Raw genomic sequence first — 72,089 nt, 5'->3', positions numbered from 1 at the left:
CCGTGTGGAGGAAGATATCAGATGATAAAGAATATTAAGATACATGGATCGTATCTGGAGCCTAAGAGGAAGGTGGAAAAGAAGGAAGGCTATAGAATGCTGGGTTTGCAGGAAAAGGCCTGTCCTTGGGCAGATCACTATTGGCGAATGAATGAACGAATTAATCAGAAATGTGCTGATTTCTTAAATAAAATAATTAGAACTTTATACCTGTTTAGCATCTAGTTGGAAAAAAAAATTACTAATAATAACCAACACTGAGTTTCTGAATATTTCATCAATTTTTCTGAAAACATGGAGGCCTAGATATTTTTCTTTTGTTTTCATTTCAAATTTCAAAAATTAAAAAGGAAGATTCTAATAACTTCGCGGGATGGTTGGACAGGTCATTTGCAGCCGTTTGAGATAGGAATGCATATCAGCTAAAAGTTATTATCAGAGTTAGGTCACTGTAAAAGTATTAGCCCCGGCACGTAAGCAATCAGCTTAAAAATATAATGAACGCAATTCTGGTACCTACAAGAATATTCGTGTTAAAAAAAAACAATCATAAGAACATTCGTAGGATCATGGAAGCTAAGATAAGGAAAGAACACACAAAACAAGAACATTTTAAATGATTTCTTTTGATAACACGACTCGGTGCCTTCAATAAGCTATTCAGCGCCTCGAATATGCAATTCAGCACCTCGAATATGCAATTCAGCGCCTCGAATATGCAATTCAGCGCCTCGAATATGCAATTCAGCACCTCGAATATGCTATTCAGCACCTCGAATATGCAATTCAGCACCTCGAATATGCAATTCAGCACCTCGAATATGCAATTCAGCACCTCGAATACGCTATTCAGCACCTCGAATATGCAATTCAGCACCTCGAATATGCAATTCAGCTCCTCGAATATGCTATTCAGCGCCTCGAATATGCAATTCAGCACCTCGAATATGCAATTCAGCGCCTCGAATATGCAATTCAGCGCCTCGAATATGCAATTCAGCACCTCCAATATGCTATTCAGCACCTCGAATATGCAATTCAGCACCTCGAATATGCAATTCAGCACCTCGAATATGTAATTCAGCACCTCCAATATGCTATTCAGCACCTCGAATATGCAATTCAGCACCTCGAATATGCAATTCAGCACCTCGAATATGCAATTCAGCACCTCGAATATGCAATTCAGCACCTCCAATATGCTATTCAGCACCTCGAATATGCTATTCAGCACCTCGAATATGCTATTCAGCACCTCGAATATGCAATTCAGCGCCTCGAATATGCAATTCAGCGCCTCGAATATGCAATTCAGCACCTCGAATATGCAATTCAGCACCTCGAATATGCTATTCAGCACCTCGAATATGCAATTCAGCACCTCGAATATGCAATTCAGCACCTCGAATATGCTATTCAGCACCTCGAATATGCAATTCAGCACCTCGAATATGCAATTCAGCACCTCGAATATGCAATTCAGCACCTCGAATATGCTATTCAGCACCTCGAATATGCAATTCAGCACCTCGAATATGCTATTCAGCACCTCGAATATGCAATTCAGCACCTCGAATATGCAATTCAGCACCTCGAATATGCAATTCAGCACCTCGAATATGCTATTCAGCACCTCGAATATGCAATTCTGCACCTCGAATATGCAATTCAGCACCTCGAATATGCAATTCAGCACCTCGAATATGCAATTCAGCACCTCGAATATGCAAGTCAGCACCTCGAATATGCTATTCAGCACCTCGAATATGCAATTCAGCACCTCGAATATGCAATTCAGCACCTCGAATATGCAATTCAGCACCTCGAATATGCAATTCAGCACCTCCAATATGCTATTCAGCACCTCGAATATGCAATTCAGCACCTCGAATATGCTATTCAGCACCTCGAATATGCTATTCAGCACCTCGAATATGCTATTCAGCACCTCGAATATGCAATTCAGCACCTCGAATATGCAATTCAGCACCTCGAATATGCTATTCAGCACCTCGAATATGCTATTCAGCACCTCGAATATGCAATTCAGCACCTCGAATATGCAATTCAGCGCCTCGAATAATCTAATCAGTAGAAAGTGGCATTCAGCCTCTTAGTTTCGATCTTTTGTATGCTATACTAGCAGGCCGATGGTGACCGGAAGTAACCTTGTTCTGAATTTGTTCCTCGGAATTTATAGGCCTAGAATTCCACAAAATAATTATTCACGAATTCAGGAGTTTAATTAGAGTACGTACCCAGCTAATAGGCTGATATGAAACACTTACTCTCTGATTTAAAGCGTGATGGAACCCAGACTAACACCCCGCAGCTTATAAAGATTAGAAAAGCCGTAAATTATAATGGACATACAGATATACAGTAAGAAAGGGATATCGTAATAGTTATTCTGAAAAGTATATAAACGCGTACACCTTCTGAAACTGCGACTAATCATATTATAATACGAGTATGTACCGTCCAACCGTTTTATTAGGATACACGCAATTCAGAAACGTATAGTTTACTACAGCATTGCACGTTTATTCGCTTACAGATTAATCAGCAGATATCCTGAGAAGAATAAAGATGGATGTCACAAGATTTATGGTAACGCATGCTTGCTACGATAATTATAATTTTTTTCGCCTAAGTTTAGATGACAATTTTCGTGAAGTTCCCTAACAACTGTCTAAGCAAAGACGTATATTTTAAGACAAACACGAAGTATTATTTGAACTGTACAGTATTATTACTCCTATTCGGCCTCCTCCTCCCCTCTAGCCGACCTTACCTCACCTAAATTTCTTTTTCCCATTTTTTTTTAATTTCAAACTGCATATTTACAAATGAAATGCATAATAAAATGAAAGGAGTAATAATACTGTACATTTTACAAACTATAATATCTATTACATCCATGTATGGTGGGTCCCTAACACCACGGCATGGCGCGTCCTCAGGTTGCGGTTAGAGCAAACGGCCTGCAGATATGGAGGGTAGCTGCGAATATATTGAATAAGCAGTCGTGGACAGCTGATAAGGGGTGGTCCTCCAACTTGGGGGATGGGCGAAGGGCTAACAACCCATCACCGTAAAAACAGCTTGTTACAAAACCTAACAGTAAGCCTCGGAATGGGACTGATTCTCCGGCACGACCACAGAAGTAAATCCCGAAGAGACTAAGTATATGATTATGTCTCGTGACGAGAATATTGTACGAAATGGAACTATAAAAGTTGGAGATTTATCTTTCGAAGAGGTGGAAAAATTCAAATATCTTGGAGCAACAGTAACAAATATAAATGACGTTCGGGAGGAAATTAAACGCAGAATAAATATGGGAAATGCCTGTTATTATTCGGTTGAAAAGCTTCTATCATCTAGTCTGCTGTCAAAAAATCTGAAAGTTAGAATTTATAAAACAGTTATATTACCGGTTGTTCTGTATGGTTGTGAAACTTGGACTGACTTTGAGAGAGGAACAGAAATTAAGGGTATTCGAGAATAAGGTTCTTAGGAAAATATTTGAGGTTAAGAGGGATGAAGTTACAGGAGAATGGAGAAAGTTACACAACGCAGAACTGCACGCATTGTATTCTTCACCTGACATAATTAGGAACATAAAATCCAGACGTTTGAGATGGGCTGGACATGTAGCACGTATGGGCGAATCCCGAAATGGATATAGAGTGTTGTTAGTTGGGAGGCCGGAGGGAAAAAGACCTTTGGGGAGGCCGATACGTAGATGGGAAGATAATATTAAAATGGATTTGAGGGAGGTGGGATATGATGGTAGAGACTGGATTAATCTTGCTCAGGATAGGGACCAATGGCAGGCTTATGTGAGGGCGGCAATGAACCTCCGGGTTCCTTAAAAGCCAGTAAGTAAGTAATATCTATTACATAGCATTAAGAAAGTCCAGGAAAACAGAGAGGGTTTGGAATTGAACGGGTTGCAACAGCTCCTTGTTTATGTAGATGACGCGAAATGTTACAAGACCTCGTTATCAAAAAGTTTGAGAAACATTGGGATAGAATGAGAAGCTAATTAATACTGATTTAAAACATGAGATTTGTTCTACTGATTTATTACGCAGGCAGACTTTCCTGCGGTCATCATTTTTTAAATACTTCAGGCTCCATTCACAATGTAAACATTAACATACACGAAATACGCGAGAACATGAACTTGAGATGCGTTTTATCATTCACAATACCAACAGAAAAAGTCAAAACAATTGAAGACAAAATAAAAATGGGTTCTTCGACGATGAATGATGTAGTAATGTGATTTGTGTTCCTATAAACTGGGTTGTTTGTATACTACATTTGAGGACAAGGGAATGACCACGAAGCGTAGACGATCGTGGATTCATCCTTTGATGTACTGTGTGAGTGAATGTTGTGTGGTGTCTTAAATGTTTGTGTTGTATCGGAGGTGGCCCTGGCATTGAGCTGATCCCTCATCCAGGAAGGACTTCCATGTCCTTGTGTGGTCAAAAAGGTATGTATGTGATCCATAGATTAATTCCTCTCCCCTGTGTGACATGGGTCGTGTAAATGAACCTAGAAGGAAGAGGTTAAACTAAGGCAAAGAAAGAAAAGAATTATAATTATTCGAACAGTGTCTACAAAGCTGTACTATTAAATATAAAACATTAAATACCGAACAATAAATCTCAAAAATGGGCTATGTAAATACATATTTGACATTTAACTACTGTAATATAATTAAACGAAGTACATTTAATGATAGACCTTAAAGAATATGAAGGTGATTTATATTCCTATGCTGATGATAATGTTTTACTTTTTAGTGGAAAAACTTGGACTGACGCTTATTATAATCAAAATTGCGGCTTAAAATTAATTACAAAAATTGTTCGATTTAAATTCACTTGTAATTAATAGCGGTAAAACAGTAGCTATCCCATTTTCTTTAAATAATAAAGGTAAGAAACCAATTTCATCTGTACTACAAATTAAAATGCATAATTCTGATTGTTCCGATATAAATTGCAATTGTTCAGTTATTAATGAAATTAAGGAGGTTAAATACTGAGGTATAATTATTGATAATAATTTAAAATGGAATAATCATATTCATTATATTTGTAATAAATTACGTAAAACATTATGTTACTTTGTTATTCTAAGAAATATTTTGTCAATTAACTGTTTACGTGTAATTTATTTAGCATTATTTCAATCTATATTTATGTATGATATTATAGGTCGGGGTGGAACTTATTAATCTAACATTTATCCGTTAATTTTGCTACAGAAAAAAGTATTAACCTTTTATTTAAAAAAGCAGAAAGATTACCCAACTGAATTGTTGTTTAAACATTTCAAAGTTTTCAACATTAAACAAATGTATTATTTTATTTTATTAAAATATTTTCATAGAAATTTTAATAACTTTGAAAGGTATATGCATAAATATAGAACTAAAAATATGAATTCTCTGCGTTTGTCTGAACCAAAATGTAAAACCAATGCAGCTTTTATCATAGCATGAATCAAGGTCCCAGATTATTAAACAAATTTTATTCCAATAATATTTCAACCACGAATCCTTTCCAAATTAATAAAAAAATAAAAAAAATTGTATTGGATTTATAGTTTGGGTTTAAACATATTAAACATTATTTACTCTGTATTCACTCTCAATCTTAATTTTATTTTCGTCTGTATTGGAATCCTCTCCTGAGCACGAGTCTTACTCATTCAGGAGTGGCTAGCTTATCTTTCCTTGTATTTATTAATTTGTATTCATTTCAAACTTACTAGCAATAAAAATAAATCAATCAATCAATAAATCTACTGTATTACACTTAGCTGTATAAGGGACGCCTGTAAGAGAAAATGTAACATTTTTGGACATAAAAATTATCCATTTTTCTGTAAATCGTGTCTAATACATGTTTCCAAACGTACAAGAGCGTAAGACTATTGTAAATCTTCCTAATGACGTCATAATTAAAGGTCCGTAAGGGTCCGCGCTTTTGAAATGTCAACTTCAAAGCTCCTTTTCTCCGTTGTATTATTATGAGCATTTCTCTTCATCAAAACCATTAAGGCTTCTACAATTTTGTAGCTAAGAATCTGAATTTTTTTTTCTGTATATTCTCTAACCACACTTAACAATTTTATGACGGCATTTTCTTCTACCTCAGAAACTTATAAAAGAAAATATATGTGGCATTAACAATACGTATTTATGACAGAAATTCGCAAGGTTTTGTATTTGCCAAGACTGTAAAGCTTGTGAAAAGAGATGAAGCAGAGATTCACAAACAAAAGAGAGTCAAAAAGAAAAACTTTACGAATGTGTGTCATACAACGTTTTTCTCCGATGGCACAGATTTACATTAATTAAATATATCAAGTTGAAGAGGTTATAATGTTACGATTTCATGGCCGCCTAAACTCAGAAGCATAAGAAATAAGTATCCTGGAATTACAGCCAGTCCTTTTCATGATCACGATTTCACGGCCGCCTAATCAACAAAGTAGTTGACACACATGTAACTTCAGAGTAATACGGGTTAAAATGTAAAGATGAATGTTAAATTTGTTACTCATTTGTATTACGTGTAATGTTTATAACATGAAAGTCGAAGTAATGTGTTAATTTCTTATTGAATGAAGTTTCTACATTGAATATTACATTCTCCTGGCAGTGTCTAGAGTGATTACTTATTTTTTTAAGTACTAGTGTTTTAAAGGCTCAATTTACTTACTTACAATACAACACTGGGTAAAATGCGACTTTACAAACTATCCTGGAAAAAATAATTTAAATCACACAGATCAATTTCAGAACACACACACACTATTTGACTCCACTTTTCAACACGCAAACGCACCCCTACAACAGGCAGCGATGTCGAGATGACGCCGAGATCTAGTAGGCTCTGATGATGGTGTACAGTATACACGTGCTTATATAATTAACAGTAGTAAGTTTGCCATTGAATCAGTCATTTATATTTAAGTTTTAAAAGTAGTGTACGCAAGATTCAAGATGGATTTACAAAATGTTATGGTTATTTAACAAATTATTTTTCTGTGAAATATGGGATTATTTAGAAAACAAATGCACAGTTATCTTCCTACGACAACGGTGGTTCTGTGTAAAATTTATCAGATTAATTGAATGAAACTTGTATGAGTATAATTTTGAAAGCACACACACCCCTGTTTTTAAATTGAATAACTGAGATATTAAGTATATTTGAAAATCAAATTTTGGTCACTGTAATACGCTGCTAAGATATGAAAGCTGTATATCTAAAAACTTAAGAAATATCATTTTCTCTACATCTTCCCTTAAGACAGACTGCTTCTACAGGGACATCATTTTATTTTTACTAACATTTCTAATGTTAACCTGGCTATACCTTTGGATTAATGGTTAAGAACCGGAAACACCGTTTGCTACCCCCTTCCACGACTGGAGTTCGATGATACTGGCGTAAAATACAAACAAATCACTTTACTAGGTATTAGGAGAGAAGAAGAGTAGTTCATCCATTTACGTAAATTAGGAAATATCGCGATTTTGAGTTTGATAATTTTCATTAGGTTTTTGTTTAATCAAAATACAGTACTGTATTAACAATACGTGCTTTTACTCACGAACTGAGCTGTCCATGTGGACGTATTCATTATGCAGTGTATATTATACTGTCTACAGCACATTAGCGTACAATATAGAGAATGAAGTTAAATTGAAAAATAATATAATATGGATATTTAAACACAATTTTGAAAAAGGTGGCCGTTCATTTCGATACAGGCTTCAGTTCTAATGTGCATATTATCGGGCTATAGACTATTGTACCTAATTCCAATTACCAGTTTCGTCCTTCGTACTAGTAACTCATGTTGAAATAATTCTGCACATACTCTATAAAAGAGTACCTTACGTACTGTAAATTCAATCTTCACTTCTGCCCTATCCGAAAAGATAAAATTACTCAGACGTGCTATCTACTGTCCGTCCAAGTGGTTTTGTCGTAGAAAGAGGGGAAATCATGTGACAATGAATTACTTAACGAGGCCCTTTTAATTAAGTTATTTTAAACAATTGTATAATATTACATAGACGTCCAATTTCTCATAGAAATTAATGTTTTCAGAAAAGAGCTAAGACAGCCCAGCCACTAGCCTTTACAGAGGAGCGAGCAGAAGCGTGTGGGGGAAACCGGGATGCGACGTAGGCAAATGGACGACAGTACCTGTGCGAAAATAGGATTCAATATTGAAAGCTCTTTCGTAACTGGAAAACGCGAACATATTTCTGGAACGTATTATATTCACTAACTCAGTACTGTTCAGGCGTCTTTGATTGCATATGTGGCCTTGGTTCTGTGTGGTGGACGGTTGTAAGTTTACTAGTAGAGGGGTGGGTGGGAGGTACAATAAAAATTGAAGTAAAAAAAATGATGACTCTGTATTATGACTTCCACAAATACTCGATGATTTTCAACATTCTCTCATCCTTTACATTTTCCGGTCCAGAAGATAACTGCGTTTGAACAAACTCTGCAAAGCGACGTCCTTGGATGTCCTTTTCCTCCCCAAAGTTTGTGTTAATATTGACGGCTTCTGCGATCAGCTGTAAATTTTTTGTACATGCTTATAAGCTCACCGCTCTTCCATTCCTTTTCGTTCTGATGCCATTGACCTTGACTGCTCCTCGATGTGGGGACAGGAGTGTGTCTATGGGTCTATACGCAATTCACGGTCAAGGGCAGTCTATTAGGTTTGCAACCCTTCAGCTTTCCGCGTGATTGTACCGGATTACGGGAAAACGCAATTTTGTCTAGTCTATGCCGATTTTGAGAGTAACAGATAATATTATTATAAATTACACAAAAATAAATATATGTATACGGGCATTTAAAGTCAAATTCATATTTGTTATGATAACTCAAGAGGCTCCAATCATTCATAGTTTTTTTAATCCAAAGGTAGGTCACTTACTGCAGACCCAGCATTCTCCAATCATCTTTTCTTCTGTCTTCCTCTTCGTCTCCGCATACCATCCATACATCTTAATGTTGTCCATCATTTGATAATCTTCTCCTGCCACGAAATCTTCTCCCGTTCACCATTCCTTCCAGTGCATCCTTCAGTAGAACTTTCTTCCTGATCAGTTTCAGCATCATTCTTTCTTCACCCACTATTTCCAACACAGCTTCATTTCTTATTCTGTCTGTCCATTTCACACGCTCCATTCTTCTCCATATCCACATTTCAAATGCTTCTAGTCGCTTCTCTACACTTCGTCGTAATGTCCATGTTTCCGCCCTATACAATGCCACACTCCATACAAAGCACTTCACTACTCTCTTCCTTAGTTCTTTCTCCAGAGGTCCGCAGAAGATGCTCCTTTTTCTATTAAAAGCTTCCTTGGCCATTGCTATCCTCCTTTTGACTTCCTGGCAGCAGCTCATGTTACTGCTTATAGTACACACCAAGTATTTGAAGCTGTCCACTTGCTCTACTGTCCTTGTAGATCTACCTATAGATAATTAAAACATCCATACATGCACACGAACATGTTAGCACTGATGATAATCTTTCACCACACTCATTTTTCCCTAAACTCACTCACTGCACTAACACTATGACACATTTTACTGGCGTTCAGTCTCTTCAAGGACACCGCTCCATCTCTTGAAAGCCGACGCTCCATCTTCTTCAAAGCCGACGCTCCATCTCTTGAAAGTCGACGCTCCATCTTCTTCAAAGCCGGCGCTCCATCTCTTGTAAGCCGACGCTCCATCTCTTCAAAGCCGACGCTCCATCTCTTGAAAGCCGACGCTCCATCTCTTGAAAGTCGACGCTCCATGTTCTTCAAAGCCGACGCTCTATCTCTTGAAAGTCGACGCTCCATCTTCTTCAAAGCCGACGTTCCATCTCTTGAAAGCCGACGCTCCATCTCTTGAAAGTCGACGCTGCATCTTCTTCAAAGCCGACGCTCCATCTTCTTCAAAGCCGACGCTCCATCTCTTGAAAACCGACGCCCCGTCACTTAGGCTATAAATAGCACTTCGACACATTAATATACCAGTACATCATAGAAAAATGTCTCTGAAAGTCACAGAAACTTGGCACCAACCCCGTTGCATATAATTCACACTACGTCACTCACATATGTCCTTGTCGTTAAGTCCGATATATATCTACCGAACACTTATAGAAAATTCACTTATGCACTGAAACATATCAGTCAGGCACCGAAATTGGTCACTTCGCCCCGTTCAAATCGTTAATATTGCACATCTAATTTTAATAGATCACTTCAGCAGTGGCGTACCATAAAGGTTCCTATCTTATAAATCAGGAGCCACGAGACAATAATCATTCCCAAAACACACGTTACTCCTCCTCACCTACTGCTGTCAGCATGACACATTTCCCTATCGCTATAAGACTCTTCACAGCCACATAGGTCGTTTTACAGTCACTGTTACACTTTCCACATTCACTCGGGAATATTATTCAACGTCGCTTTAAAAAGTTTTCATTCACACTTCAATCATTGTAGTCTGTGCCACCGGGGCAGGTCTTTCACTGCAAACCCAGTATTCTCCAGTCTTCAGTTTTTCACCCTCCATCTTAGTCACGCTCCCTGCATCTTACTGCTGTCTCTCATTTGACACTTCCGTATGCCCCGAAATTTGCCCCCATTCACAATTCTTTCCAGCGGATCCTATGATAAGCAGTTTCTTCTTAGCCAGAGAGTAAGCCTATATACTTTTCTCTTTTAGATATCAGTTTCAGCATTATTCTCTCTCTCTCCCTCTCTCTCTCTTTGCATGAGGACGGAGGGGAACATCCCTGTGCAGAGCGAGCAGAGGTCTATTGTGCGTCCCTGGGGTGAGTTGCAAGCCCACCGACCGCATCCACGCCGAACCGACCTAACCCCTAACACCCTAACAACTAGTCCCAACATCCCTCTAAGTCCGTTTACCATTCCACCCAACAGCACACCCCACATTCCCCCTCAATCGAGAGAGGAGTGGGTTCCTCTGCCGGGTCACCAACTACCATGCGTTGACATATCCAAGGAGGCCGGCCGAGAGTGTCAGGAGCTCCGGAAGGCCGACGCAGGCGCGATAGGAAAGCATGGAAAAACAACCGGAATGTTAACAAAAGAATGATGAGGGGGAAAAGAAACTGTGCGAGAATGAGTGGTGATTCGTACGTCTGATAAAGTTACCTGATATTCATCAATGGGAGTGAGGGAAAAACACCGGGAAAACCTCATCCATACAACTGGGAACAAGCTGGGAATTTAATACCGGCTCGCTGAGTTCGGGAGTGAACACGCTACCACGAGACCACAGGTGTGGACAGCATTATATTTTATTCATCCACTATTTATAGGATGCCTTTATTTATTCTTCCGACTCTGTGTTCATTTCATATGTTCCATTCTTCTCCATATCCACATATAAAATACTTCCAGTCATTCCTCATCACTTCGTCATGGTGTCCATATTCCTACCCACACTCTACACAAAGCACTTCGCCAGTCTCTTCGTTATTTTTTTTTCCATAGGTCCGCACAATATTTTTACATTTCTAATAAAAACTTCCTTGGCCATTGCTATCCTCCTTTTCACTTCCACGCTGCAGCTCATGTTATGCTTATAGTACACCGCAAGTATTTGAAGCTCTACCGCCTCAATTAGAATTCGCACCTGTACCTTTGCTTTCTACGCCCGATAACTATGATCTTCTTCTTCTTCTTTGAGTCTATATTCATATCATAAAACTATAAATTCACTGTCAGAACACACTTCCGTGTCGCAATGTTTCAAATATCGGAGGATGCAACCTCGAACCTCATAATTTGAAGACATTCTGTCTGCAAGGCTATTGAGTGAATCACATTTACGAAATTATTCGCGCGGCATTATAGTCACATAACTGTTGATGTTTATGCACTTTATTTCTTTAATGTTTTTCAATAAAACACATTTAACGACATAAATACAATAAGTAACTTGGTTTCATAAGTTATAAAAATGGTTTGCAAGGTTCACGTCTATAAAACTACATATACGGGCTATGTCTGACGATTCTCTTTGAGCTATGAAAAGTCTGTTAAGATAAACTGAATTGCGTGTAAAAGAAGTACTCATAAGCAGGGCGTGCTGAAGCGTCTTAGATGGCGATTACAACATTTCTACATCACAGTCAGGAAATAACAAGATCCGAATTTATCAAGCAATTTGCTTCAAGTTTTAACAATATTTTAACTAGAATTTTACCCAAGTATACACTAATGCTGTCTTGTAATTGTGTTGCAAGAATTTTTATTATGATTATGATTATCGTTACTGTTCATTTTCATCACATTTTATAACACGTAGCAATACAGTTAATATATTCAGTTTGAGGTGTTAAAATAAACAAGTTGTAGTTTTGATGACGACTAACATTAAGCTAAAATTAATCAACTAGGAAATTATTACAATGTAGTTTATTTTAGCACATGAAAGCAATTGTATTAACTATTTTACTAAATATTATTATTATTATTATTATTATTATTATTATTATTATTATTATCATCAACAATTTTATTATTATTATTATCATTATTATTGTTATTATTATTATTATTATTAAGATCATCATCATAATTTAAGTAATCGCAGACCGTACACGGTACAATGCAACAGAAAACTGTCTGTGAAGTGATAAGTTTTATATTGAAGTGTGTACAGAAAATGATATCAGACACTATAGTCCTTATAATAGTAATTATTTAAATAACTAAATTCATAACCAATGCTAATAGAGTAAAACACTACAACACATCTTTCATACATCACCATGCAAACCTCATGCAATACAGGCTTAGAAATCAGTAAATAAACACAAAAGTTGGAAAGTTACAAGAATGTCTTTAAAAAGTAAAGAAAATAATAACGAAGCTGTTAAGAAAAATTAACGCGTTTGCTACGTTATAATCCTCAAAATTAAAAATAAGCTGGAATAAACATAAATAATCAGGTGATATTTTAAAGCATTATTTCTCATTAAAGTGGTACAGTGCAGTGTTTAGCAACGTACATTTTATTTTTTTATTAGTGGCCTCCTCATCGCCCCTTATAGCCATCCGATCCACCCACTTTACTGCACATCAACATTATTATTAAATTATTATCATCATTATTTTTTATTATTATAAGGTAAATGTCAACAGTATATCATACAATTTTTGTAGTTTTTTAATTTCATCTTTCAATTTCAAATATTACCGGACAAGGGGTGTTTTTCGTTAGTGTCATTTGTTTTAAATTCCCCTGTTTACTTTCCGTCTCATTTTTTTTCTTTTGTTCCCTAAATTTATAGGCATGTAGCTTTTTAGTGATGTAGGCCTACACAATAGAAGAGGGAAAGGAATTCCCACCCTGTGCCATACCTCCAGGTCAAGTTGCCCCATAAGTAGTGCCTTGTTGGTTATCACTTGTGAGGTTCAGACAGTTGACTAAACAACAACAAATTCTAGGCACACAATCTTACTTGTGAAGGGACTCACACTCTCAAGCTTTAGGCCTAAGCCGGAGAGAGGGGCATTGCACGCAACACCCTGACCTAAATCATTATATTCATTAACTACTGATTCACAGTCTTTTGCCAGAGGGCAGGTCTTTCACTGCAAACCCACTGATCTCCAATCGTCCTTTTTCCACATTCCTCTTAGTCTCCGCATATGATCCACATATCTTAGTATTGTCTATCATCTGATATATTTTTCTGTCCCGAACTTCGTACCGTTCACCATTCCTTCAAGTGCATCCTTCAGTAGGCAGCTCTTTCTTAGCCCGAGAGCCAATAAGATCCTTTTTCTTTTCCTCATCACAGCTTCATTTTTTATTCTATCTATTCATATCACACGCTACATTCCTGTCCATATCCACATTTGAAATGCTTCTATACGTTTCTCTTCACATCACCCCAAGTATTTCAAGATGTCCACTTGTTCCACTTCCTCATTTAGAATTTGAGCCTTTACCTTCTTTATTTCATCTCCGGTAAACATGGTCATCCTCCTTTTTGCATTTGTTTCCATTCCATACTGGTCACAACAGTCATTTTAGCTTCAATAACGTATCCCTTAGTATTGCTCGCACTTCTACTAACAACACCATATCAGCAAATCTCATGTATGTAATGTATATATGTATGTATGTATGTATGTATGTATGTATGGATGGATGGATGGATGTTTGTATGTATGTATGTATGTATGTTTATATGAATGTATTAACACTACAATTGGATATACAGCCTGAGCAATGATATATGATATAAAATGCCATTACAAGAACAATAATAATAAAATTGCAATAGTTACAGTAATAAAAAGATGAAAGAACGTAAATTAAAATCTAACATAAATAAATAAATGCAATAAATCTAGGATTATAAATAAGACCTACGCAATAATAACGCCTGCTATAAGTACAGCTAACTTATAAGTACTTTTATTAAACCCAACTGTTATCAACTTAAATAATTACAAGTAAAAAGACGATTATGGTTTATTTAACGACGCTCGCAACTGCAAGTAATTACAAGTCACCGTAATTATTTGCATATTATCCGTGGCGCTACAGCCCATAAAGGGTCAAGACCGACCAGCCAGCCGCTGGCCTGAGGGCCACATGACGAAGCAGAAGTGGACGATCATCCAACCAGAATGGAAGTATCGAGTGGTTAGCAAGATGGGCCCCTATGCAGATTTAGCAGGTTTGCGTAACCGGATATCGCTTCCTATAGTAGCTCCCCAAGTCCATCACAATGCTGCGTGGACACCGGTCCCATACACTGGCCGAAATGCCATGAGAAAATTTCTTCCCCCATTAGGACACGAACCAGCGCGCAATCCGTAACGTGAGTCATAGGCAGGATAAATTACATGACCTAGCTTAGATAATTACACTGCAACTATAATTCATTTTCAGACTAATCTTCTCAATCCTTCCTAAAATGTATTCTTTTTGAGTGGACCACCCTGAAATATTGCCGCAGGTAAGCTGTTCCAGTCTACTATTGTGGGGTTAACAAAAAAAAATTGTCACGTCCGTTCTGTACTTTCTGCATTTAAATTTCCTAATATAATCAGTCCTGCCTAAGTACGATGGTGTCACTACTCTACCATTGATGTCGGTCCATGCTTCGTGTCCTATTTGTGCCTTAAACAATGCAGTCAATGTGGTTTTTCGTCGCCTTTATTTGACAAATGCCCACCCTAAGTCTTTCACTATATCTTCACCATGTCCCTTTCTCATTTTGACATTTCTGCTGCCCTGCGTTTGACATTTTCTATTGAATCGATTTGGTTTTGTCTCTACGGATCCCAAAATACTGCTCCATATTCCATAACTGAGCGATCAAGGATTTGGTACGCTAATTCTTTTGACCTTCGGTTAGATTTCTTATGAATACGCATACAGGAATACACTGCTTTCCTGGCTTTCCTTGTATTAGTGAATTGTTCCTCCCAACCTAGTTTGTTAGGTAAATACAAATATACGCAATTATTTCTTCTTCCTTGTACTATCACCGCTCCCATGTTCTGAAAAGTGTCCTTCGCTAAATCCTGTTGGACAATGTAGGTGAAAATAGCAGTCTTGTATTTTTCTCCCAATTCTACTTTCCTCTGATATATAATTTCCTATCCTAAATCTGACTCGTTGTTCCATTATAATGATTTCAATCAACACGCTAAAAAATCAAGAGTTCCCGCAGGGCTTATTTATCGGAGACTAAATATTTGTGCATATCAAAATCAACAGACATAGAATGCGGCGATGATGGGCACATTCCAATGCAAAAACTCTGTTTCCCTACCCGTGAGAAGGTAAGAGATGGTGAGTATGAGTAGAATACGTACTATTCCATGCGTGTCAATTGCAAATTTCCGAAATTAGAAAAACGAAATTGCACAACTAATTATGCAAACAAATTGGCGGGAAACAATAGTGCGATCGAGAAATGAGTTACTGTGCCGGATTCACCCGTTACCGACGTCAGACGCGTGGGTATCAAAATCGGGGTCTCGATCAAAAGAAGATTCTTAAGAAGTCCTAAAACTAGACTCTAGCACAGAAAATCAAAAGGGCACATCCAATATTTTCACGTGTTCATTACACATAAAGTCACTTTAAAACTGGCACTCTCTTGAAAGACAGCATTATCCGTCTGCTGCACGATAGCCTCCCGCCTCTTCAAACATCGCACTTCGTCTGTTGAAAGATGACGTTCCCTCTCTTGAAAGATGATGCTTTGTCTCTTCAAATATGGCGACTCCTTAATGAACGATAGCTCCCCGTGCTCCATCTTTTGGAGGATGGTACCGCATATCTTCAAAGACGAAACTCCGGCTGTTGGAAGATGGCACCCCGTATCTTCAAAGATGAAACTTCGTCTGTTGGAACATGGCTCTCCGTATCTTCAAATATGACACTCCGGCTGTTGAAAGATGGCACCCCGTATCTTCAAAGATGAATCTCGAGCTGTTCAAAGATGTTACCCCTTATCTTCAAAGATGAAACTCCGGCTGTTGGAAGATAGCACACTATATCTTCAAAGATGAAACTCCGGCTGTTGAAAGATGGCACCCCGTATCTTCAGAGATGAAATTCATGCTGTTTAATGATGGCACCCCGAATCTTCAAAGATGAAACTTTGACTGTTGAAAGATGGCACCCCTAACGTTCAAAGATGACACTCTGGATGTTAACAGATGGCACCCCGTATCTTCAAAGATAAAATTCCGTCTGTTGGAAGATGGCATCCCGTATCTTCAAAGATAAAACTCCGTCTGTTGGAAGATGGCAGCCCGTATCTTCAAAGATAACACTCCGTCTGTTGAAAGATGGCAGCCCGTATCTTCAAAGATGAAACTCCCGCTTTTGGAACATGGCTCACAGTATCTTCAAACATGCAACTCGTCTGTTAGTAATGTCGGTTCTTCTCTTGAAAGAAGGCGTTCTGACTCTTGAAAGTTGGCACTCCCTCTGTTGATAAAATGTTACCCTGCAAAACATAGGGCTCCGGCTCTAGAAGACAGCGGTTCGACTCTTGAATGAAGGTACTCGCTCTGTTGAAGGATAGCGCTCCCTCTCTTGGAAACTGGCACTTCCGCTCTTGGATATTAGCACTCAGTCAAAGAATCTTGACACACCGGCACGTATGAATGACACTATGTCACACAAGAATGTCGTTCCGTCACAGAGAAATCGCATTCCATACTGAAAAATGGAACATTTTCCATGTAAATTCCTAAAGTATTAATTCGGCACTCAATTTGTCGCTAACAGTCTGATGTACATTTTTCGCACACTTCGAATAATTTCACCTATGCACTGAATTATATCAGTGCGCCACTGATATAGATCACATCGGCCGGTTCAAATAGTTAATCTCGCACATTACATAGATCAATTCAGCAGCAGCATATCACGAAGCTTCATTGAAAGGCACTCACTTTAAAAAAATATCACATAACAATAAAAATTATCTCTCCTAAAAATTCAGTCCATATACTTCGATAATGAAAAATATTCAGTCGACTATTGGAACAATATTTTCATTACACTTAAAACAAATATTAACACTGTATTTTGAAGATATATTAAACGAACATTTACGAAAAATTATTCACTGTCTTGAAAATATACCCTACAACAAAATACATTAATTTAAATCTACAAAACTACAATACCACAGGCACTTCGAAATATTATTGGGCAATTATTCGAAATATTTCTTCGGGATTTCTAAACATTAATTTGGTATTAACAAATATATTTTCGACTTTGAAATTATTGATGCTTTTTATCGAAAAAGAGCAATTATATTCACCGAAACATTAATTCTTCTCGTCCAAATTTTATTACCACTTTGAGCACATTAAAACGCTTCCTAAGGGTATCAACTATGGGCATTAAAATATTAATTCCGCACTTCGACATATAAATTCGTCACTCGGAATAATAATCTTGAATTTAGAGAATCGATTATATGGTGAATCGGATAACATTATTCCGGATATTCGTAATATATTTCCACTAAATCGTAAGTAATCCATTCTGCTGGAACGAAATAATAGAACCATAGTTAGTAAATTGATAAGCAGACGGACACTGAAACATGAACCTGGTAGTTTAAAATAAATACCGAAAAATTTTCTAAATATTTATGTAGCGTTTGTAACAATATAAAAAATATCATGCAAATATACAGAATTGCTTCAACATCGAAACGAAAATTAATAAAATACAGTACAAGAACACCAATATAGGACTACAAGAGAGTCAAATAGGGAATGTCAAGAAAGTAATTTGGGAACCTCAGGGAATATCAATTCAGAGGTTTATAAGGAATATTAATTTAGCACTTTCACGTGTGTCAAATCTGTACTGTCAAGAATAACAATTCAACACTTAAAATGTTCATTTGACACTATAAAAATATTAGTTCCGTACTATTGGAAATATGTATTCGGTATTATCAAAAAAAATATCCTTTCAGATTCTTTAAGTATTTCACTTCGGCAGTTCGAAAAATATATCAGTAATTCGAAAATTACGTAGACTCTTCGAAAATGTGAATTTTGCACTTCGGAATATCCCAACTCCGCTTTTGCAAATGTATCAATTCCTCACCTGGCAGAGTATCAAAAAGGGATTTTGCCAATTACTAACTCGGCAATTTCAAAATTACCAACTCGGTGTTTCATGATTAGCAATTCTGCAGTTTCAATGTCATACTTTTCATTCCATTAGCCGTGAAGTCTTTGTTTCTTTCAGTCACATTCGAAATTCCATCCTGCATTTGGTATAGTGTTTAATTCCTGCAAAGTTCTTCACCTTTATCCTGGCCAGCTTCTCAAAACAGTTCTTCCACTCTAGTCTTCGTCTTCCTATTTTCTTTCTGGTGTTGTAGCCTTTATGAGTTTAGTATTCGTTGGTTATCCATTCTTGTTTCATGGAACAAATCATTTCACTGCCTTGTTTCCTAATGGGTTTAATATTCAGTCCTGCTTAAAATCCGGGAAATTCTTTTCTTTCTTCATTTTGCAGTACTCTAAACGGGTTCTTAGTCCTATACTGGAGGCATTGTTTGATGGAACTCATGGTCTCCAAGTATTTGTATCGTCTTGGGATCACGGGTGTCCCAAATATACCTCCAGGCCCTCGTTACCCTTTTTAGTCGCCTTTTACGACACACATGTGCTGCGTTGGGGTTATTCTTATTTCCGTCTAACACATGGGATTTCGAAACATTCGGCACTATGAAAAATATCACTTCGGTGCAGTAAACTTACGAACGCGGAAATATGCAAAAATAACACAGGCACTTTGTCTGAAATTTATATGCCGGCATTGAAAGATTTCTTCGGAACTTAAAGATTAGCATCACACAAAACATCACTCTGATATAGAAACATAGAGTCGTGCCATGCAGGAAGACGTTCCTTGTTGGGAAACTTGCACAATCGCTAACTTCTTCTTGAAAAGACTTTAGAATATGTATATGTCAAATCAAGTGATATGTTTTCTTGTCCCTTGATGCACAAAACATTGAGCAACTCTGTCATCGATCGGACTGCGTTTGCAATGAAGTCTAGATTTAATACCGTGCGACATAAAACTATTTTGCCAAATGGGAAAGAAGACAAATTTAGCACCATATCAAAAATAATTAGGAACGCGACGAAGACAAGGACCACGGAAAAGACACTACGACAATAAGGACCATAAAGAAGACAGCAAGTGCTACCATAAGAATAATTACGAAGATAGTAAACGCCAGGACAAAGACAAAGACTCGATTACGACAATATATGGCCGACGACAAGGACAGCGAAATTAATCATGATCAGAGTAGCGTGAAGGATGAAGGCAGCGATCCCAAGAACCAAGGTGGAAATATATTTCTCCCATTTGGCGAGTAGATTTCGTGTCACACGTTACCTTCCTAAATACAGACGATAACATTTTTCTTAAGTCTATATTTTTTTTGGTAGAGTTGCGAGAAGAATGGGAGAATTGGGTAAAATTAATCACACACGGTCGGACGTCTTCCTGCATGGATACAAGTGTATCAATTAAGCAACTAAAGATATCACTTCTGCACTGAAGAATATGCCTGCTTACTGAAAGCCATCACTTTGGCCCTGAAAAGCCTACATGGAACAACAAAAGGCACTCCGGTACAGAAAAATCATAATCTTGCACTGTGAAATGTCACTCCAGCACCATAAATTATCGATGTGGATCTGGAACTTGTCATTCCTTCTCTGGAAGATATTGCTCACGTTCTGTGATAAACATAGCCCCGCCACTGTGGAAAATATGTGTCCTACATTCAATGATATTTCTCGCGTACGTTGAAAAATTTGCGTCAGTCACTGTGAAACATTTCACTCCGGCACTTCAAAGAAATTCAGTACGCCTCTACTAGAAGTATCACACGCCAATGAAAAATACAACTACGTCACTCCCAAACTCATATCTGTACATAAAAATATCACTTTGACACTTCAAAAAAAATCTTCTCTTCGGTTTTGAAAAATACCACTACAGCACTGGTATCAGTCACACATAAAGAAACACCGAGCAGTTTATTTGAAATATACCGAAAGGAATTGAAGATTAACGAGGAAAAACATTTAAAGCTGCAATTCTGTTAAGGGTGATATCATCTAAGTTAATACATTACTGCGAAATTTATTGCTGGTCCTAATGAAATAGTGGGAAAAGTTAACTATATAAGTGGTGCTAATCTTCCTTTTCCAGTTTTGATAAGAAAAACACATAAATTTATCAGTTACATACTGAATTAGATGACGACATCACACTTAAGAATATTGTGACTTTAAATATTTTTAACCTGTATCCGTCAATTAGTAACATAAGAACGCGGTACTTCGAAATATGAAATTGGTAGGTTGAAAATTTCAAACCGGTACTTTGAGAAATGTCATATTCGTGCTCTGAAATAATGTCTGTTGCGAATTCCGAACAATATAACATGGAATTTTGAAATATAACCTGGAACTCTGAAATGTATCAACCAAAAAGTATGAAAAACATGTATCAGGCAGTTTAACAAATAGCAACAACTGACAACGAAAATATTAACCGGCCACATCGCATAATATTAATTTAGTAATCGAAATAAACGTCACTTTGCAGATTGGAATAAGCTTATATAAGTCTGGCATTTTGAGGAATATAAACGTGAAATCATTAAAATGTGAATTTTGAAAAATATAATTTTGTATTTCGAGAACTGTTCACCCGGCACTTCACGAATGTATACCTTATACTGAAGAAAATCAATCGAGCATCGATTAATATAAAACAATATTAAAATGTCAAATTCAAAACATGAACCCGACACTTCGTAAATTAAAAGCACGAGATTTTTTAAAAGTATTGAAGTCGAATTGTGATATACATAACTGGTCGCTTCAAAATAGTAACGTAGAACAAGATATCTCATCCCTCACTAAAAATATTTCAACGAGACTTTGAAAAATGAATCCGGCATCATCAAATACATCAAAACGACGTTTTGGTAATTATAATAATAGTAATGCGACACGCACGGGATGCAATACTACTTTTTTTTTTTCGCAGAACATAACGCAGTGTCGTTAACAAAATCACTTCAATGATCACAAAACTGTCGAAAACGACAAATTATCTCTTGTTCATGCAGTTGCAGCTGCCAATCCATTTACAGTATGTCTTAGCTCATCATTTTCTTCGGTCCACGCTGAAGACATCACGGTATTCGTAGAACAGAATTCGGACCAAATCAAAATTTTTGTCTAGGTCAGCTCTTGAATGAATCGGTGTAGACGGCAGCAGTAGCAGGGTCCGAAATGATCTATGTTTTGATAACTTTTAAATCCGCAATTTCAAAGATAAGTAACATGGTGTAACATCAACACCGACCCCAGAAAAATAACACTCCGACACCGAAACATATCACTCCGACAATAGGATGTTTCATTCCAGCAGCGCTTAAATTATCACTGAAGCAATGAAAACTATTACTTTGGCAATGAAAAATATGATTCCTGAATAGGCTATTCAAAGATACCAATACGGCAATTTCAATATTTATATTTCGGCACTTGAAACATCTTCTCGGCGATTTTAAATACCTTATAAAATGGCAGCTATCAAAATAATCACTCAGGAAGTAACAAATTATTAACCTAGGATAATGGAAAACATTATACAAGAGAATTCTTCTCTGCGAAATCTTAATCCGGAATTTCGGAAGATTAAAAAGGAAATTTGAAATATTACGCGATTATTTCGAAAAATAAATTATTTGATACAACTATTTCGAAATTCTTTTCATTATTGGAAATATCATTTTTTTTTTCACTAAGAATTTGATTCAGTTCTTCGACATATTAATTCAATTCCCCAACATTCGATATGACGTATTAATATCTATAGAATTACACCTTGAATAGAATGTAGAAATGTGTGTAGGTCTATAGCAATGTGTCCAACTACAAATATTAAACAGAGAGTGTACACCTGTGAAGCACCGGCAGTTCACCCACTTCCACGCCACAGAGAGGTACACGAGCGGAGACCCAGAAGGGATGAGGAGTGAACTTTGATTTCCGGATTAAAGCTCTTTGTTTTCACCTCAAATATCTCAAAGACATGTTAAAAATATTTTCTTGATTAGCCCGTTCTTCACCCTTCAGAGCCATTCCGTCACATCCACGATATTTTTAATTCAATTTTTAAGCTCATCGTTTTCATACAGTTATCTATACAAAAAGTATGTAAAAAAACTTACGTTTGGACTCGTGAGAAGTCTCTTAAACGAAATGCCACGTGATTTAGACGATCTCATAAGTGTAGTAATGAGTCGTATATTTTTGATGTTATACGATTTTTTTAAAATATCAAGTATTCTGAACAAACATTAGATCTGTAATTACAAACGAACAATTAAAAAACAATAAATCATAAACAAAACCAGAATATGAACAGAACTCAAAACACAAACACAAGTACACAAACACGACAAATTGCTAACAATTACACACATGCTCACTACTTTTAATAGAAATGAAACACTTCAAGAATTGGGACAATTACAATGCTCTCACTTCCAAAACATTCACCACCACTAAACACTTCTAAGAACACAAACCAAGCAAACATATAGAAAACACAAAACAGAAGGCAGGGAATTTCTAAAGCAATAAATAAATATTTATTTTAACTCATACTTACATAACATTTAGTTAACAATAAATAAATTACAATTTGTAGTATTCTTATTATCAGAACGTATATAAGTAAATATTTAAACGTTTGATAGATATAGTGAACCCTCAAAACCCGGTGAAGTTAGCTGACTCCAGTCTATATAAGTTTTTTTCTTCCTCCTTCCTGAATTGTTCAGGTTCTTTCTTGACAACTCCCTCTTTATATTTTCTGGCCTATTTTTTTTCTTCTTTACGTCCAGCATAAATTTTGTGAACATTCATAGTTACAGCTTCTCTATTTGTCTTGTGTTTTTCACTTTATGCATTTTGTAGAAGTGCTTGAATACGCACTGTCAACAATGAAAATCCTTTTGACCACAACACACATGGAGCTGGAATGTTCTTCTTTCCTCATCTGCACCATTTTCCAATTCCACTATCATTATTGTATTTATGACAAGAGGAGCCGTTAAGACAAGTTGAACTGGAAATCTAGGGACTGAAGAAAAAATTATTAGTCCTCATTTTTTTCATGTAACAAAAGAAACTAAATTGAAAACTAGCTAACTAGTAAGGGCTCAGATACTTCAATATTATATTTCATCATTGCCCTTACATACAAAAAAATGTCAATGAAAATTAAGTTAGGTTAAGTTGAAATGTATTTCAGTCGGGTTACTTACCTTTCATACTTTATGTAGATTACTGATGTGCTCAACTCACTGCAAGTGAAGTTCAGTGCCGGAAATAAAGGAAGAATAACCAGCTACATCCGCAGCCACTGGTTTGAAACGATATTTAAAAAAAGGATTACTGGACACAGTGCTATAGAAATTACTTTTTTGTTTTTAATTAAACCAAACCTCGCTGTTACAATTCATAGCAAATATAACTCTTATGCTTTACCGTACAAGGACATAAGTTTGTTATATTTAACTTAACCTTGCGTTCTAGATCCCAAACATCAAGACAATATTTTTCTTTACAGTTTTATAATAATATAATTGCAATCAATTACATTACAATAAAAATAACATTGTCTAAATATTACATGTTGTTTAATCGACTGTCCGAAGGCTGACCTGAACCTCACAACTGATAGAAACAACGAAGCACTTATGAGGCATCTAGGCCAGGATATAATGTGGTAGGGTGGCCAGTTCCTTACCTAATACTTTGCGTAAATCGCCGACTAGCTACCTATTCCATAATCAGACTACAGATGCATACAATTTTTATTTTTCTGACACATATCGTCGAGTGAGATGTACTGCCTGATAATAGATGTAGGCCTACATATAACCCAGTACCTCTATCAGGGAATAAAATGTTACACAACATGTAAAAATGAGATAACATGTAGAGAGTGAGAAATCCAATAAGTGGAAAAATATAACAGCAATCTATTTTAATCTTAATTTTGAGATGAGTATTTTATATAATTTTAACAATCACAATTCTATATCAATGTTGACATGCATTGTTATATTTCATGGGATGCTGTAACACCGCAAAATAAAATGAAAAAACCTTAACATACAGAGACCATTGAAATTGTTAAGTAGTTAGCTCAAATGTTTGTTACTCAAGGTACGTGTAGAGAATGCAAAACATATTATATGATAGGTCTTCAAAATGATGTAATTTTGAAAACGTTATTACAATAAATTAAAACATTATTTTAAATGACTATTTAAATGATTCTTCAAAAAAAGATTTAATGATTAAAAACAGTCACTGGATCGTAGATAAATGAAAAAGTAAATAAATAAATAAATAAATAAATAAATAAATAAATAAATAAATAAATAAATAAATAAATAAGTATATAACTAATAAATAAGTTAATTAAATAAAATGCACTATCAACGGAAGGTTCCACAAAATCATTAATATCTTAGAAACGGTTTTTGATTAGCCCGTCAGGAAATACAATTTAAATATTTTAAAATTTAAAATATTGGGTATACACTGAATATATTAGGAAATATAACTTACTGAATATATTATTCAGTATTGGATACTCAAAGGAAAAAAAATAATAATGCCATGGAAAGATCGCTGACTCTCTTAATGTTGTGCAATTTCTCGTAAAATTTTTCTTCCACGATCGTGTTTTTTGCTCTAAATTTTCAATGCAAAAACGCTAAATTCCCACCTCATTTCGTCATTTTCATTTTATGTGAAAAAAAAATTAAAGCCGCAGCGTTCACGGATCATTTTACGTTAAAACATTGTAGAATGATGTACACAATGCTTGTGAGGACAACGCGTTCATGTCTAAGTGACGGCCTTAAGGTGGACTTGTGGTTTCGCAACGAAACCATGTTTCACCGCTATGGAGTGCGTTCCCTGTACTTAGCTATTGACAAGCAGGCTTTCTCAACCTACACGTGTGTGTTTAACCAGTATAAGATACACTCACTGTTTCAGCTGTTGATAACATTACAGTCACACATTCATTAAAGCAAGTTGTGTTTAATTTGTTGTAGTATTCGCCGTGATTGTTTATACTATGCCATCATGTCTTCAGTGGATGACACTGATATAAATTAAAATTTTAAAAAGAAAAAACGCAATAAAAATTATTAGTATAATGGAAACTAGACTAAGACAGCCATTGTGATGCCACAAAAAAGAGAACATTTGCACAGTCTTGCAACAAATGTAAACATAATCGAGGATTTGACCAACTATAGAAATATCGTTTGGGCAAAAAAGGAGTATGATTTCGGTACATTAGGAAATATTTCGGAACTTTTGTCTTTTGCCACATGGAAAGTATTATTTCCGCAATTTGAAAAATGTTACTTCGTCATTCTGAAATATATCGATTTTGGCAATTCAAACACATAATTTCTGCAGTTTGGAAAACATAAGATTGGCATTTTGAAAAATGTAATTTACGCAATTTGGAATCAGGTCCGTAAGACAAATAGGCGTACTACAAAGCTACATATCTTCAAAATCAGAAGGCACCGAACAATAATCACTCCCAACAATCATGTTACTCCACTTCACTTACTGCACTGACACCATGACAGATGTCAATGAGTAACACAATAATATCAACTTGGCAAAAAAATGGAGATTAGGAAACTACAGCAAGATTAAGAAGAAAAATATAAAAAGGAAACTTAAAACGCACAAACCACCGACCGGAAAATAAATTACTATCCTCTTTGATAAAACCAAAACGACGGACATTAACTGCAGAAGCCCCACACCGCCACCAGTAACGAGGAAGTAAAACATGCTCTGTTGCCTATGTTTCTTTCGTCTCTTCAAAGCTGACGCTCCTTTTTCTTCAAAGCCGACGCTCCATCTTCTTGAAAGCCGACGATCCATCTTCTTGAAAGTCCACGCTCCATCTTCTTCAAAGCCGACGCTCCATCTCTTGAAAGCCGACGCTCCATCTACTTCAAAGCCGACGCTCCATCTTCTTGAAAGTCGACGCTCCATCTTCTTCAAAGGCGACGCTCCATCTCTTGAAAGTCGACGCTCCATCTTCTTCAAAGCCGACGCTCCATCTCTTGAAATCCGACGTTCCATATTCTTCAAAGCCGACGCTCCATCTTCTTCAAAGCCTACGCTCCATCTTCTTGAAAGTCGACGCTCCATCTTCTTCAAAGCCGACGCTCCATTTCTTCAAAGCCGACGCTCCATCTTCTTCAAAGCCGACGCTCCATCTTCTTCAAAGCTGACGCTCCATTTCTTGAAATTCGACGCTCCATCTCTTGAAAGTCGACGCTCCATCTCTTCAATGCCAACTTTCCACCTTCTTCAAAGCCGACGTTCCATTCCTTCAAAGACGACGCTCCATCTTCTTCAAAGTCGACGCTCCATCTTCTTCAAAGCCGACGCTCCATCTCTTGAAAGTTGACGCTCCATCTCTTGAAAGTCTACGCTCCATCTCTTGAAAGTCGACGCTCCATCTCTTGAAAGTCGACGCTGCATCTCTTGAAAGTCGACGCTCCATTTCTTTGTAAGTCGACGCCCCATCTCTTGAAATTCGACGCTCCATCTCTTGAAAGCCGATGCTCCATCTTCTTCAAAGCCGACGCTCCATCTTCTTCAAAGCCGACGCTCCATTTCTTCAAAGCCGACGCTCCATCTTCTTCAAAGCCGACGCTCCATCTTCTTCAAAGCTGACGCTCCATTTCTTGAAATTCGACGCTCCATCTCTTGAAAGTCGACGCTCCATCTCTTGAATGCCAACGCTCCATCTTCTTCAAAGCCGACGCTCCATATCTTCAAAGCCGACGCTTCATCTTCTTCAAAGTCGACGCTCCATCTTCTTCAAAGCCGACGCTCCATTTCTTGAAAGTCGACGCTCCATCTCTTGAAAGTCGACGTTCCATCTCTTGAAAGTCGACGCTCCATCTCTTGAAAGTCGACGCTCCATCTCTTGAAAGTCGACGCTCCATTTCTTTGTAAGTCGACGCCCAATCTCTTGAAAGTCGACGCTCCATCTCTTGAAAGTCTACGCTCCATCTCTTGAAAGTCGACGCTCCATCTCTTGAAAGTCGACGCTCCATTTCTTTGTAAGTCGACGCCCCATCTCTTGAAAGTCGACCCTCCATCTCTTGAAAGCCGACGCTCCATCTTCTTCAAAGCCGACGCTCCATCTTCTTCAAAGCCGACGCTCCATTTCTTGAGAGTCGACGCTCCATCTCTTAAAGACGACGCTCCATCTCTTGAAAGCCGACGCTCCATCTTCTTCAAAGCCGACGCTCCATTTCATGAAGGTCGACGTTTCATCTCTTGAAAGCCGACGCTCCATCTTCTTCAAAACCGACGCTCCATCTTCTTCAAAGACGACGCTCCATCTCTTGAAAGTTGACACTCTATCTCTTGAATGTCGACGATCCATCTCTGGAAAGCCGACGCTCCAAATCTTGAAAGTCGACGCTCTATATTTTAAAAGCCCACCCCACGTCACATAGGATATTAGCACTCTGTCAAAGAATCTTGACACACCGGCAGGTATGAATGACACTATGTCACACAAGAATGTCGTTCCGTCACAGAGAAATCGCATTCCATACTGAAAAATGGAAAATTTTCCATGGAAATAATACACAAAAAATTCCTAAAGTATTAATTCGGCACTCAAATTGTCGCTAACAATCTGATATACATTTTTCGCACACTTCGAATAATTTCACCTATGCACTGAATTATATCAGTGCGCCACTGATATAGGTCACATCGGCCGGTTCAAATAGTTAATCTCGCACATTACATAGTTCAATTCAGCAGCAGCATATCACGAAGCTTCATTCACAGGCACTCACTTTAAAAAATATCACATAACAATAAAAATTATCTCTCCTGTAAATTCACTACATATATTCGACAGTGAAAAATATTCGGTCGACAATTGGAACAAAATTTTCATTAAACTTAAAAATATATTAACACTGTATTTTGAAGACATATTAAACGAACATTTATGAAAAATTATTGACGTCTTGATACATATACCCTACAACACAATACATTAATTTAACTCTACAAAAATACAATACGACAGGCACTTCGAAATATTAATGGGCAATTATTTGAAATATTTCTTCGGAATTTCTAAACATTAATTTGGTATTAACAAATATATTTTTGACTTTGAAATTATTGAGGATTTTTATCCAAAAATAGCAATTATATTCACCGAAACATTAATTCTTCTCGTCCAAATATTAATACCATTTTGAGCACATTAAAACGCTTCCTCAGGGTATCAACTATGGGCATTAAAATATTAATTCAGCACTTCGCCATATCAATTCATCACCTCAGAATAATAATCTTGAATTTAGAGAATCGATTCTATGGTGAATCGGATAACATTATTCCGGATATTCGCAACATATTTCCACTAAATCGTAAGTAAACCATTCAGCTCGAACAAAATAATAGAACCCTAGTTAGTAAATTGATAAACAGACGGACACAGAAACGTGAACCTGGTATTTTAAAATAAATACCGAAATATTTTCTAAATATTTATGTAGCGCTTGTAACAACTTAAAACATATCATGCAAATCTATAGCCTTGCTACAACATCGAAATCAAAATTACTAAAATACAGTACAAGAACACCAATATGGGACCACAAGAAAGTCAAATAGGGAATGTCAAGAAAGTAATTTGGGAACATCAGGGAATATCAATTCAGATGTTTAAGGAATATCACTTTGGCGTATGTTAATTCGGTACTGTGAAGAATAACAATTCAAGACTCAAAATGTTCATAGACACTACGCAAATATCAATTCCGTACTGTTGGAAATATATTTATTCAGTATTGTGAAAAATATCGCTTCAACATTTTGAAGTATTTTAATTCTGCACTTCGAAAATTATGTGATAACTTCGAAAATTACGCAGACTCTTCGAAAATGTGAAATCTCCACTTCGCAATATCCAAACTCCGCTTTTGCAAAGGTATCAATCCCCGCCTGGCAAAGTATCAAAAAGGGATTTTGCCTATTACTAACTCGGCAATTTCAAAATTTTCAACTCGATGTTTCATGAATACTAATTCAGCATTTTCAATGTGATAATTTTCATTACATTAGCCGTCAAGTCTTGGTTTCTTTCAGTCACATTCGAAATTGCATCCTGCATTTGGTATTGTTTCACTTCCTGCAAAGTTCTTCACATTTCTCCTGGCCAGTTTCTACTCTTTCTCTTCCTACTTTCTTTCTCGTCATGCAGCCTTTATGTGTTTAGGATTCGTTGGTTATCCATTCTTGTTACATGGAACAAACCATTTCAGTGCCTTCTTTGCTAATGGGTATAATACTCAGCCCTGCTTAAAATACGGGAAATTCTCTTCTTTATTCACTTTGTAGTACTCCAAGTGGGCTCTTAGTCCTGTACTGAAGGCATTGTATGATGGAACACATGGCCTCCAAGTATTTATTTCGTCTTGGGATCACGGGTGTCCCAAGTATAACTCCAGGCTCTGCTTACCCTTTTTAGTCGCCTATTACGACACATATGGCATTGTCCTGTGTTGGCATTATTTTTATTCCCCTCCTCACACGGGATTTCAAACATTCGGCACTATGAAAAATATCACTTCGGTATAATAAAACTACGAACGTGGAAATTTCAAAAACAACACAGGCACTTCGACTGAAACTTATATGCCGGCACTGAAAGATTTGTTCGGAACTTAAAGATTAGTATCACACTAAAAGAATACTCCGGTATAGAAACATACGGTACGTGCCATGCAGGAAGACGTTCCTAGATGGGAAACTTGCACGATCGCTAACTTCTTTTGGAAAAGACTTTAGCATATGTACATGTCACCTCAAATAATATGTTTTCTTGTCCCTTGATGCACGAAGTATTGAGTAACTCTGCCATCGGTCGGACTGCGTTTGCAATGAAGTCTAGATTTAATACCGTGCGACATAAAACTATTTTGCCAAATGGGAAAGAAGACAATTTCGGAAGACAAATGCTGCATCAAATGAAAGACAATAAGGAACGCGACGAAGACAAGGAACACGGGAAAGACAACTACCACAATAAGGACCATGACGAAGTCAGCAAGCGCTAACAAAAGAATAATGACGAAGGCAGTAAACACCAGGAGAAAGGCAAAGACTCGATAACGACTAGATATGGTGAACGACATGGACCACGACGTTGATCATGATCAGAATAGCGTTAAGGATGAAGACAGCGATTCCAAGAACCAAGCTGGAAATATTTTTCTCCCATTTGGCGAGTAGATTTCGTGTCACACGGTACCTTCCACACTTCCATAAATATGTACACAAAAATTATGCACTTAAAATGGAGACCTGCACTACTAAATACAGATGATAACATTTTTCTTAAGTGCATATTTTTTTGCTAGAGTTGCGAGAAGAATGGGGGAGTTGGGTAAAATTAATCACAAATGGCCAGACGTCTTTCTGCATGGATACAAGTGTATCAATTAAGCATCTAAAGATATCACTTCTGCATTGAAGAATATGCCTGCTTATTGAAAGCCATCACTTTGGAAATGAAAAAGGCTACATGGAACAGCAGACAGCACTCCGGTACAGAAAAATCATAATCTTGCACTGTGAATTGGCACTCCGGCACAATAAAATATCGATCTGGATCTAAAACTTGTCACTCCTTCACTGGAAGATATTTCTCACGTTCTGTGAAAAACTTAGCTCAGCCACTGTGGAAAATATGGGTCCTACGTTCAAACATATTTCTCGTGTACTTTGAAATATTTGCGTCAGTCACGTGAAACATTTCACTCCGGCACTTCAAAGAAATTCAGTACGCCTCTACTAGAAGTACCACACCGGCAATCAAACATATGACTACGTCACTCCCAAACTCATAACTGTACCTCAAAACATCACTCTGACACTTCAAAAAAAAAAAAAACCTCTCTTTCGTTTTGAAAAATACCACTACAGCACTGATATCAGACACACATAAAGAAACACCGAGCAGGATATTTGAAATATACCGAAAGGAATTGAAGATTACCGAGGAAAAACATTGAAATTTGCAATTCTCTTGAGGTTGATATCTTCTAATTTAATACATTACTGCGAAATTTACTGCCGCTCGTAATGGAAGGGTGGAAAAAGATGACTATATAATTGGTGATAATCCTTCTTTTCTAGTTTTGATAAGAGAAACACATAAATTTATCAGTAACATACTGTATTAGATGACATCACAGTTAAGAATATTGTGACTAAATATTTTAAACTTGTATCCGTCAATTAAATGAACGCGGCACTTCGAAATATGAAATTGGTAGATTGAAAATTTGAAACCGGCAATTTGAGAAAGGCCATATTGGTGCTCTGAAAAAGGTGACTTGCGAACTGTGAACAATATAACATGAAATTTTCAAATATAACCTGGAAATCTGAAATGTATCTACCCAAAAGTATCAAAAATATCTATCCAGTAGTTTAAAAAATAGCAACAACTCACGACGAAAATTTTAATCGGGCACATCCAAAAATATTAATTCAGTAATCGAAATAAACGTAACCTTGCAGACTGGAAAATGTAACTCTGGCACTTTGAGGAATATAAACGTGAAATCATTAAAATGTGAATTTTGAAAAATGTAATTTTATATTTCGACAAGCCTTCACCCGGCACTTAGAAAAACACAAACATCGAACTTCACGAATGAATACCTAATAGTAAAGAAAATGAATCGGGGACCAATTAAAATAAAACAATATTAAAATGCCAAATTCAAAACACGAACCAGGCACTTCGAAATATAAGAGCAAGAGATGTTTTAAAAATATAGAAGTCGAACTGTGATATACATAACTGGTCATTTCCAAATAGTAACGTAGAACTAGATATCTCATTCCTCTCTAAAAATATTTCAACGAGACTTTGAAAAATGAATCCGGCATTATCAAATACATAAGACTTTTTTTTTTTTAAATATCAAGTATTCTGAACAAACATTAGATCTGAAATTACAAAACCACAATTAAAAACAATAAAACATAAACTAAACCAGAATATGAACATTACTCAAAACAGAAACACAAGTACACAAACACGATAAATTGCCAACACTTACACACATGCTCACTAGTTTTAACACGTATGAAACATATCAAGAATTGGGACAATTACAATGCTCTCACTTCCGAAATATTCAGCACCACTAAACACTTCTAAAAACACAAACCAAGCAACGATACAGAAAACACAAAACGGAAGGCAGGGATTGTATCTCAACGTAATTATGAATCTCTAAAGCAATAATTAAATATTTATTATAATCGTACATAACATTTAGTTAACAAGAGATAATAAGCAATTTCTAGTATTCTTATCATTAAAACGCATATAAGTAAATGTTTAAGCGTTTGATTGATACAGTGAATCCTCAAAACCCGGTGAAGTCAGCTGATTCAGTCCATTTATGTTTTTTCTTCCTCCTTTCAGAATTCTTCAGCTTCTTTCTTCACAACAGCCGCTTCATATTTTCTGGCCTATTATTTTCTCTTCTATACGTCCAGCATAAATTTTGTGAACATTCATAGTTTCAGCTTCTCTATTTGTCTTGAGTTTTTCACTTTATGCATTTTGCAGAAGTGCTTGAATACGCACCGTCAACACTGAAAATCCTTTTGGCCCCAACACACATGGAGCTGGAATGTCCTTCTTTCCTCGTCTGCACCATTTTCCAATTCCACTATCATTATTGCATTTATGACAAGAGGAGGAGCACCCACTGCCGTTAAGACATGTTGAACTGGAAATCTGTGGACAGAAGAAAAAATTATTAGTCCTCATTTAATCATTTAACAAAAGAAATTAAATTGAAAACTAGCTAACTAGTAAGGGCTCAGATACTTCAATATTATAGTTCATCATTGCCCTTACACAGAACAAAATCTCAATCAAAATTATGTTAGGTTACGGTAAAGTGTATTTTTCGAGGATTACTTACCTTTCATACTTTTGGTAGATTATTGATGTGCTCAACTCAGGGCAAGAGATGTTCATTACCGGAAATAAAGGAAAAATAACCAGCTACATCCGTAGCCACAGGTGTGAAGGGATATTTAAAAAAAAGATAACTTCACACAGTGCTACAGAAATTAATTGTTTTAAATTAAACCTAACGCTCCATTCGTCTCCATATCCATATATAAAATGTTTCCAGTCGTTCGTCTTCCCATCGTCGTAATGTCCATATTCCTCCCCACATTACACACAAAGTACTTCGCTAGTCTCTGAATTAGTTTTTTTTTTCCCCCAGAGGTCCGCACAAAATTTTCACTTTTCTAATAAAAGCTTCCTTTGCCATTGCTATCCTCTTTTGACTTCCAGGCAACAGCTCACGTTGTGCTTATGGTACACCGCAAGTATTTGAAGCTGTCCACTTGTTCCACTGCCTCATTTCGAATTCGCACTAAGGTCTTCTTCTTCTTCTTCTTCTTCTTCTTCTTCGAGTCTATATTCATATCAAAACAATATAAATGCACTGTCAGAACACAATTCTGTGTCGCAATGTTTCAAATATCGGAGGATGCAACCTCGAACCTCATAATTTGAAGACATTCTGTCTGCAAGGCTATTGAGTGAATCACATTTACGAAATTATCCGCGCGGTATTATAGTCCCATAACTGTTGATGTTGATGCGCTTTATTTCTTTAACGTTTTTCAATAAAATACATTTAACGACAAAATACATTATGCAGCTTGGTTTTATAAGTTATAGAAATCGTTTGCAAGGTTCACGAGTTTAAAACTGAAAATATGTCCGACGATTCTCTCTGAGCTATGAAAAGCCTGTTAAAATAATCTTAATTCCGTGTAAAAGAAGTACTCATAAGCAGGGTGTGCTGAAGCGTCTTAGATGGCCATTACAACATTTCTACATCACAGTCAGGAAATAACAAGATCCGAATCTATCAAGCAATTTGCTCTCAAGTTTTACCCATGGTTCCAATAAAGCTGTCTTGTAATTGTGTTGCAAGAATTTTTATTATGATTATGATTATCGTTACTGTTGATTTTAATCACATTTTATAACACGTAGCAATACAGTTAATATATTCAGTTTGAGGTTTAAAATAAACAAGTTGTAGTTTTGATGACGATTAACATTAAGCTAAAAATAGTCAACTAGGAAATTATTACAACGTAGTATATTTTAACAAATGAAAGCGATTGTATTAAATATTTTCTAAGTGCTATTACTGTTATCATCAATATTTGTATTAATATTACTGTTATTATTATTATTATTATTATTATTATTATCATCATCATCATAACTTAATTAATCGCAGACCGTACACGGTGCAATGCAAGAGAAAACTGTGTGTGAAGCGACTAGTTTTATATTAAAGTGTGTACAGAAAATGATATCAGACACTACAGTCCTTATAATACTAATTATATAAATCAGTACTTGCATAAGAAATGCTAATAGAGTAAAACACTACAACACATCTTTCATACATTACAATGCAAATCTCATGCAATACAGGCCTAGGAGTCAATACATAAACACTAAAGTTGGAGAGTTACAAATATGTCTTTAAAAAGTAAAGAAAATAATAACGAAGTTATTAATAAAATTAACGAGTTTGCTGCGTTATAATCCTCAAAATTTAGAATACGCTGGAGTAAACATAAAAAATCAGGTGATATTTTAAAGCATTATTTCTCATTAAAGTGGTACAGTGCAGTGTTTAGCAACGTACATTTTATTACTTTTATTAGTGGCCTCCTCATCGCCCCTTATAGCCATCCGATCCACCCACTTTACTGCACATCAACATTATGGTTAAATTATTATCATCTTTATTTTTTTATTATTATAAGGTAAATGTCAACAGTATATCATAAAATTCTTGTAGTTTTTAATTTAATCTTTCAATTTCAAATATTACCGGTCACGGGGCGTTTTTCGTTAGTGTCATTTGTTTTAAATTCCCCTGTTCCTTTCCGTCTCATTTTTTTCCTTTTGTTCCCTAAATTTATAGGCATGTAGCTAATCAGTGATGTATGCCTACACAATAGAAGAGGGAAAGGAATTCCCACCCTGTGCCATACCTCCAGGCCAAGTTGCCTCATAAGTAGTGCCTTGTTGGTTATCACTTGTGAGGTTCAGACAGTTGACTAAACAACAACAAATTCTAGGCACACAATCTTACTTGTGAAGGGACTCACACTCTCAAGCTTTAGGCCTAAGCCGGAGAGAGAGGCATTGCACGCATCACCCTGAACTAAATCATTCTATTCATTAACTACTGATTCACAGTCTTTTGCCAGAGGGCAGGTCTTTGACTGCAAACCCACTGTTCTCCAATCGTCCTTTTTCCATTTTCCTCTTAGTCTCCGCATATGATCCACATATCTTAGTATTGTCTATCATCTGATAGCTTCCTCTGTCCCGAACTTCATACCGTTCGCCATTCCTTCACGTGCATCCTTCAGTAGGCAGTTTCTTCTTGGCCAGTGAGCCAATAAAATCCTTTTTCTCTTACTCGTGAGTTTCACAATTATTCCTTCTTCACCCGATCTTTCCAGCACAGCTTCATTTTTTGTTATTCTGTCTATTCATTTCACACGCTATATCCCTGTCTATTTCCACATTTGAAATGCTTCTACGCGTTTCTCTTCAAATCACACCAAGTATTTCAAGCTCTCCACTTGTTATACTACCTCATTTAGAATTTGAGCCTTTACCTTCTTTATTTTAGCTGCCTTATACAATGACATCAATCTGGTTTTTCGTCGGATTGATTTGACAAATACCCACCCTAAGTCTTTCACTACCTATTCACCATGTCCCTTTCTCATTTTGACATTTCTACTGCCCTGCGATTGACATTTTCTATTGAATCGATTTGGTTTTGTCTCTACGGATCCCAAAATACTGCTCCATATTCCATAACTGAGCGATCAAGCATTTGGTACGCTGATTCTTTTGACCTTCGGTTAGATTTCTTATGAATACGCACGCAGGGATACACTGCTCTTCAGGCTCTCCTTGTATTAGTGAATATTCGTAATATATTTCCACTAAGTCGTAAGTAATCCATTCTGCACGAACAAAATAACAGAAACCATTTATGAAATTGATAAACAGACGAACACTGAGACATGAACCTGGTAGTGTAAAATAAATACCGGCAAATTTTCTAAATATTTATGTAGCGCCTGTAACAACATAGAACATATAGTCATATACAGCCCTGCTTCAACATCGAAATGAATATTGCTAAAATACAGTACAAGAACACCAATATGCGACTACAAGATTGTCAAATATGGAATGTCAAGAAAGTAATTTCGGAACATCAGGGAATATCAATTCGGAGGTTTCAGGAATATTAATTTAGCACTTTCACGTGTGTCAAATCTTTACTGTCAAGAATAAAAATTCAACATTTTAAAAAGTTCATTTGACGTTATAAAAATATCAATTCCGTAATATCGGAAATATCTATTCGGTATTATGGAAAATATCGCTTCAGAATTTTGAAATATTTCATATCGGCACTTCCAGAAATATATCAGAACTTCGAAAATTGCGTAGAATCTTCGAAAATGTGAATTCTGCATTTCCCGATAATCCAATTCCGCTTTTGCAAATGTATCAATTCCTCACCTGGCAAAGTATCAAAAAGGGATTTTGCCAATTACTAACTCGGCAATTTGAAAAGAAACAACTCGGTGTTTTATGAATTTCAATACTGCAGTTTCAATGTCATACTTTTCATTCCATTAGCCGTCAAGTCTTGGTTTCTTTCAGTCACATTCGAAATTCCATCCTGAATTTGGTATTCTGTTTCATGCCTGCAAAGTTCTTCACATTTCTCCTGGCCAGCTTCTCAATACAGTTCTTCCACTCTAGTATTCGACTACCTATTTCTTTCTGGTGATGTAGCCTTTATGAGTTTAGGATTCGTTGGTTATCCATTCTTCTTACATGGAACAAACAATTTCAGTGCCTTCTTCGCTAATGAGTATAATATTCAGTCCTGCTTAAAAACCGAGAAAAATTCTCTTCTTTCTCACTTTGCTGTACTCCAAATGGGTTCTTAGTCCTGTACTGGAAGCATTGTTTGATGGAACACATGGCCTGCAGGTATTTATATCGTCTTGGGATCATGGGTGTCCCAATTATAACTCCAGGCCCTGGTTACCCTTTTTAGTCGCCTTTTACGACACACATGTGCTGCGTTGGAGTAATTCTTATTTCCGTCTAACACATGGGATTTCGAAACATTAGGCACTATGAAAAATATCACTTCGGTGCAGTAAATTTACGAACGCGGAAATTTGCAAAAATAACACAGGCACTTTGTCTGAAATTTATATGCCGGCACTGAAAGATTTGTTCGGAACTTAGAGATTAGTATCACACTAAAAGATTACTCCGGTATAGAAACATATAGTCGTGCCATGCAGGAAGACGTTCCTAGGTGGGAAACTTGCACGATCGCTAACTTCTATTTGAACAGATTTAGAATATGTACATGTCACCTCAAATGATACGTTTTCTTGTCCCTTGATGCAAGATATATTGAGTAAATCTGTCATCGGTCGGACTGTCTTTACAATGACGTCTAGACTTAATACCGTGCGACATAAAACTACTTTGCTGAATGGGAAAGAAGACAATTTTGGAAGAAAAATACAACATCATATGAAAGACAATAAGGAACGCGACGAAGACAAGGACCACGGAAAAGACAACTGCGACAATAAGAACCATGAGGATGACAGAAAGCGCTACCATAAGAATAATGACGAAGACAGTAAACACCAGGACTAAGACAAAGACTCGATAACGACTAGATATGCCCAATGACAAGGGCCACGACAATGATCATGATCAGAATAACGTTAAGGATGAAGACAGCGATCTCAAGAACCAAGCTCGAAATATTGTTTCTCCCATTTGGCCAGTAGATTTCGTGTCACACGGTACCTTCCACACTTCCATAATATATGTGCACAAAAATTATTCACTTAAAATGGAGACTTTGCAATACTAATAGCAAATGATAACATTTTTAATAAGTGTAAATTTTTTGGTAGAGTTGCGAGAAGAATGGGAGAGTTGGGTAAAATTAATCACACACGGTCAGATGTCTTCCTGAATGGACACAAGTGTATCAATTAAGCGTCTAAAGATATCACTCCTGAATTTTCAAAACATCAATCGGAGATATTAACATATCACTTCTGCACTGAAGAATATGCCTGCTTACTGAAAGCCATCACTTTGGCACTGAAAAGGCTGCATGGAACAGCAGAAGGCACTCCGGTACAGAAACATCATAATCTTGCACTGTGAAATGTCACTCCGGCACAATAAAATATCGATCTGGATCTGGACCTTGTCACTCCTTCTCTGGAAGATATTTCTCACGTTCTGTGATAAACTTAGCTCAGCCACTGTGGAAAATATGTGTCCCAAATTCAAAGATATTTCTCGCGTACTTTGAAAAATTTGCGTTAGTCACTGTGAAACATTTCACTCCGGCACTTCAAAGAAATTCAGTACGCCTCTACTAGAACTACCACACCGGCAATGAAAAATATAACTACGTCACTCCCAAACTTATAACTGTACCTGAAAACATCACTTTGACACTTCGACAAAAATAAACCTCTCTTCGGTTTTGAAAAATATCACTACAGCACTTAGAAAACACAAACTTCGAACTTCACGAATAAATACCTGATACTAAAGAAAATCAATCGGGCATCGATTAAAATAAAACAATATTAAAATGTCAAATTCAAAACATGAACCCGACACTTCGTAAATTAAAAGCACGAGATTTTTTAAAAGTATTGAAGTCGAATTGTGATATACATAACTGGTCGCTTCAAAATTGTAACGTAGAACAAGATATCTCATCCCTCACTAAAAATATTTCAACGAGACTTTGAAAAATGAATCCGGCAACATCAAATACATCAAAACGACGTTTTGGTAATTATAATAATAGTAATGGGACACGCACGGGATGCAATACTACTTTTTTTTTCGCAGAACATAACGCAGTGTCGTTAACAAAATCACTTCAATGATCACAAAACTGTCGAAAACGACAAATTATCTCTTGTTCATGCAGTTGCAGCTGCCAATCCATTTACAGTATGTCTTAGCTCATCATTTTCTTCGGTCCACGCTGAAGACATCACGGTATTCGTAGAACAGAATTCGGACCAAATCAAAATTTTTGTCTAGGTCAGCTCTTGAAGTGAATCGGTGTAGACGGCAGCAGTAGCAGGGTCCGAAATGATCTATGTTTTGATAACTTTTAAATCCGCAATTTCAAAGATAAGTAACATGGTGTAACATCAACACCGACCCCAGAAAAATAACACTCCGACACCGAAACATATCACTCCGACAATAGGATGTTTCATTCCAGCAGCGCTTAAATTATCACTGAAGCAATGAAAACTATTACTTTGGCAATGAAAAATATGATTCCTGAATAGGCTATTCAAAGATACCAATACGGCAATTTCAATATTTATATTTCGGCACTTGAAACATCTTCTCGGCGATTTTAAATACCTTATAAAATGGCAGCTATCAAAATAATCACTCAGGAAGTAACAAATTATTAACCTAGGATAATGGAAAACATTATACAAGAGAATTCTTCTCTGCGAAATCTTAATCCGGAATTTCGGAAGATTAAAAAGGAAATTTGAAATATTACGCGATTATTTCGAAATAATAAATTATTTGATACAACTATTTCGAAATTCTTTTCATTATTGGAAATATCATTTTTTTTTTCACTAAGAATTTGATTCAGTTCTTCGACATATTAATTCAATTCCCCAACATTCGATATGACGTATTAATATCTATAGAATTACAACTTCAATAGAAAGTAGAAATGTGTGTAGGTCTATAGCAATGTGTCCAGCTACAAATATTAAACAGAGAGTGTACACCTGTGAAGCACCGGCAGTTCACCCACTTCCACGCCACAGAGGTACACGAGCGGAGACCCAGAAGGGATGAGGAGCGAACTTTGATTTCCAGATTAAAGCTCTTTGTTTTCACCTCAAATATCTCAAAGACATGTTAAAAATATTTTCTTGATTAGCCCGTTCTTCACCCTTCAGAGCCATTCCGTCATATCCACAATATTTTTAATTCAATTTTTAAGCTCATCGTTTTCAAACAGTTATCTATACAAAAAGTATGTAAAAAAAACTTATGTTTGGACTCGTGAGAAGTCTCTTAAACGAAATGCCACGTGATTTAGACGATCTCATAAGTGTAGTAATGAGTCGTATATTTTTGATGTTATACGATTTTTTTTAAATATCAAGTATTCTGAACAAACATTAGATCTGTAATTACAAACGAACAATTAAAAAACAATAAATCATAAACAAAACCAGAATATGAACAGAACTCAAAACACAAACACAAGTACACAAACACGACAAATTGCTAACAATTACACACATGCTCACTACTTTTAATAGAAATGAAACACTTAAAGAATTGGGACAATTACAATGCTCTCACTTCCAAAACATTCACCACCACTAAACACTTCTAAGAACACAAACCAAGCAACCATATAGAAAACACAAAACAGAAGGCAGGGATTGTATCTCAACGTAAATATGAATTTCTAAAGCAATAAATAAATATTTATTTTAACTCATACTTACATAACATTTAGTTAACAATAAATAAATTACAATTTGTAATATTCTTATTATCAGAACGTATATAAGTAAATATTTAAACGTTTGATAGATATAGTGAACCCTCAAAACCCGGTGAAGTTAGCTGACTCCAGTCTATATAAGTTTTTTTCTTCCTCCTTCCTGAATTGTTCAGGTTCTTTCTTGACAACTCCCTCTTTATATTTTCTGGCCTATTTTTTTTTCTTCTTTACGTCCAGCATAAATTTTGTGAACATTCATAGTTACATCTTCTCTATTTGTCTTGACTATTTTTGTCTTTATGCATTTTGTAGAAGTGCTTGAATACGCACTGTCAACACTGAAAATCCTTTTGACCACAACAAACATGGAGCTGGAATGTTCTTCTTTCCTCATCTGCACAATTTTCCAATTCCACCATCATTATTGTATTTGTGTCAAGAGCAGGAGCACCCACTGCCGTTAAGACATGTTGAACTGGAAATCTGTGGACTGAAGGAAAAATTATTAGTCCTCATTTACTCATTTAACGAAAGAAACGAAATTCAAAACTAGCTAACTAGTAAGGGCTCAGATACTGCAATAATATAGTTCATCATTGCCCTTACACAGAAAAAAATCTCAAAGAAAATAAAGTTAGGTTAAGTTAAAATGTATTTCATTCGGGTTACTTACCTTTCATACTTTTTGTAGAATACTGATGTGCTCAACACACCCAAAGTGAAGTTCAGTACGGTACCGGAAATAGAGGAAAAATAACCAGCTACTTCCGTAGCCACAGGTTATGAGGCATATTTCAAAAAAGGATAACTGGACACCAATTAAACCAAACCTCGCTGTTACAATACATAGAAAATATAATTATTTCACTTTAAATTTCATTAACGTAAGTTTGGTATATTTAACTTAACTTTGAGATCTAGTTCCCAAACATCAGGACAATATTTTTTTACAGTTTTATAATAATATCATTGCAATCAACTACTGTACAATTAAAATAACATTGTTTAAATATGACATGTTGTTTAATCAACTTTCCCAAGACGGATGTGAAAATCACAATTGATAGCAAAAACGAAGCACTTATAAGGCGACTAGGCCAGCAGATAATAAGGTAGGGTGGCCAGTTCCTTCGCCGACTAGCTACCTATTACACTAATCACAATCCAGATGCAAATAATTTTTATTTCTGAAATAGGAACTGAAATAGTTCACTTCGGCCGGTTCAAATCGTTAATCTTGCACACTAAAATTTAATAGATTACTTCAGCAGCGGCATATCACAAAGGTTCCTATCTTATAAATTAGAAGGATAGGACAATAATCATTCCCAACACTCATGTTACTCCACTTCAATTACTGCACTCACAACGTGGCAAATGTCGCTATCACTATAAGACTCTTCACTGCCACATAGGTATTTTTACAGTGACTGTAACACTTTCCTAATTCATTTGGAAATATTTTTCAATATCACTTCAGAAATTTTCACTTACAATTCAATCATAATGGTCTGTTCCCCTGTGGCAGGTCTTTCACTCCAAATGCAATATTCTCCGTTCTTCAATTTTTCACCCTCCATCCTAGTCACGATCCATGTCTGTTAGTGCTGTCTCAAAAAAGACACCTTCGTGTGCCCCGAAATTTGCCCCCATTCACAATTACTTCCAGCGGATCCTTCACTAAGCAGTTTCTTCTTAGCCAGCGAGCAAGCCTATATACTGTCTCTTTCTGATAACAGATTCGGCATTATTCTCTCTCTCTCTCTCTCTCTCTCTCTCTTCCTGTGTGGCAAGAAGGGGAACATAGCTGTGCTCCGAGAGCAGAGGTCTATTGTGCGCCCATGGGGTAAGATACAAGCCCATGTGACAATGTGGGAATGATTAAATCTCAAATCTCAGTACTAAAAAGATAAAATTTATGATTTCAATACATACTCTCACTTGTCCAGGAGATATTGCTTAACGCTATTCTTGAAATATAAATAACAATTCATTAGGCAATATTTTAAAGAAACTTTCTTCCAATATATTGCGTGGAGGATCTTTATATATAGAAGACATATAGCTATGTAGACGAGGAGAGCATATATAACAGTAATATAACTGTTGACGTTATGAACTTTATTTCTTTAACGTTTTTTAATAAAATACGTTTAACGATATAAATACATTATGTAACTTGGTTTAATAAGTTATAAGAAAAGTTTCCAAGGTTCACTTCTTAAAAACTAAAAATATGTCTGAGGATTGTCTTTGAGCTCTGAAAACTCTGTTAAGATAAACTGAATTCCGTGTAAAAGAAGTACTCATAAGCAGGGTGGCTGAAGCGTCTTAGATGGCGATTACAACATTTCTACATCACAGTCAGGAAATAACAAGATCCGAATTTATCAAGCAATATGCTTCAAGTTTTAACAATATCTTAACTAGAATATTACCCAAGTTTCCACTAATGATGTCTTGTAATTGTGTTGCAAAAATTTTTATTATGATTATGATTATCATTACTGTTCATTTTCATCACATTTTATAACACGTAGCAATACAGTTAATATATTCACTCTGAGGTATTAAAATAAATTAGTTCTAGTTTTAATGAGGACTAACTTTAACCTAAATATAGTCAACTAGGAAATTATTACAACGTAGTTTATTTTAACACATGAAACCGATTGAATTAACTATTTTCCTAAGTACTATTATTATTATTACTATTATTATTATTATTATTATTATTATTATTATTATTATTATTATTATTATTTCTGTTATTACTATAATCATCAATATTACTATTAACATTATTATTGCTGTGATGATGATGATTATTATTATTATTTTTATTATTATTATTATAAATATCATCATCATAATTTAAGTAATCGCAGACCGTACACGGTGCAATGGAAGAGAAAACTATGTGCGAATCGACAAGTTTTATAGTGAAGTGTGTACAGAAAATGATATCGGACACTACAGTCCTTATAACAGTAATTATTCAAATCAGTAAATCCATAACCCATGCTAATAGAGTAAAACAGTACAACACATCTTTCATACATTACCATGTAAACCTCATACAATACAGGCCTAGGAGTCAATACATAAGGACAAAAGTTGGAAAGTTACAAATATGTCTTTAAAAAGTAAAGAAAATAATAACGAAGCTATTAAAACAATTCACGAGTTTGCTAAGTTATAATCCTCAAAATTAAGAATACTCCGGAATAAACATAAAAAATCACGTGATATTTTAAAGCATTATTTCTCATTAAAGTGGTACAGTGCAGTGTTTGGCAGCATACATTTTATTACTTTTATTAGTGGCCTCCTCATCGCCCCTTATAGCCATCCGATCCACCCACTTCACGGCACATCAACATTATTATTCACTTTATCATTATCATTAATTTTATTATTATAAGGTAAATATCAACAATGTTTCATACAATTTTCTGGTTTTTTAATTTCATCTTTCAATTTTAAATTTTACCGGTCCCGGGGACGTTTTTCCTGTAGTGTCATTTGTTTTGAATACCCCCGTTTCCTTTCCGTCCCCTTGTTCTTTCTTTTGTTCCCTAAATTTATAGGTATGTAGCTAGTCGGTGATGTACACAATAGAAGGGAGGAAGCAATCCCCACCCTATCCCATAACTCCAGGTCAAGTTGCCTCATAAGTAGTGCCTTGTTGGTTATCACTTGTGAGGTTCAGACCTATCTTCGGACAGTTGACTAGACAACAACAAATTTTAGGCACACAACAACTATATTTCAGACGGGACTCACACCCACAAGCTCTCGGCCTAAGCCGGAGAGAGGGGCATTCCACGCATCACCCTGAGCCAAATCAGTAACTATATTCATTAACTACTGGTTCACGGTCCTTTGCCAAAGGGCAAGTCTTTCACTGCAATCGTCCTTCTTCCACATTCCTCTTAGTCTCTGCATATGGTCCACATATCTTAGTATTGTCTATCATCTGATATCTTCTTCCCTCCCGAACTTCCCTACCGTTCACCATTTCTTCAAGTGCATCCTTCAGTAGGCAGTTCTTTCTTAGATAGAGAGCCAATAAAATCCTTTTTCTTTTCCTCATCACAGCTTCATTTGTTATTCTGTCTATTCATTTCGCACGCTACATTCATGTCCATTACCACATTTAAAATGCTTCTATGCGTTTCTCTTCACATCACCCCAAGTATTTCAAGCTGTCCAATTGTTCCACTTCCTCATTTAGAATTTGAGCATTTACCTTCTTTATTTTAGCTCCGATAAACATGGTCATCCTCCTCTTTGCATTTGTTTCCATTCCATACTTGACACATTTCGACATTCTCATTTTACGTGAAAAAAAAAATAAAGTCGCAGCCTTCACGGATCATTTCACCTTAAAACACTGCGGAATGATGTACACAATGCTTGTGAGGACAACGCGTTCAAGTTAAAGTCACTGACTTAAGGTGGACTTGTGGTTTCGCAACGAAACCATGTTTCACCTCTATGCAGTGCGTTCCCAGTACTTAGCTATTGACAAGCAGGCTTTCTCAACCTACACGTGTGTGCTTAACCAGTATAAGGTACACTCACTGTTTCAGCTGATGATAACATTACAGTCACTCATTCATTAAAGCAAGTTGTGTTTAATTTGTTGTAGTATTCGCCGTGATTGTTTATACTATGCCATCATGTCTTCAGAGGATGACACTGACATAAATTAAAATTTGAAAAAGAAAAAGCGCAATAAAAATTATTAGTATAATGGAAACTGGACTAAGACAGCCATTGTGATGCCACAAAAAACAGCACAATTGCACAGTCTTCCAATAAATGTAAACATAATCGAGGATTTGACAAACTATAGAAATATCGTTTGGGCAAAAAAGGAGTATGATTTCGGTACATTAGGAAATATTTCGGAACTTATGTCTTTTGCCACATGGAAAGTATTATTTCCGCAGTTTGAAAATTGTTACTTCGTCATTCTGAAATATATTGATTTTGGCAATTCAAACACATAATTTCTGCAGTTTGGAAAACATAAGATTGGCATTTTGAAAAATGTAATTTACGCAATTTGGAATCAGGTCCATAAGACAAATAGGCGTACTCAAAGCTACATATCTTCAAAATTAGAAGGCACCGAACAATAATCACTCCCAACAATCATGTTACTCCACCTCTCTTACTGCAATGACACCATGACAGATGTCAATGAGTAACACTATAATATCAACTTGGCAAAAAAAATGGAGATTAGGAATCTACAGCAAGATTAAGAAGAAAAATATAAAAAGGAAACTTAAAACGCACAAACCACCGACCGGAAAAGAAATTACTATCCTCTTTGATAAAACCAAAACAACGGACCTTAACTGCAGAAGCCCCACATCGCCACCAGTAACCAGGAAGTAAAAGATGCTCTGTTGCCTATGTTTCTTTCGTCTCTTCAAAGCTGACGCTCCACCTCCTGAAAGCCGACGCTACATCTTCTTGAAAGCCGGCGCTCCATCTCTTGAAAGCCGACGCTTCATCTTCTTGAAAGCCGACGCTCCATTTCTTGAAAGTCGACGCTCCATCTTCTTCAAAGCCGACGCTCCACCTTCTTCAAAGCCGACGCTCCACCTTCTTCAAAGCCGACGCTCCATTTTCTTCAAAGCCGACGCTCCATTTCTTGAAAATCGACGCTCCATCTTCTTCAAAGCCGACGCTCCATCTCTTGAAAGCCGACGCTCCATCTTCTTCAAAGCCGACGCTCCATCTTCTTGAAAGTCGACGCTCCATCTTCTTCAAAGGTGACGCTCCATCTCTTGAAAGGCGACGCTCCATCTCTTGAAAATCGACGCTCCATCTTCTTCAAAGCCGACGCTCCATCTCTAGAAAAGCCGACGTTCCATATTCTTCAAAGCCGACGATCCATCATCTTCAAAGCCGACGCTCCATTTCTTGAAAGTCGACGCTCCATCTTCTTCAAAGCCGACGCTCCATCTTCTTCAAAGCCGACGCTCCATCTTCTTCAAAGCGGACGATCCATCTCTTGAAAGTCGACGCTCCATCTCTTGAAAGTCGACGCTCCATCTCTTGAATGCCAACGCTCCATCTTCTTCAAAGACGACGCTCCATTTATTCTAAGCCGACGCTCCATCTTCTTCAAAGCCGACGCTCCATTTCTTCAAAGCCGACGCTCCATCTTCTTCAAAGTCGACGCTCCATCTTCTTCAAAGCCGACGCTCCATTTCTTGAAAGTCGACGCTCCATCTCTTGAAAGTCGACGCTCCATCTCTTGAAAGTCGACGCTCCATCTCTTGAAAGTCGACGCTCCATGTCTTGAAAGTCGAAGCTCCATCTCTTGAAAGTCGACGCTCCATCTCTTGAAAGTCGACGCTCCTTTTCTTTGTAAGTCCCCATCTCTTGAAAGTCGACGCTCCATCTCCTGAAAGTCGACCTCCCATCTCTTGAAAGTCGACGCTCCATCTCTTGAAAGCCGACGCTCCATTTTCTTCAAAGCCGACGCTCCATCTCTTCAAAGTCGACGCTCCATCTTCTTGAAAGTCGACGCTCCATCTTCTACAAAGCCGACGCTCCAACTTCTTCAAAGCCGACGCTCCATCTCTTGAAAGTCGACGCTCCATCTTCTTCAAAGCCGACGCTCCATCTTCTTCAAAGCCGACGCTCCATCTCTTGAAAGCCGACGTTCCATCTTCTTCAAAGCCGACGCTCCATCTTCTTCAAAGCCGACGCTCCATTTCTTGAAAGTCGACGCTCCATCTTCTTCAAAGCCGACGCTCCATTTCTTCAAAGCCGACGCTCCATCTTCTTCAAAGCCGACGCTCCATCTCTTGAATGTAGATGCTCCAACTTCTTCAAAGCCGGCGCTCCATCTTCTTCAAAGCCGACGCTCCAATTCTTCAAAACCGACGCTCCATCTTCTTCAAACCCGACGCTTCATTTCTTGAAATTCGACGCTCCATCTCTTGAAAGTCAACGCTCCATCTTCTTCAAAGCCGACGCTCCATCTTCTTCAAAGCCGACGCTCCATCTTCTTCAAAACCGACGCTCCATCTTCTTCAAAGCCGACGCTCCATTTCTTGAAAGTCGACGCTCCATCTTCTTCAAAGCCGACGCTCCATTTCTTCAAAGCCGACGCTCCATCTTCTTCAAAGCCGACGCTCCATCTTCTTCAAAGCGGACGCTCCATTTCTTGAAATTCGACGCTCCATCTCTTGAAAGACGACGCTCCATCTCTTGAATGCCAACGCTCCATCTTCTTCAAAGACGACGCTCCATTTATTCAAAGCCGACGCTCCATCTTCTTCAAAGCCGACGCTCCATCTTCTTCAAAGCCGACGCTCCATCTCTTGAAAATCGACGCTCCATCTCTTGAATGTCGACGATCCATCTCTGTAAAGCCGACGCTCCAAATCTTGAAAGTCGACGCTCTAACTGTTAAAAGGCCCCCCCCCCGTCACATAGGATATTAGCACTCAGTCAAAGAATCTTGACACACCGGCACGTATGAATGACACTATGTCACACAAGAATGTCGTTCTGTCACAGAGAAATCGCATTCCATACTCAAAAATGGAAAATTTTCCATGGAAATAATACTCGGGAAATCCCTAAAGTATTAATTCGGCACAGAAATTGTCGCTAACAATCTGATATACATTTTTCGCACACTTCGAATAATTTGACCTATGCACTGAATTATATCAGTGCGCCACTGATATAGATCACATCGGCCGGTTCAAATAGTTAATCTCGCATATTACATAGATCAATTCAGCAGCAGCATATCACGAAGCTTCATTCACAGGCACTCACTTAAAAAAATGTCACATAACAATAAAAATTATCTCTCCTGTAAATTCAGTACATATACTTCGACAATGAAAAATATTCACTCGACAATTGGAACAAAATTTTCATTAAACATAAAAATATATTAACACTGTATTTTGAAGGAATATTAAACGAACATTTACGAACAATTATTCACTGTCTTGATACATATACCCTACAACACAATAAATTAATTTAACTCTACAAAAATACAATACGACAGGCACTTCGAAATATTAATGGGCAATTATTTGAAATATTTCTTCGGGATTTCTAAACATTAATTTGGTATTAACAAATACATTTTCGACTTCGAAATTATTGATGATTTTTATCCAAAAAGAGCAATTATATTCACCGAGACATTAATTCTTCTCGTCCAAATATTAATACCATTTTGAGCACGCTTCCTCAGGGTATCAACTATGGGCATTAAAATATTAATTCAGCACTTCGCCATATCAATTCATCACCTCAGAATAATAATCTTGAATTTAGAGTATCGATTATATGGTGAATCGGATAACGTTATTCCGGATATTCGTAATATATTTCCACTAAATCGTAAGTAATCCATTCAGCTCGAACAAAATAATAGAACTCTAGTTAGTAAATTGATAATCAGACGGACACAGAAACATGAACCTGGTATTTTAAAATAAATACCGAAAATTTTTCTAAATATTTATGTAGCGCTTGTAACAACTTAAAACATATCATGCAAATCTATAGCCTTGCTACAACATCGAAATGAAAATTACTAAAATACAGTACAGAACACCAATATTGGACCACAAGAAAGTCAAATAGGGAATATCAAGAAAGTAATTTGGGAACATCAGGGAATATCAGTTCAGAGGTTTAAGGAATATCACTTTGGCGGATGTAAATTCGGTACTGTGAAGAATAACAATTCAAGACTCAAAATGTTCACAGACACTACGCAAATATCAATTCCGTACTGTTGGAAATATATGTATTCAGTATTGTGAAAAATATCGTTTCAATATTTTGAAGTATTTTAATTCTGCACTTCGAAAATTATGTCACAACTTCGAAAATTACGCAGACTCTTTGAAAATGTGAAATCTCCACTTCGCAATATCCCAACTCCGCTTTTGCAAGGGTATCAATCCCCGCCTGGCAAAGTATCAATAAGGGATTTTGCCTATTACTAACTCGGCAATTTCAAAATTATCAACTCGATGTTTCATGAATACTAATTCAGCATTTTCAATGTCATAATTTTCATTACATTAGCCGTCAAGTCTTGGTTTCTTTCAGTCACATTCGAAATTCCATCCTGCATTTGGTATTGTTTCACTTCCTGCAAAGTTCTTCACATTTCTCCTGGCCAGTTTCTACTCTTTCTCTTCCTACTTTCTTTCTCGTCATGCAGCCTTTATGTGTTTAGGATTCGTTGGTTATCCATTCTTGTTACATGGAACAAACCATTTCAGTGCCTTCTTTGCTAATGGGTATAATACTCAGCCCTGCTTAAAATACGGGAAATTCTCTTCTTTATTCACTTTGTAGTACTCCAAGTGGGCTCTTAGTCCTGTACTGAAGGCATTGTATGATGGAACACATGGCCTCCAAGTATTTATTTCGTCTTGGGATCACGGGTGTCCCAAGTATAACTCCAGGCTCTGCTTACCCTTTTTAGTCGCCTATTACGACACATATGGCATTGTCCTGTGTTGGCATTATTTTTATTCCCCTCCTCACACGGGATTTCAAACATTCGGCACTATGAAAAATATCACTTCGGTATAATAAAACTACGAACGTGGAAATTTCAAAAACAACACAGGCACTTCGACTGAAATTTATATGCCGGCACTGAAAGATTTGTTCGGAACTTAAAGATTAGTATCACACTAAAAGATCACTCCGGTATAGAAACATATGGTCCGTGCCATGCAGGAAGACGTTCCTAGATGGGAAACTTGCACGATCGCTAATTTCTTTTGCAAAAGACTTTAGCATATGTACATGTCACCTCAAATGATATGTTTTCTTGTCCCTTGATACACGAAGTATTGAGTAACTCTGCCATCGGTCGGACTGCGTTTGCAATGAAGTCTAGATTTAATACCGTGCGACATAAAATTATTTTGCCAAATGGGAAAGAAGACAATTTCGGAAGACAAATGCAGCATCAAATGAAAGACAATAAGGAACGCGACGAAGACAAGAAACACGGGAAAGACAACTACCACAATAAGGACCATGACGAAGTCAGCAAGCGCTACCATAAGAATAATGACGAGGGCAGTAAACACCAGGAGAAAGGCAAAGACTCGATAACGACTAGATATGGAGAACGACAAGGGCCACGACGTTGATCATGATCAGAATAGCGTTAAGGATGAAGACAGCGATTCCAAGAACCAAGCTGGAAATATTTTTTCTCCCATTTGGCCAGTAGATTTCGTGTCACACGGTACCTTCCACACCTCCATAATATATGTACACAAAAATTATGCACTTAAAATGCAGACCTGCACTACTAAATACAGATGATAACATTTTTCTTAAGTGCATATTTTTTTGCTAGAGTTGCGAGAAGAATGGGGGAGTTGGGTAAAATTAATCACAAATGGCCAGACGTCTTTCTGCATGGATACAAGTGTATCAATTAAGCATCTAAAGATATCACTTCTGCATTGAAGAATATGCCTGCTTATTGAAAGCCATCACTTTGGAAATGAAAAAGGCTACATGGAACAGCAGAAGGCACTCCGGTACAGTAAAATCATAATCGTGCACTGTGAATTGGCACTCCGGCACAATAAAATATCGATCTGGATCTAAAACTTGTCACTCCTTCACTGGAAGATATTTCTCACGTTCTGTGAAATACGTAGCTCAGCCACTGTGGAAAATATGGGTCCTGCGTTCAAACATATTTCTCGTGTACTTTGAAATATTTGCGTCAGTCACGTGAAACATTTCACTCCGGCACTTCAAAGAAATTCAGTACGCCTCTACTAGCAGTATCACACCGGTAATGAAAAATATAACTACGTCACTCCCAAACTCATAACTGTACCTCAAAACATCACTCTGACACTTCAAAAAAAAAAACCTCTCTTTCGTTTTGAAAAATATCACTACAGCACTGATATCAGTCACACATAAAGAAACACAGAGCAGGTTATTTGAAATATACCGAAAGGAATTGAAGATTACCGAGGAAAAACATTGAAATTTGCAATACTCTTGAGGATGATATCTTCTAATTTAATACATTACTGCGAAATTTATTGCCGCTCGTAATGGAAGGGTGGAAAAAGATGACTATATAATTGGTGATAATCCTTCTTTTCTAGTTTTGATAAGAAAAACACATAAATTTATCAGTAACATACTGTATTAGATGACATCACAGTTAAGAAGATTGTGACTAAATATTTTTAACTTGTATCCGTCAATTAAATGAACGCGGCACTTCGAAATATGAAATTGATAGATTGAAAATTTGAAACCGGCAATTTGAGAAAGGCCATATTGGTGCTCTGAAAAAGGTGACTTGCGAATTGTGAACAATATAACATGAAATTTTCAAATATAACCTGGAAATCTACCCAAAAGTATCAAAAATATCTATCCAGTAGTTTAAAAAATAGCAACAACTCACAACGAAAATGTTAATCGGGCACATCCAAAAATATTAATTCAGTAATCGAAATAAACGTAACCTTGCAGACTGGAAAATGTAACTCTGGCACTTTGAGAAATATAAACGTGAAATCATTAAAATGTGAATTTTGAAAAATGTAATTTTGTATTTCGACAAGCCTTCACCCGGCACTTAGAAAAACACAAACATCGAACTTCACGAATGAATACCTAATAGTAAAGAAAATGAATCGGGGACCAATTAAAATAAAACAATATTAAAATGCCAAATTCAAAACACGAACCAGGCACTTCGAAATGTAAGAGCAAGAGATGTTTTAAAAATATAGAAGTCGAACTGTGATATACATAACTGGTCATTTCAAAATACTAACGTAGAACTAGATATCTCATTCCTCTCTAAAAATATTTCAACGAGACTTTGAAAAATGAATCCGGCATTATCAAATACATAAGACTTTTTTTTAAATATCAAGTATTCTGAACAAGCATTAGATCTGAAATTACAAAACCACAATTAAAAACAATAAAACATAAAGTAAACCAGAATATGAACATTACTCAAAACACAAACACAAGTACACAAACACGATAAATTGTCAACGCTTACATACATGCTCACTAGTTTTAACACGTATGAAACATATCAAGAATTGGGACAATTACAATGCTCTCACTTCCAAAACATTCAGCACCACTAAACACTTCTAAAAACACAAACCAAGCAACGATACAGAAAACACAATACAGAAGGCAACGTATCAACGTAATTATGAATCTCTAAAGCAATAATTAAGTATTTATTATAATCGTACATAACATTTAGTTAACAAGAGATAGTAAGCAATTTCTAGTATTCTTATCATTAAAACGCATATAAGTAAATGTTTAAACGTTTGATTGATACAGTGAGCCCTCAAAACCCGGTGAAGTCAGCTGATTCCAGTCCATTTATGTTTTTTCTTCCTCCTTTCAGAATTCTTCAGCTTCTTTCTTGACAACAGCCTCTTCATATTTTCTGGCCTATTATTTTCTCTTCTATACGTCCAGCATAAATTTTGTGAACATTCATAGTTTCAGCTTCTCTATTTGCCTTGAGTTTTTCACTTTATGCATTTTGTAGAAGTGCTTGAATACGCACTGTCCACACTGAAAATCCTTTTCGCCACAACACACATGGAGCTGGAATGTTCTTCTTTCCTCATCTGCACCATTTTCCAATCCCACCATCATTAATGTATTTATGACAAGAGGAGGAGCACCCACTGCCGTTAAGACATGTTCAACAGAAATCTGTGGACTGAAGAAAAAATTATTAGTCCTCATTTAATCATTTAACAAAAGAAACTAAATTGAAAACTGGCTAACTAGTAAGGGCTCAGATACTTCAATATTATAGTTCATCATTGCCCTTACACAGAACAAAATCTCAATCAAAATTAAGTTAGGTTACGGTAAAGTGTATTTTTCGAGGGTTACTTACCTTCCTTACTTTTGGTAGATTATTGATGTGCTCAACTCACGGCAAGAGATGTTCATTACCGGAAATAAAGGAAAAATAACCAGCTATATCCGTAGCCACAGGTGTGAAGGGATATTTAAAAAAAAAAGATAACTTCACATAGTGCTACAGAAATTAATTGTTTTAAATTAAACCTAACGCTCCATTCGTCTCCATATCCATATATAAAATGTTTCCAGTCGTTCCTCTTCCCGTCGTCGTAATGTCCATATTCCTCCCCACATTACACACAAAGTACTTCGCTAGTCTCTGAATTAGGTTTTTTTTCCCAGAGGTCAGCACAAAATTTTCACTTTCCTAATAAAAGCTTCCTTTGCCATTGCTATCCTCTTTTGACTTCCAGGCAACAGCTCACGTTTTGCTTATGGTACACCGCAAGTATTTGAAGCTGTCCACTTGTTCCACTGCCTCATTTCGAATTCGCACCTGTACCTTTTCTTTCTTCGTCCGATAACTAAGGTCTTCTTCTTCTTCTTCTTCTTCTTCGAGTCTATATTCATATCAAAACAATATAAAAACACTGTAAGAACACACTTCTGTGTCGCTATGTTTCAAATATCGGAGGATGCAACCTCGAACCTCATAATTTGAAGACATTCTGTCTGCAAGGCTATTGAGTGAATCACATTTACGAAATTATCCGCGCGGTATTGTAGTCACATAACTGTTGATGTTGATGCGCTTTATTTCTTTAACGTTTTTCAATAAAATACATTTAACGACATAAATACATTATGTAGCTTGGTTTTATAAGTTATAGAAATCGTTTGCATGGTTCACGAGTTTAAAACTGAAAATATGTCCGACGATTCTCTCTGACCTTTGAAAAGCCTCTTAAAATAAACTTAATTCCGTGTAAAAGAAGTACTCATAAGCAGGGTGTGCTGAAGCGTCTTAGATAGCGATTGCAACATTTCAACATCACAGTCAGGAAATAACAAGATCCGAATCTATCAAGCAATTTGCTCTCAAGTTTTACCCATGGTTCCAATAAAGCTGTCTTGTAATTGTGTTGCAAGAATTTTTATTATGATTATGATTATCGTTACTGTTGATTTTAATCACATTTTAAAACACGTAGCAATACAGTTAATATATTCAGTTTGAGGTTTAAAATATACAAGTTGTAGTTTTGATGACGATTAACATTAAGCTAAAAATAGTCAACTAGGAAATTATTACAACGTAGTTTATTTTAACAAATGAAAGCGATTGTATTAAATATTTTCTAAGTGCTATTACTCTTCTCATCCATATTAGTATTAATATTACTGTTATTATTATTATTATTATTATTATTATTATCATCATCATCATAACTTAATTAATCGCAGACCGTACACGGTGCAATGCAAGAGAAAACTGTGTGTGAAGCGACTAGTTTTATATTAAAGTGTGTACAGAAAATGATATCAGACACTACAGTCCTTACAATACTAATTATATAAATCAGTACTTGCATAAGAAATGCTAACAGTGTAAAACACTACAACACATCTTTCATACATTACAATGCAAATCTCATGCAATACAGGCCTAGGAGTCAATACATAAACACTAAAGTTGGAGAGTTACAAATATGTCTTTAAAAAGTAAAGAAAATAATAACGAAGCTATTAAAAAAATTCACGATTTTGCTACGTTATAATCCTCAAAATTTAGAATACGCTGGAGTAAACATAAAAAATCAGGTGATATTTTAAAGCATTATTTCTCATTAAAGTGGTACAGTGCAGTGTTTAGCAACGTACATTTCATTACTTTTATTAGTGGCCTCCTCATCGCCCCTTATAGCCATCCGATCCACCCACTTTACTGCACATCAACATTATGGTTAAATTATTATCATCTTTATTTTTTATTATTATAAGGTAAATGTCAACAGTATATCATACAAATTTTGTACTTTTTTAATTTAATCTTTCAATTTCAAATATTACCGGTCACGGGGCGTTTTTCGTTAGTGTCATTTGTTTTAACTCCCCGTTTACTTTCCGTCTCATTTTTTTTTTCCTTTTGTTCCCTAAATTTATTGGCATGTAGCTAATCAGTGATGTACGCCTACACAATAGAAGAGGGAAAGGAATTCCCACCCTGTGCCATACCTCCAGGTCAAGTTGCCCCATAAGTAGTGCCTTGTTGGTTATCACTTGTGAGTTTCAGACAGTTGACTAAACAACAACAAATTCTAGGCACACAATCTTACTTATGAAGGGACTCACACTCTCAAACTTTAGGCCTAAGCCGGAGAGAGAGGCATTGCACGCATCACCCTGACCTAAATCATTATATTCATTAACTACTGATTCACAGTCTTTTGCCAGAGGGCAGGTCTTTGACTGCAAACCCACTGTTCTCCAATCGTCCTTTTTCCATTTTCCTCTTAGTCTCCGCATATGATCCACATATCTTAGTATTGTCTATCATCTGATATCTTTTTCTGTCCCGAACTTCGTACCGTTCACCATTCCTTCATATGCATCTTTCAGTAGACAGTTCCTTCTTGCCCAGAGAGCCAATAAAATCCTTTTTCTTTTCCTCATGAGTTTCAACATTCTTCCTTCTTCACCCAATCTTTCCAGCACAACTTCAATCGTTATTCTGTCTTTTCAATTCGCACGCTACATTCCTGTCCATATCCACATTTGAAATGTTTCTATGCGTTTCTCTTCACATCACCCCAAGTATTTCAAGCTGTCGACTTGTTCCATTTCCTCATTTAGAATTTGAGCCTTTACCTTCTTTATTTTAGCTCCGGTAAACATGGTCATCCTCCTCTTTGTATTTATTTCTATTCCATACTGGTCACAACTATCATTTTAGCTCCTGTAGCGTATACTTTAGTATTGCCCGCGCTTCTACAAACAACACCATTTCAGCAAATCTCATGTATGTAATGTAAAGTAATGTATGTATGTATGTATGTATGTATGTATGTATGTATGTATGTATGTATGTATTTATTAACACTACAATTGGATATACACCCTGTGGCAGTGATATATAATATACAATGCCATTACAATATGTACAATAATAAAATTACAATAATTACAGTAATAAAAAGATGAAAGAACGTAAATTCATCCCAACCTATTTTGTTAGGTAAATACAAATATACGCAATTATTTCTTCTTCCTTGTACTATCACCCCTCCCATGTTCTGAAAAGAGTCATTCGCTAAATCCTGTTGGACAATGTAGGTGAAAATAGCAGTCTTGTATTTTTCTCCCAATTCTACTTTCCTCTGATATATAATTTCCTATCCTAAATTTGACTCGTTGTTCCATTATAATGATTTCAATCAACAAGCTAATAAATCAAGAGTTCCCGCTGGCCTTATTTATCGGAGTCTAAATATTTGTGCATATCAAAATCAACAGACACACAGTGCGGTGATGCTGAGCACATTCCAATGCGAAAACCCTGTCACCCAACCCGTGAGAAGATAAGAGATGGTGAGTATGAGTAGAATACGTACTATTCCATGCGTGTCAATTGCAATTTTCCGAAATTAAAAAAACGAAATTGCACAACTATGTATGCAAACAAATTGGCGGGAAATAATATTGCGATCGAGAAATGAGTTACCGTGCCGGATTCACCCGTTACCCACGTCAGACGCGTGGGTATCAAAATCGGGGTCTCGATCAAAAGAAGATTCTTAATAAGTCCTAAAACTAGACTCTAGCACAGAAAGTCAAAAGGGCACATCCAATATTTTCACGTGATCATTAAACATAAAGTCACTTCAAAACTGGCACTCTCTTGAAAGACAGCATTATCCGTCTGCTGCACGATAGCCTCCCGCCTCTTCAAACATCGCACTTCGTCTGTTGAAAGATGACGTTCCCTCTCTTGAAAGATGATGCTCTGTCTCTTCAAATATGGCGACTCAACTAATGAACGATAGCACCCCGTCCTCCATCTTTTGGAGGATGGCACCGTATATATTCAAAGATGAATCTCCAGCTGTTCAAAGATGTCACCCCGTATCTTCAAAGATGAAACTCTGGCTGTTGGAACATGGCTCTCCGTATCTTCAAAGACGAAACTCTGGCTGTTGAAAGATATCACCCCGTATCTTCAAAGATGAAACTCTGGCTGTTGAAAGATGGCACCCCGTATCTTCAAAGATGAAACTCTGGCTATTGGAAGATGGCACCCTGTATCTTCAAAGATGAAACTCTAGCTGTTGTAAGATGTCACCCCGTATCTTCTAAGATAACACTCCGTCTGTTGGAAGATGGCACACCGTATCTTCAAAGATGAAACTCCGTCTGTTGGAAGATGGCACCCTGCATCTTCAAAGATGAAACTCTAGCTGTTGTAAGATGTCACCCCGTATCTTCTAAGATAACACTCCGTCTGTTGGAAGATGGCACCCCGTATCTTCAAAGATGAAACTCTAGCTGATGTAAGATGTCACCCAGTATCTTCTAAGATAACACTCAGTCTGTTGGAAGATGGCACACCGTATCTTCAAAGATGAAACTCCGGCTGTTGGAAGATGGCACCCTGTATCTTCATAGATGAAACTCTAGCTGTTGTAAGATGTCACCCCGTATCTTCTAAGATAACACTCCGTCTGTTGGAAGATGGCACACCATATCTTCAAAGATGAAACTCCGGCTGTTGGAAGATGGCACCCCGTATCTTCAAAGATGAAACTCCGGCTGTTGGAACATGGCTCACAGTATCTTCAAACATGAAACTCGTCTATTGGTAATGTCGGTTCTTCTCTTGAAAGAAGGCGTTCTGACTCTTGAAAGTTGGCACTACCTCTGTTGATAAAATATTACTCTGCAAAACATAGGGCTCTGGCTCTAGAAGACAGCAGTTCGACTCTTGAATGAAGGTACTCGCTCTGTTGAAGGATAGTGCTCCCTCTCTTGGAAACTGGCACTTCCGCTCTTGGATATTAGCACTTAGTCAAAGAATCGTGACACACCGGCACATATGAATGACACTATGTCACACAAGAATGTCGTTCCGTCACAGAGAAATCGCATTCCATACTGAAAAATGGAAAATTTTCCATTGAAATAATACTCGGGAAATTCCTAAAGTATTAATTCGGCACTCAATTTGTCGCTAATAGTCTGATGTACATTTTTCGCACACTTCGAATAATTTCACCTATGCACTGAATTATATCAGAGCGCCACTGATATAGATCACATCGGCCGGTTCAAAGAGTTAATCTCGCACATTACATAGATCAATTCAGCAGCAGCATATCTCGAAGTTTCATTGAAAGGCACTCACTTTAAAAATTATCACAAAACAATAAAAATTATCTCTCATGTAAATTTAGTACATATACTTCGACAATGAAAAATATTCAGTCGACAATTGGAACAATATTTTCATTAAACTTAAAAAAATATTAACACTGTATTTTGAAGATATATTAAACGAACATTTACGAACAATTATTCACTGTCTTGATACATATACCCTACAACAATATTCATTAATTTAATTCTACAAAAATACAATACGACAGGCACTTCGAAATATTAATGGACAATTATTTGAAATATTTCTTCGGGATTTCTAAACATTAATTTGGTATTAACAAATATATTTTCGACTTTGAAATTATTGATGCTTTTTATCGAAAAAGAGCAATTATATTCACCGAAACATTAATTCTTCTCGTCCAAATATTAATACCACTTTGAGCACATTAAAACGCTTCCTCAGGGTGTCAACTATGGGCATTAAAATATTAATTCAGCACATCGACATATCAATTCGTCACCTCAGAATAATAATCTTGAATTTAGAGAATCGATTATATGGTGAATCGGATAACATTATTCCGGATATTCGTAATATATTTCCACTAAATCGTAAGTAATCCATTCTGCTAGAACGAAATAATACAACCATAGTTAGTAAATTGATAAGCAGACGGACACAGAAACATGAACCTGGTAGTGTAAAATAAATACCGGCAAATTTTCTAAATATTTATGTAGCGCTTGTAACAACTTAAAACATATCATGGAAACATACAACCTTGCTTCAATATCGAAATGAATATTACCAAAATACATTACAAGAACACCAATATGTGACTACAAAATTGTCAAATATGGAATGTCAAGAAAGTAATTTTGGGAACATCAGGGAATATCAATTCGGAGGTTTCAGGAATATTAATTTGCCAAGTTTTAACTCGGCAATTTGAAAAGAAACCAACTCGGTGTTTTATGAATAGCAATTCTGTAGTTTCAATGTCATACTTTTCATTCCATTAGCCGTCAAGTCTTGGTTTCTTTTAGTCACATTCGAAATTCCATCCTGCATGTGGTATTCTCTTTCATTCCTGCAAAGTTCTTCACCTTTCTCCTGGCCAGCTTCTCAATACTGTTCTTCTACTCTAGTCTCCGTCTTCCTATTTCTTTCTGGTGATGTAGCCATTATGAGTTTAGGATTCGTTGGTTATCCATTCTTGTTACATGGAAAAACCATTTCAGTGCCTTCTTCGCTAATGGGTACAATATTTAGTCCTGCTTAAAATCCGGGAAATTCTCTTCTTTCCTCATTTTCCTGTACTCCAAATGGGTTCTTAGTCCTGTACTGGAGACATTGTTTGATGGAACACATGGTCTCCAAGTATTTATATCGTCTTGGGATCACGGGTGTCCCAATTATAACTCCAGGCCCTGGTTACCCTATTTAGTCGCCTTTTACGATACACATGTGCTGCGTTGGTTTTATTCTTATTTCCGTCTAACACACGAGATTTCGAAACATTCGGCACTATGAAAAATATCACTTCGGTACAATAAACTTACGAACGCGGAAATTTGCAAAAATAACACAGGCACTTTGTCTGAAACTTATATCCCGGCACTGAAAGATTTGCTCGGAACTTAAATATTAGTATCACACTAAAAGATCACTCCGGTACTAAAACATCACATCGGTATAGAAACATAAAGTCGTGCCACGCAGGAAGACGTTCTAGATGGGAAACTTCCGCGATCGCTAACTTCTATTTGAAAAGACATCAGAATATGTACATGTCACCTTAAATAATATGTTTTCTTGTCCCTTGATGCACGAAATATTGAGTAACTCTGTCATCGGTCGGACTGTCTTTACAATGAAATCTAGACTTAATACCGTGCGACATAAAACTATTTTGCCGAAAGGGAAAGAAGACAATTTTGGAAGACAAATACAACATTATATGAAAGACAATAAGGAACGCGACGAAGACAAGGACCACGGTAAAGACAACTGTGACAATAAGAACCATGAGGATGACAGCAAGCGCTACCATAAGAATAATGACGAAGACAGTAAACACCAGGACAAAGATAAAGACTCGATAACGACTAGATATGCCCAATGACAAGGGTCACGACAATGATCATGATCAGAATAGCGTTAAGGATGAAGACAGCGATCCCAAGAACCAAGGTGGAAATATTGTTTCTCCCATTTGGCCAGTAGATTTCGTGTCACACGGTACCTTCCACACTTCCATAATATATGTGCACAAAAATTATTCATTTACAATGGAGACCTTGCATTACTAAAGGCAAATGATAACATTTTAATAAGTGTATATTTTTTTGGTAGAGTTGCGAGAAGAATGGGAGAGTTGGGTAAAATTAATCACACACGGTCAGACGTCTTCCTGCATAGACACAAGTATATCAATTAAGCGTCTAAAGATATCACTCCTGAATTTTCAAAACATGAATCGGAGATATTAACATATCACTTCTGCACTGAAGAATATGCCTGCTTACTGAAAGCCATCACTTTGGCACTGAAGAGGCTACATGGAACAGCACTGCGGTATAGAAAAATCATAATCTTGCACTGTGAAATGTCACTCCGGCACAATAAAATATCGATCTGGATCTGAAACTTGTCATTCCTTCTCTGGAAGATATTTCTCACGTTCTGTGATAAACGTAGCTCAGTCACTGTGGAAAATATGTGTCCTGCATTCAAAGATATTTCTCGCGTACTTTGAAAAATTTGCGTCAGTCACTGTGAAACATTTACACCGGCACCTCAAAGAAATTCACTACGCCTCTACTAGATGTACCACACCGGCAATGAAAAATATAACTACGTCACTCCCAAACTTATAACTGTACCTGAAAACATCACTTTGACACTTCGACAAAAATAAACCTCTCTTTGGTTTTGAAAAATATCACTACAGCACTGGTATCAGTCACACATAAAGAAACACCGAGCAGGTTATTTGAAATATACCGAAGGAATTGAAGATTACCGAGGAAAAACATTGAAAGCTGTAATTCTGTTAAGGGTGATATCATCTAATTTAATAATTACTGCGAAATTTATTGCTGGTCCTAATGAAATAGTGGGAAAAGTTGACTATATAAGTGGTGCTAATCCTCCTTTTCCAGTATTGATAAGAAAAACACATAAATTTATCAGTAACATACTGAATTAGATGACATCACACATAAGAATATTGTGACTTTAAATATTTTTAACCTGTATCCGTCAATTAGTAACATAAGAACGCGGTACTTCGAAATATGAAATTGGTAGATTGAAAATTTCAAACCGGTACTTTGAGAAATGTCATATTGGTGCTCTGAAAAATGTGAGTTGGGAATTGCGAACAATATAACATGGAATTTTGAAATATAACCTGGAACTCTGAAATGCATCAACCAAGAAGTATGAAAAATATGTAGCCGGCAGTTTAACAAATAGCAACTACTGACAACGAAAATATTAACCGGACACATCGCAAAATATTAATTTAGTAATCGAAATAAACGTCACTTTGCAGATTGGAATAAGCTTATATGATTCTGGCATTTTGAGGAATATAAACGTGAAATCATTAAAATGTGAATTTTGAAAAATATAATTTTGTATTTCGAGAACTGTTCACCCGGCACTTAGAAAACACAAACATCGAATTTCACGAATGTATACCTGAAATTGAAGAAAATCTATCGGGCATCGATTAAAATAAAACAATATTAAAATGTCAAATTCAAAACATGAACCCGACATTTCGTAAACAAAAAGCACGAGATTTTTTAAAAGTATTGAAGTCGAATTTTGATATATATAACTGGTCACTTCAAAATAGTAACGTAGAACAAGATATCTCATCCCTCACTAAAAATATTTCAACGAGACTTTGAAAAATGAATCCGGCATCATCAAATACAACAAAACGACGTTTTGGTAATTATAATAATAGTAATGGGACACGCACGGGATGCAATACTACTTTTTTTTTTTTCGCAGAACATAACGCAGTGTCGTTAACAAAACCACTTCAATGATCACAAAACAGTCGAAAACGACAAATTATCTCTTGTTCATGCAGTTGCAGCTGCCAATCCGTCTTAGTTCATCGTTTTCTTCGGTCCACGCTCAAGACATCACGGTATTCGTAGAACAGAATTCGGACCAAATCAAAATTTTCTTCTAGGTCAGCTCTTGAAGTGAATCGGTGTAGACAGCAGCAGTAGCAGGGTCCGAAGTGATCTATATTTTGATAACTGTAAAATCCGCAATTTCAAAGATAAGTAACATGGTGTAACATCAACACCGACACCAGAAAAATAACACTCCGACAATAGGATGTTTCATTCCAGCAGCGCTTAAATTATCACTGAAGTAATGAAAACTATTTTTTGGCAATGAAAAATATGATTCCTGAATAGGCTATTAAAAGATAACAATACGGCAATTTCAAAATTTATATTTCGGCACTTGAAACATCATGTCGGCGATTTTAAATACCTTATAAAGTGGCAGCTATCAAAATAATCACTCAGGAAGTTCAAAATTATTAACCTAGGATCATCAAAAATATTATACAAAGAATTCTTCTCTGCGAAATCTTTATCCGGTATTTCGGAAGATTAAAAAGGAAGTGTGAAATATTACGCGATTATTTCTAAATAATAAATTATTTGGTACAGCTATTTCGAGATTCTTTTCATTATTTGAAATATCATTTTTTTTCACTAAGAATTTGATTCAGTTCTTCGACATAATAATCAATTCCCCAACATTCCATATGACGTATTAATATCCATACAATTATACCTTCAATAGAAAGTAGAAATGTGTGTAGGTCTATAGCAATGTGTCCAGCTACAAATATTAAACAGAGAGTGTACACCTGTGAAGCACCGGCAGTTCACCCACTTCCATGCCACAGAAAGGTACGCCAGCGGAGACCCAGTATGAGGAGCAAACTTTGATTTCCGAAATAAACCTGTTTGTTTTCAGCTCAAATATCTTATAGACATGTTAAAAATATTTTCATGATTGTAACCTTCTTCATCCTTCATAGGTATTCCGTCCCATCCACAATTTCAAATCAGTTTTTAAGCTTTTCTTTTTTAACTGTTATCTATACAAGTACGTAAAGCAACTAATGTTTGGACGCGTATGAAGTTTCTTAAACGAAGTGTAGTAATGAGTCGAATTGTTATGCTATTATACGATTTTTTTTTTCACTATCATTTATTCTCAACAAACATTAGATCTGTAAGTACAAAACAATTAAAAACAATAAAACATAAACAAAACCAGAATACGAACAGAACTCAAACACAAACACAAGTACACAAACACGATAAATTGTCAACGCTTACATACATGCTCACTAGCTTTAACACGTATGAAACATATCAAGAATTGGGACAATTACAATGCTCTCACTTCCTAAACATTCACCACCACTAAACACTTCTAAGAACTCAAACGAAGCAACGATATAGAAAGCACAAAACAGAAGGGAAGGATTGTATCTCAAAATAATTATGAATTTCTAACGCAATAATTAAATATTTATTATAACTGATACTTGCATAACATTTAGTTAACAGTAAATAATTTACAATTTCTAGTATTCTTATCATCAGAACGTATATAAGTAAATATTTAAACGTTTGATTGATACAGTGAACCCTCAAAACCCGGTGAAGTTAGCTGATTCCAGTGTATTTTTGTTTTATCCTTGCCCCTTTCTGAATTCTTCAGCTCCTTTTTTGACAACTCCCTCTTCATATTTTCTTGCATATTTTTTTTCTCTTCTATACGTCCAGCATAAATTTTGTGAACATTCATAGTTACAGCTTCTGTATTTGTCTTGATTTTTTTTGTCTTTATGCATTTTGTAGAAGTGCTTGAATACGCACTGTCAACACTGAAAATCCTTTTGACACAACACACATAGAGCTGGAATGTTCTTCTTTCCTCATCTGCACCATTTTCCAATCTCACCATCATTATTGTATTTATGACAAGAGGAGGAGCACCCACTGCCGTTAAGACATGTTGAACTGGAAATCTGTGGACTGAAGAAAAAATTATTAGTCTTCATTTTGCCATTTAACGAAAGAAACTAAATTGAAAACTAGCTAACTAGTAAGGGCTCAGACACTTCAATATTACAGTTCATCATTGCCCTTACACAGAAAAAAATCTCAATGAAAATAAAGTTAGGTTAAGTTAAAATGTATTTCAGTCGGGTTACTTACCTTTCATACTTTTTGTAGATTACTGATGTGCTCAACTCACACAAAGTGTACTTCAGTACGGTTCCGGAAATAGAGGAAAAATAACCAGCTACTTCCGTAGCCACAGGTTATGAGGCATATTTCAAAAAAGGATAACTGGACACCAATTAAACCAAACCTCGCTGTTACAATACATAGAAAATATAATTATTTTGCTTTAAATTTCATGAACGTAAGTTTGGTATATTTAACTTAACTTTGAGATCTAGATCCCAAACATCAAGACAATATTTTTTTACAGTTTTATAATAATATCATTGCAATCAACTACAGTACAATTAAAATAACATTGTTTAAATATGACATGTTGTTTAATCAACTTTCCCAAGACGGATGTGAAAATCACAATTGATAGCAAAAACGAAGCACTTATAAGGCGACTAGGCCAGGAGATAATGCGGTAGGGTGGCCAGTTCCTTCGCCGACTAGCTACCTGTTACACTAATCAGAATCCAGATGCAAATAATTTTTATTTCTGAAATAGGAACTGAAATAGGTCATTCGGCCGGTTCAAATCGTTAATCTTGCACACTAAAATTTAATAGATTACTTCAGCAGCGGCATATCACAAAGGTTCCTATCTTATAAATTAGAAGGATAGGACAATAATCATTCCCAACACTCATGTTACTCCACTTCAATTACTGCACTCACACCGTGACACATGTCGCTATCACTATAAGACTCTTCACAGTGACTGTAACACTTTCCTAATTCACTTGGAAATATTGTTCAATATCACTTCAAAAACCTTTCACTTACAATTCAATCATAATGGTCTGTCCCCCTGTGGCAGGTCTTTCACTCCAAATGCAATATTCTCCGTTCTTCAATTTTTCACCCTCCATCCTAGTCACGCTCCATGTCTCTTAGTGCTGTCTCAAAAAAGACACCTTCGTGTGCCCCGAAATTTGCCCCCATTCACAATTACTTCCAGCGGATCCTTCACTAAGCAGTTTCTTCTTAGCCAGCGATCAAGCCTATATACTGTTCTCTTTCTGATATCAGATTCGGCATTATTCTCTCTCTCTCTCTCTCTCTCTCTCTCTCTCTCCTTGTGTGGCAAGAAGGGGAACATAGCTGTGCTCCGAGAGCAGAGGTCTATTGTGCGCCCATGGGGTAAGATACAAGCCCATGTGACAATGTGAGAATGATTAAATCTCAAATCTCAGTACTAAAAAGATAAAATTTATGATTTCAATACATACTATCACTTGTCCAGGAGATATTGCTTAACACTATTCTTGAAATATAAATAACAAGTCTTTAGGCAATATTTTAAAGAAACTTTCTTCCAATATATTGCGTGGAGGATCTTTATATATAGAAGACATATAGCTATGTAGACGAGGAGAGCATATATTACAGTAATACAACTGTTGATGTTATGAAGTTTATTTCTTTAACGTTTTTAAATAAAATACATTTAACGATACAAATACATTATGTAACTTGGTTTAATAAGTTATAAAAAAAATTTCCAAGGTTCACGTCTTTAAAACTAAAAATATGTCTGAGGATTGTCTTTGAGCTCTGAAAAGTCTGTTAAGATAAACTGAATTCCGTGTAAAAGAAGTACTCATAAGCAGGGTGGCTGAAGCGTCTTAGATGGCGATTACAACATTTCTACATCACAGTCAGGAAATAACAAGATCCGAATTTATCAAGCAATATGCTTCAAGTTTTAACAATATCTTAACTAGAATATTACCCAAGTTTCCACTAATGCTGTCTTGTAATTGTGTTGCAAAAATTTTTATTATGATTATGATTATCATTACTGTTCATTTTCATCACATTTTATAACACGTAGCAATACAGTTAATATATTCACTCTGAGGTATTAAAATAAATTAGTTCTAGTTTTAATGAGGACTAACTTTAACCTAAATATAGTCAACTAGGAAATTATTACAACGTAGTTTATTTTAACACATGAAACCGATTGAATTAACTATTTTCCTAAGTACTATTATTATTATTACTATTATTATTATTATTATTATTATTATTATTATTATTATTATTATTATTTCTGTTATTACTATAATCATCAATATTACTATTAACATTATTATTGCTGTGATGATGATTATTATTATTATTATTATTATTATTATTATAAATATCATCATCATAATTTAAGTAATCGCAGACCGTACACGGTGCAATGGAAGAGAAAACTATGTGCGAATCGACAAGTTTTATAGTGAAGTGTGTACAGAAAATGATATCGGACACTACAGTCTTTATAACAGTAATTATTCAAATCAGTAAATCCATAACCCATGCTAATAGAGTAAAACAGTACAACACATCTTTCATACATTACCATGTAAACCTCATACAATACAGGCCTAGGAGTCAATACATAAGGACAAAAGTTGGAAAGTTACAAATATGTCTTTAAAAAGTAAAGAAAATAATAACGAATCTATTAAAACAATTCACGAGTTTGCTAAGTTATAATCCTCAAAATTAAGAATATTCCGGAATAAACATAAAAAATCACGTGATATTTTAAAGCATTATTTCTCATTAAAGTGGTACAGTGCAGTGTTTAGCAAAGTACATTTTATTATTTTTATTAGTGGCCACCTCATCGCCCCTTTTAGCCATCCGATCCACCCACTTCACGGCACATCAACATTATTATTCACTTTATCATTATCATTAATTTTATTATTATAAGGTAAATATCAACAATGTTTCATACAATTTTCTGGTTTTTTAATTTCATCTTTCAATTTTAAATTTTACCGGTCCCGGGGACGTTTTTCCTGTAGTGTCATTTGTTTTGAATACCCCCGTTTCCTTTCCGTCCCCTTGTTCTTTCTTTTGTTCCCTAAATTTATAGGTATGTAGCTAGTCGGTGATGTACACAATAGAGGGGAGGAAGCAATCCCCACCCTATCCCATAACTCCAGGTCAAGTTGCCTCATAAGTAGTGCCTTGTTGGTTATCACTTGTGAGGTTCAGACCTGTCTTCGGACAGTTGACTAGACAACAACAAATTTTAGGCACACAACAACTATATTTCAGACGGGACTCACACCCACAAGCTCTCGGCCTAAGCCGGAGAGAGGGGCATTCCACGCATCACCCTGAGCCAAATCAGTAACTATATTCATTAACTACTGGTTCACGGTCCTTTGCCAAAGGGCAAGTCTTTCACTGCAATCGTCCTTCTTCCACATTCCTCTTAGTCTCTGCATATGGTCCACATATCTTAGTATTGTCTATCATCTGATATCTTCTTCTCTCCCGAACTTCCCTACCGTTCACCATTTCTTCAAGTGCATCCTTCAGTAGGCAGTTCTTTCTTAGATAGAGAGCCAATAAAATCCTTTTTCTTTTCCTCATCACAGCTTCATTTGTTATTCTGTCTATTCATTTCGCACGCTACATTCATGTCCATTACCACATTTAAAATGCTTCTATGCGTTTCTCTTCACATCACCCCAAGTATTTCAAGCTGTCCAATTGTTCCACTTCCTCATTTAGAATTTGAGCATTTACCTTCTTTATTTTAGCTCCGATATACATGGTCATCCTCCTCTTTGCATTTGTTTCCATTCCATACTTGACACATTTCGTCATTCTCATTTTACGTGAAAAAAAATTAAAGTCGCAGCCTTCACGGATCATTTCACCTTAAAACACTGCAGAATGATGTACACAATGCTTGTGAGGACAACGCGTTCATGTTAAAGTCACGGACTTAAGGTGGACTTGTGGTTTCGCAACGAAACCATGTTTCACCTCTATGCAGTGCGTTCCCTGTACTTAGCTATTGACAAGCAGGCTTTCTCAACCTACACGTGTGTGCTTAACCAGTATAAGATACACTCACTGTTTCAGCTGTTGATAACATTACAGTCACACATTCATTAAAGCAAGTTGTGTTTAATTTGTTGTAGTATTCGCCGTGATTGTTTATACTATGCCATCATGTCTTCAGCGGATGACACTGACATAAATTAAAATTTGAAAAACAAAAAGCGCAATAAAAATTATTAGTATAATGGAAACTAGACTAAGACAGCCATTGTGATGCCACAAAAAAAAGCACACTTGCACAGTCTTCCAATAAATGTAAACATAATCGAGGATTTGACCAACTATAGAAATATCGTTTGGGCGAAAAAGGAGTATGATTTCGGTACATTAGGAAATATTTCGGAACTTTTGTCTTTTGCCACATGGAAAGTATTATTTCCGCACTTTGAAAAATGATACTTCGTCATTCTGAAATATATCGATTTCGGCAATTCAAACACATAATTTCTGCAGTTTGGAAAACATAAGATTGGCATTTTGAAAAATGTAATTTACGCAATTTGGAATCAGGTCCCTAAGACAAATAGGCGTACTACAAAGCTACATTTCTTCAAAATTAGAAGGCACCGAACAATAATCACTCCCAACAATCATGTTACTCCACCTCACTTACTGCACTGACACCAAGACAGATATCAATGAGTAACACAATAATATCAACTTGGCAAAAAAAAAATGGAGATTGGGAATCTACAGCAAGATTAAGAAGAAAAATGTAAAAAGGAAACTTAAAACGCACAAACCACCGACCGGAAAGGAAATTACTATCCTCTTTGATAAAACCAAAACGACGGACCTTAACTGCAGAAGCCCCACATCGCCACCAGTAACCAGGAAGTAAAACATGCTCTGTTGCCTATGTTTCTTTCGTCTCTTCAAAGCTGACGCTCCATCTCCTGAAAGCCGACGCTCCATCTTCTTGAAAGCCGACGCTCCATCTCTTGAAAGCCGACGCTGAATCTTCTTGAAAGCCGACGCTCCATTTCTTAAAAGTCGACGCTCCATCTTCTTCAAAGCCGACGCTCCACCTTCTTCAAAGCCGACGCTCCATCTTCTTCAAAGCCGACGCTCTATCTTCTTGAAAGTCGACGCTTCATCTTCTTCAAAGCCGACGCTCCATCTCTTGAAAGCCGACGCTCCATATTCTTCAAAGCCGACGCTCCATCTTTTTGAAAGTCGACGCTCCATCTTCTTCAAAGGCGACGCTCCATCTCTTGAAAGTCGACCCTCCATCATCTTCAAAACCGACGCTCCATCTCTTGAAAGCCGACGTTCCATCTTCTTCAAAGCCCACGCTCCATCTTCTTCAAAGCCAACGCTCCATTTCTTCAAAGTCGACGCTCCAGCTTCTTCAAAGCAGACGCTCCATTCCTTCAAAGCCGACGCTCCATCTTCTTCAAAGCCGGCGCTCCATCTTCTTCAAAGCGGACGCTCCATTTCTTGAAATTCGACGCTCCATCTCTTGAAATTCGACGCTCCATCTCTTGAAACTCGACGCTCCATCTCTTGAATGCAAACGCTCCATCTTCTTCAAAGCCGACGCTCCATTTATTCAAATCCGACGCTCCATCTTCTTCAAAGCCGACGCTCCATTTCTTCAAAACCGACGCTACATCTTCTTCAAAGTCGACGCCCCATCTTCTTCAAAGCCGACGATCCATTTCTTGAAAGTCTACGCTCCATCTCTTGAAAGTCGACGCTCCATCTCTTGAAAGTCGACGCTCCATCTCTTGAAAGTCGACGCTCCATGTCTTGAAAGTCGACGCTCCATCTCTTGAAAGTCGACGTTACATCTATTGAAAGTCGACGCTCTATCTCTTGAAAGTCGACGCTCCATTTCTTTGTAAGTCGACGCCCCATTTCTTTAAAGTCGACGCTCCATCTCTTGAAAGTCGACGCTCCATTTCTTTGTAAGTCGACGCCCCATCTCTTGAAATTCGACGCTCCATCTCTTGAATGTCGACGATCCATCTCTGGAAAGCCGACGCTCCAAATCTTGAAAGTCGACGCTCTATCTTTTAAAAGCCCACCCCCCGTCACATAGGATATTAGCACTCAGTCAAAGAATCTTGACACACCGGCACGTATGAATGACACTATGTCACACAAGAATGTCGTTCCGTCACAGAGAAATCGCACTCCATACTCAAAAATGGAAAATT

Source organism: Periplaneta americana, chromosome 2 (assembly GCF_040183065.1).
Source record: "Periplaneta americana isolate PAMFEO1 chromosome 2, P.americana_PAMFEO1_priV1, whole genome shotgun sequence".
Taxonomy (NCBI): Eukaryota; Metazoa; Arthropoda; class Insecta; order Blattodea; family Blattidae; genus Periplaneta; species Periplaneta americana.
Note: the sequence above shows the minus strand (reverse complement) of the source record.